This window comes from Rutidosis leptorrhynchoides, chromosome 1 (assembly GCF_046630445.1).
Source record: "Rutidosis leptorrhynchoides isolate AG116_Rl617_1_P2 chromosome 1, CSIRO_AGI_Rlap_v1, whole genome shotgun sequence".
NCBI lineage: Eukaryota > Viridiplantae > Streptophyta > Magnoliopsida > Asterales > Asteraceae > Rutidosis > Rutidosis leptorrhynchoides.
Window position 1 is genome coordinate 380,829,652 of NC_092333.1, and position 72,089 is coordinate 380,901,740.

Sequence of the window (72,089 nt, forward strand, 5' to 3'; positions counted from 1 at the left end):
TGGATCCTATCTCTATTCAGTGTCATGTGAGAACAGTTTTCATCATTAAACCCGAGAATCCTCCTGATCACAGACTTAGAAGCAATAATCTCGTTCCCTTGAACGGTACTGATCAACTTTGCGTCATCACCAGATACATCAACTGTACATTCTTTCAAAATTCTCTCTGATGGCTGTAATAAGTTGTGTACAGTGTAGAGATGGCGGTGTGGATCCTTGATCTCTTAAGAAACTTGATAATTTCTTTAAAATGTTTTCCTTTCTCCAGAGTAGTGTCATAAAGAGCAACTTGATTGTTCTGCTTTCCCATCTCTAGTAGATCAGATAAATCAATAACTTCAGGTTGAATTACTGGTAGATTAACAGTAGGATTAGGAATTTGCTCCCCCTCAATTACTGGATTTATCACAGGAACATTCTCTTGAGCTTATGCCATTGATGCAAAACTTAATAGTCTGAAATTAACAATAAGTTAATAACAGAAACCAGAAAATTTAAATCATCAAAACATTTACAACAAAGTGTCATAACCATCTTAACAAGACAAACCGTGCGAGTGACAGACTCACACGTGCGGCTGAAAGTTCAGTCATGTGATTCACAATGTCACTCGTGTCACTGTTGACACATTTGAGCAAGAACACATGTTTCAGACAATTTACACAGTTGGGGCAATACTCAAACGAGTGAGGGTCAACCGTATGGTGACTCATGCGGTTAGACACACGTGTTAGCTCAGATTTACGATTGAACAGCAAAATAAACACTAAGTTATTTTATACGAGTGAGCTCAAGTGTTTACAGGTTGAGCCTCAACCGTGCACTGACTCGTACGAGCATGTCTCACGCATGCGAGTGAATGTCACTCGCGCATGTCTGAACAAAGCACATTAAATGCACTTTTCAAAATTTCTAGATCTCATGTTTGTGTGTTATACAGTCCGACTCTTATCACAATAACATGTTTAGTATTCATCTAACATATAACAAGAGCAAACTTTAAGCAATACACATCAAAAATTGAACTTGTAAACCACTAGGGTTTCGGTTCAAAAAAACAACAAATTAACACCTCAAATCTTGATGAAATCTTACCAAAATAGTGGTGATAGAGTCGGCTTAGTATGCTTAACAAATCCTACGGTGGAAATTTGAAATGGAAACAATCGAATTTTTGAGAGAAAATTAGTGTGGATGGAAAAATGTGACTGACGGTGTTCATCCTCCCTATATTTATACTCTCAAGCTTAACCATACAGTTAAGAATGCGTTTCACAATTCAACCGTGAGACTCACCTATCACTCGTTCGTTTGGCCTAGAAGTCTAAGAGACTACCCTAAGGTTTGGCCATCCATACGGTTCACCTCAAATGTATGGTCATTCGTACAGTTCAACTCTCAAGCGTGCGAGTGAGCCACTTTGGCTATTTCAACTATTCACCACTTAGGATTTCGACTCATTTGATTAACCTTAGAGTAAACTAGCACCATACAATTGAGTCAGAAAACACTAATTCATCAAGGTATGAGCATTAACACTTAGGCAATCCCAATATTTTGACCATATCAAATTTATTTCTCTAAGGACTCTGATTCACAAAATGTATATCCTACTGTGTAATGTCATCTTAAGGTAATTAAATCCATTAATCATTAAATCCTTCAAATAAACACATGCTTCACAAACTCCTATCTCATGGATTGGGTGGTCAGATATATCTTGATCTCAACAAAGTTCTTTCAGATGTCATTGCACTTTCAGAGGATAACCAGAAAATAAATGGGATAATAAAATCTTTAAAAAATTTTTGAATGAGAATTTCATGTAACTAAAATTTTGCAAAAGAAGGACATTCTATCATGAAATGCAATAACATGCAAAATCAAAATCTTTTTGTTTTTTTAAGATTATCAAAGCAAAGTATCTAGCATAAGCATACATCTAAACATATATAACATAAATCCACATTCTTTTTGTGAGAGAGATGATTAGCAATTTTATAAATGGATTAGAACTGATATATTGAATCAACTTCTATTGTTCATTTTCAATTGTCGAATCTATGTCTATTATCATGCAATTACTGATATCAATCCTCATTAAACATAAACAGACTCCTTCCGAACACTTGGACAATCATGTTAGCATTAATTACTTGAACACTAAAGAGCAGTGACTATTGATGTCACACTGAGTTCATTAATCCTTGATTCTTTCATCACTTATGATTGTGCGTTATTTTAGGTTGTCAATTTATTAATGTAACTTTCCATTATCTCTATCCATGTACTTCATTCAAATTGAACATGATGGTTCTCACGATATTTTGAATAACCCTGTCAGCCTTTGGCTTCTACCAATGTGTTGACAATCTTCAATCTAGTTGGCTCGTTAGATCTCAGAATATATTGGATTATCCGAATAGGCGCATAACTTACCACGTACATTGGTCTACAGTTAAAGCAGACATACCTAATGACCAGTCATCACACGAAATGAATCTCACGGCCCTTAACTTCTTTATGTTCAAGTTAACATGGAAAACGGAATCGAAAGATAGACTTTCATATATATGTATTTAGAGTATATCTAGGTAAGTATCTTCCTAACTTATAGCCTTAATGGGTACAACTCTAAATCGCAGATAGCAAGAATCTTGATAGTTCGATGTGAACGTCGTGATTAAACAATTCAAGCTACGCGGGGGTATCACCCTAAGAATGATCTGAGTTCTTTAAGAGCACTTCATGAATCAACATTCTTCATACTTTCAAACTTCAGGACTATGCCATCTGGATATGCCAATTATGTTTGACTATGATTTTCTTTGGATATTTGATAACTCCTAAATTATTTAGTTTTTTGATTACATTTTAAGGAGTTATCTTAGTATTTTAAAGTCATTTTAATCCTAAAACACACTAAAATGGTTAAAAAGGGGGAAAAGGTAATTCTAATGATTTTATCAAAGTTATGAATCAAACAGGATCAAAACAAAGAAAACTTCAAAAAAGGCTATGAAGCCTCCAGCCTGAATGAAAGGAAGCCGCCGGCTTGGAGTTGAAAATGGCAGAATGTTCCAGAATTGATCGCAGAATGTGATGAACTTGTTGACCAAGCAAAATTCAATTAAAGCCGTCGGTTTCACACTGAATCTGCCAGCCTAAGTTACACGGTTTCTCAACTTGTCAACCAAGTTCAAGTAAAAATGGAAACGAAATCAAAAAGATTACCGGATGTTTGGAGACGCCGGCATCTCTATGAAGCCGTCGGCTTGGCTAGGACGGTTACGTGTTTTGTGCTTGCGGATCAAGTTAAACTTGCAGGAGGAGTCACCGACCCAAGGAAGCCACCGGCTTCCCACCGAAGCCGCAGGCTTGGCCACCGTTTCTAAACTGTATAAATAGAGGGCTCCTGTTTCAGTTTTAGATGTACAATACAACTTTTTAATACAGTTTCGTTTTTATTTTAGGGTGTTCTCTAAAACCCTTAGATTTGGTTTACTTTTATTGTAATCAAGATTATTCAAGTTTTAATTCCAGTTTCTTCTATCTACATTTTTAAGGTATGATTCTATCCTTATTTTATTGTTTTTTCAGTTTTAGTTACTTTAATCGTTTCTGTTCGTCTACCATTATGAACTAACGTTCATAGTGGTTACGTGAACGAAAACTAAACTTCGTCTAGGTGTTTAATATCCGCCGGCTTCGTGCTATAATCCGTAAAGTTTCTGGTTATTTTCCAGATCTGTAAGTTCGAGTTTCTGTAATGATGTTTGAACTGTTTTGAATCTGTTATGCTTTAATATACTTATTTAGATCTAGTCCATCAAACTTATTAAATTGAATTGCATGCAACTAGGTTAAACAACATAATACTGATAAGCTTGTTTGATTTGAAATACGCTTATATAATAGAGTTTGATATTGTTAGGCTTAATCGAAGATCCTTTGTTTGGATTTGTTTAATTAATGATTGCATGAAAACTTAGTAGTAATTGACTTTTAGCTAGTAACTTGAGTTGATCTACTTGGTGTTTAATAGCTTATATAATTTGTTAGTCTATTTGCATGTTGTTCCTCATCACAAGATTAATATGTATCATGTAATTGAATTGAACATGAAGAATTAAGATGTTAGTTATGCACATCACATATCTAGCATATGCTTTAATTCCTACTTATTAAATGATATGCAATGCCTGTCTTAACCTGTTTAGGGATAATAATTGGTCTATAATTATTATTTTGTCATGTGTTAATATAAGTTATGAAGCTTGCCTAATATGATTCTCATATTAGTTAATTGTCCATGTAGCTGCTTTTACTTATAATTGTTTATTTTAATTATTTATTTCTTGCATTTGTTATTTCGTTATTCAATTCATTAAAGTATTTTCAATTGTCTCTTTCCTAAGAGATATATATATAATTCTTTAATAAGAGTTAGAGTAAAGAATAAAAACAACTTATAACGCATCTACGCTCTTTTGGGACGATAGCCTAAAATACTACATCTGACCGGGTCTTGTTGCTCGTTAGGGTGTTAAAAGTAAAATAAAGGTTTTATAAATTTAAAAGTTGAAATAAAAGATTAAGCACTATTGCACACATTTTTGACACATCAACTTTTTGGAGCTGCTGCGGGGAGTGCGGTAAATACGGAATTTGAATATACTTTCGTTATTGATATTTCTTGAAAACAGGTGATGACTATCTTCCTTTAGAAGAGGGTTGATGGGATTTCGATTTAAAGGCTCCTACTCGAACCTAGACGCTGTCGGATCACTTAAGTATTGAAAGATTCAATAGGCCGTGTATATTTGATTATTTGTTGTTATGAGATAAAAGTTGTTATTTAATATATATATTATTAATTATGTCATTAATATTTATTATTATATTATATTTATCAATTTAAATTTTATTAATATACTAACATATTTCCTAAATATCATCGTAAATATAAAATCCATAATAAGAAAAGGAATTATAATAAATTAATAATTAAATTATCTATGTCCTTTTCAGTCTAAAACATTTTCTCCTAAAATATTTCTTTTTATGATTTTAGATCACATGAATACTCGCTCCAAGAAACCCGTCTTACAAGACATGTTACCAAAGCCGGATATATTATTTAAACCTTCTAAAGAGCCGAATATTGTTAGGAAATTAAATTTCGTTGAAGGAAATTAGCTTCATCTTTTATAACTCATTATCTAGTCCACCGTCTAGTCCTAATTCTAATGTGGGATCTCTTTTTGGTTCAGACATCGAAATGACTACTGAAAATTCAATGGAAGCGTTAATGAAAGCATGTCGGGAAGGATTACGTCACGCTATTACTCAGCAACTATAACTAAAAACTTTGATATTAAGGGTCATATCTTTCACCTACTTAAGGATAACCAATTTAGAGGTACTGAAAAAGAAGATGCTAATGCTCACATTCGAAATTTTAAGGATATTTGCAATCTATTTAATATTAATATTGTGGAGAGTAATGTCATATATCTTCGTTTGTTTCTGTGGTCGTTAAAAGATGAAGCTAAAGAGTGGTTAAATTCATTACCCGAAGGAGATATCACTAATTGGGATACTATGGTTGAAAAATTTCTAACTCGTTTCTTTCCGCATCCAAAACTGTCACCCTTCAAACTGAATTGCTAATTTTTGATAGAAAACTAATGAGATACTTTACTCTGCTTGGGTTCAATTTGGTCAAATGCTTAGGGGTTATCCACAACATGGTTTGGATAAGTTTAAAAAGGTAACTACTTTCTATAAAGGTTGTGATATAGCTACGAGAAGAGAGATTGATACGTCTGCTGGAGGAAATATCATGAGTAAAACTGCCGAAGAAGCTGAAACATTAATTAATAAGTTAGCTGCTCATTCCCACGAATGGCATCTAGACTTAGACATTTCTCGCTCGGTAAAATCTTTTAGTTATGATTTTGAAGATATGGTTAAGGCTATGAATGTGCAGTTGGGTAATTTAGGAAGGAAAATTGAAAAGCTTAACAAAGAAATGCATATGATTAAGTTAGGTTGTGAAATGCCAAGGTCCTCATGCTACGAAAGATTGTGTTGCTAGTCTTACTATGGAGTAGGTTGAAAACGTCTCTTATGTGAATCAATTTCAAGGAAACTCGAACTACCGTAATAATTATAATACACTTTATCGTAATAATAATAGAAATCCACCTGGTTTCTTTTCTTTTAGAGCACCCTTCATTCCAAATTCGTCTCCTAATGCTCAAACTGAAACGAAGTCTAATCTTGAAGAAAGCATCCTAACTTTCTTCAAGAATCAAAATGTAGCTAATGATAACATAAAAGCTCAACTTTTCCAAGTGCAAAATAATCATCAAACGTCCATTCAAAGCTTAGAACGTAATGTTACTAAGTTGTTCAAACTTGTCAAGGGAAAAGTTCCGATTGGATCTGAAGTCGCTAAAGATGTTTATTTTGAAAAGGTTAATGTGATTAGAGAAGTGAATAAGGTTGATATTTATGAACCTGGTTTAAGGTATTTATAGGAGTTTGAAATGATAGAAGAGGAGTATGATCAAGAAATTAAGAAGTTAACTGTTGATGAAGAAGATAAGTCAAAAGATGCTAAAGTTCAAGGTCTTGATCGTGATGAGATAATCTTTATGCATGAGCCATTTGATGTAACAACCCGACTTTTTCCGTTTACTATCATTACTTGTCCGTTAATTATTTAACGGTGTTTACTTAGACTTGTGTGTTTAATAGAATTAAATACATGCTTATTAGAGAGATTCTTGAATTAATAGGATATATTAATTTATGAATTTATTTCGGAAGGTGAAATAACTAGAAAACGTTACGATTAAGTTAATCGCCTAGAAAGCTTTCTAGTTTACGAAACTCAGAAAAATGACGAAATAATTATTTTCAATAATTATTAACTTTAAGAAAAATTAATTTAATTTATTATTTATTTAATGAATTAAATCCGGTGATAGACATCTACTGTTAGTAGAGTTTACTTACAACAACAGTTATCACGCAAGTATAAAGGCAGCACCTTTTGAAGCACTGTATGGTAGAAAGTGCAGATCGCCTATATGTTGGACTGAGTTAGGAGATAGTCAGTTAACTGGTCCTGAGATTGTACATGAAACGACTGAGAAGATCACGCAGATACAAGAGAGAATGAAAATAGCGCGAGATCGTGAAAAGAGTTATGCCAATATTAGAAGGAAAGATTTGGAATTTTGGGTTAGAGACAAAGTTATGCTCAAAGTATCACCCTGGAAGGTTGTAGTGCATTTTAGCAAGAGAGGAAAGTTAAGTTCGAGGTATATTGGACCGTTTGAGATAACTGAAAGAATTGGTCCAGTAGCGTATAGACTGAAGCTACCTCAAGAACTCAGTAAGATTCACGATACTTTTCATGTTTCCAATTTGAAGAAATGTTTATCAGATGAAAGTTTGGTAATTCCTTTAGATGAAGTGCAAGTTGATCCTAAGCTTAATTTCATTGAAGAACCTGTTGAGATTATGGATCGTGAGGTTAAGCAACTAAAGCAAAGCAGAATTCTGCTTGTTAAGGTTAGATGGAATGCCCGTAGAGGACCAGAAATCACGTGGGAACCTGAAGATCAGATGAGACTTAAGTATCCGCAACTGTTTTTGAGGAGACGACTGCGGCGGATGAGCACTAAAATTTTGGGATGAAATTTTTCATAAGAGGTGGGTAATGTAACAACCCGACTTTTTCCGTTTAATATCGTTACTTGTCCGTTAAGTATTTAACGGTGTTTACTTAGACTTGTGTGTTTAATAGAATTAAATGCATGCCTATTAGAGAGATTCATGAATTAACAGGATATATTAATTTATGAATTTATTTCGGAAGGTGAAATAACTAGAAAACGTTACGATTAAGTTAATCTCCTAGAAAGCTTTTTAGTTTACGAAACTTAGAAAAATGACGAAATAATTATTTTCAATAATTATTAACTTTAAGAAAAACTAATTTAATTTATTATTTATTTAATGAATTAAATCCGGTGATTTTGTTTCAACGACTAGTTAACGTTCCAGAGACCCGGTACGGTTAACGGCATGCGAAACGGACCATGCGCATTCAATTAAATAAGTAAAACAAGCCCAGGACACCCCTAGGTGGGCCATTCGGCCAAACCCTCCCCCACATACCCCTTATGGACTAAACTTTGGGCTTATATTTAAATAGGGATTAAATTTAGGCCCTAAATCTAACTATAAATAGAAGCTTAATCCCATAAACCCTCCCCTTTATTTTTTTCCCGATTAATTGCTCTGCCCTCCCCCCTTTGTGTCGTCGCCCTTCACCACTACAAAACCACCATCAAAGTTTGGAATTTAACAAAGTCTCGTGCTTTAACGTTGATCCCCTTGTCATTCTCTACACGATTGTGTGAACAATTTGATATTTTAAGGTATAACTTGTAACCTTAATTTTATTAATTCAGTTTTTGTTCAATTACATAGTGTAATCAAGTCTAGTGCTCAATTAATGGTGTCTAGTGTTGTTATTTATCGTTTGATTGCGTAATTAACGTTGTATGAACGAAAAATGAATTTGTTTCTTGTTGATCTGATTTAATTTACATGAGATCTGATCTTGTAATATGTTTAAATAGAAAGATATCGAAATGTTATTAATTTTAGACTCTGATTTTGCGTGATTTCGTTATCGTATGCTTAAGATATGCTTAATTGAAGATTTGACTAGGTTATGTGCATAATTCGAATTTTCTGAGTTGCATGCTTTGTGTTTTAGCTTATATAAAGTGTAATACTGTATTCCTTATAAAAAGTTATGCAATTTGGACTTAATATTTGCGTCAAAAGGTTATGTAATGCTCCCGTTATGTCAAAACGAAGATTTGGTTTTTAAAGTGAGCTAAATCATTTTTTCAATGTTACATAAATATTGCTAGAGTGAACTAGGAGTTGATTGAGACTTTGATCTTCTAGAATATGTTAGTATATATGTTACTTGACATGTTTCATTTGTATGCGAACTTGCGAGAACGAGATTTACCATGAGATATATGCTCATCTAAGTGATGTGTCTAGTTGATGATTAAAAACTGATGAGTCTGTAAAGGTTTGCGAAACTATACAAATTGGCTTAATAAATGTTTCTGATTATTTTGTCAATAATACTTTGAGCTGTTTTGAGATGACTCCAATTGTCCGTTCGTCAAAATCTATTTTCTATATTTTTTGAATAATGTTTAAAAACTGACGCGCGTTCAGAAATTTCTGTAATGAACTATGAATTGACCCTTTCTGATATTGGACTTTTATTTATCGTATGAGGCTTTGGCCAGATTTTTTGGAATCAATTTTAAGTGTATTTAAGATTTGGAGTTGTTCATGATTTAATGATTTATATGCTATGAGCTATGGTTGTATCTTTCTACGACGTACGAATTTCTAAGGCGTGCTTTAAGGTGCAACAGTGCAATATGCTTAATTATGACTCGTAAAATGATACTTGACCTAGATTTAACTTATTGATCATGTTTGCATGACCTACTGAGATGTTTGACTTTAGTTGATCACTTTGATCTAGTTGACTTTTGGTTTGACTTTGGTTGACTTGCTTGGATTAGTTGACTTTTACTTATTCGTTGAGTCAGTCTAAGAACTAGGACTTTGCGTACACTATGGGTTGACATAGTTTGACCTATAAGTGCATACTTAAGATGATTTACTTATTTAGGTTGCGTTGTTCAGTCGAGATTGTTTGACAACTGTACGTTTTGCTAAGAAATTACAAGTGCTTTTGCTAAGGTGAGTCTACAGTCCCTACTACGTTTTACAGGGATGAGATGCATGCTTTTTACAAATATTTTACATATTAGGCACAAGTAACTTAAATGACTATACATATGAGTTCAGATCAAAAATCCCTTAGCTTGATTATATTAGTTACTTTGTAAGCTCGACTTATAGGGACGGTACCATTAGGTTTGACAAACCTCACCTCAACATAACTGGTGCTTATTTTGTTGTTACTCGTACACTTGATCGGTGTAGCGCAATGATAGGGTAAACTAAAGACGTGTGCTCGGCTCACGCAAAGGTTAAAGCTTTATAATCAAGTGCTCATGATAATGTATACTTTTCCTATGATGTTTTCCAATAAAATCTTGTGGCCTAACTTACGAAGTGATTTACTAAACCTGTAGATTCACTCAATGTTTTTCGTTGACGTTTTGCATGTTTCATCTCAGGTACTTAGAGGTAGTGCTTCCGCTTAACTGAAGTTATTATGCTGTTTGCTGCTAGAATTGGACGGCGTCCAGCATATTTATCATTTACATTTCAAGAACAAATATTCGCATTGAAACTATTTTCTTTCGAGATGTTTTGGGTTCATATACTTTAGTCATTTATGTCAAACGTTTTCCAGTTACATTTTCTTTAATAAATGACTTTAGTTTGATAATTAATGCGAATACTTTTCAGAAACGTCTCATATAGAGGGCGTGACCGCTAGCTGTGGGGCCAGGAGTTAATATTCCGTTAGTAGATTCTGACGGGGAATTATATTTGATGAGAAGGAAGAAGAGGTTGATAAGAAAACTGATGAGAATGATGAGGTTACTAGTGAAAAATCTAAAAAATCGGAGTGTGTAAATAAAGATGATTGGTTAGCTGATACTATGAAACAATTGGAAGAAAGAAGAAAAGAAGGTTTTCGCCCTCTTTATTCATTCACAATTGAACCCGTAGATCCGTATGCAGCACCTGAAATTCCTGTTATGCTTGCTGATCCGGGGGAATTCCAAGTCCCTTGCTTAATTCGTGGTCCCGTTCCTATTATAGGATTAGCTGATACTGGTTCTAGTATTAATGTTATTCCGTTCTCCATCTACAATCGTTTAGGACTGCCATCGTTGGAACCTATTCAAGAGAGTGTTTGCTTTGCTAATAGTCGTTTACATAAGCCGTTGGGGATTATTAAAGAAGTGGAAATTATCGTTGGTTATGCTTTCTATAGAATTGATTTTGTGGTCATGGACATAAAAGAAGATCCAATAACTCCTTTAATTCTAGGATCTCCATTTTTAGCTACTACTCGTGCCACCATTAACTATGCCAATAATACTTTAATCATTCGTTATGGTGCCATATTTGAATCTATTCCGTTGGTCCCAAGATCTAGAGTTCCACGAACAAATGTGAAAATAGTTAAAACTGAGAAGGAGGATGATGATGATTTCACCGTTGATAAAATAGTGACCGAGTTCATAAAAGAGCAATATAAGCTTAGTGCCGAAGTAAGAAAGCAAATCCATGAGTTAAATGTTAAATTTGAAATGTCGTTTCGTAGGGGTCTTGACACCACATTAAATTTCTTACAACAAATTAAGATGTTAAATGAGTATGAGAAGAACAAGTGTGGGGAAAATAAGCCTAAGGAGTGATCACGTCGAAAGAATGAGTCGCGCAACCGACTCTATAATCAAAACTACCTATCCATATAAAAACTACCTATCCATATATGTTTATTAGGATTATGTTTTCTATGTGTTTTGTTATTTGTTTACTTATGAATGTAAGAGCAATATAGCTCCTAAGTGTTAAAATGTTTAAGTGATGGAAGTTATTAATAAAATGTTATGTTTGTGTTATATTTTGCATTGTTTAACAAAATCTTGTCAAGTTGTTTATATTCAATTCAATAGAAGTCCACACAGTGTTCCGCAATCATTCAATGATCCTACAATCAAGTAATATCACTCTTTACCTTATTTTCAATTATGTCTTTCATTTATTACTATTTCATTATTATAAATGCAATGAGGACATTGCATAATCTAAGTGTAGGGAGGGAATTGATTACTCACTTAAAAAGATTAAAATATACTATAATTTTCCCGAAAAAGTTGAAAAATGGGTACAAATTAATTTTTCTTTGAGAAGTATAAATTCTTAGTCATACTTATGTCTTTTTACTAACTTAATCTTAAAAATAATAAATAAAACTACTCTCAATTTTGAGATCGGAAGTAAACACCAAAAATTGTGAAACGATTACAAACTTATAGCCACTACCATATGGCATAATAAGCATGGACCACTGAGGTAGCAAAAGAGTCCCAAATAAGGGTCAACTTAGAAAAATTGTCAAATGTGAAGCAAAAACTAAGCATGAAAGCAAAAGGAAATGAAAAGTTAAAAGAGCCCAGTGAAGGTCAAAAGGAGTGATGAGAGCGAGAGAAAAGAGTTCCAATGAGAACCACACACTTATAAAAAGTTTTAGTTAGAAAACAAAAGAGTCCAATGATGATCAAACTGTATAAATCTGACTTAATAAACATTAGGACTACTTGTAATCCTTGGTCTGGTTCAGACTAGTTCTTAAAAAATATAAAAACTAACTTCTTATTAAGAGATATTTTTGACTTTGCATTTTATTTCAACTTTATACACATTTAAAGTAATATTAAGGTTTACTTGAGGACAAGTAAAGGTTTAAGTGTGGAGAATTTGATAACTCCTAAATTATACAGTTTTTCGATTACATTTTAAGGAGTTATCTTACCATTTTAAAGTCATTTTAATCCTAAAACACACTAAAATGGGTAAAAGGGGAAAAGTTAATTCTAATGATTTTATCAAAGTTATGTATCAAACAGGATCAAAAACAATGAAAACTGCAGAAAAGGCTATGAAGTCGTCGGCCTGAATGAAAGGAAGTCGTCGGCTTGGAGTTGAAAATGCCAGAATGTTCCCGAATGGATTGCAGAATGTGATGAACTTGTTGACCAAGCAAAATTCAGTTAAAGCTGCCGATTTCACACTGAAGCCGCCGGCCTAAGTTACACGGTTTCTCAACTTGTTGCCAAGTTCAAGTAAAAATGGAAATGAAATCAAAAAGATTACAGGATCTTTGAAGCCATCGGCATCTCTATGAAGTCGCCGGCTTGGATAGGACGGTTACGCGTTTTGTGCTTACGGATCAAGTTAAACTTACAGTAGGAGTCACAGACCAAGGAAGCCGCTGGCTTCCCACCGTTTCTAAACAGTATAAATAGAGGGCTCCTGCTTCAGTTTTAGATGTACAATACAACTTTTTAATATAGTTTCATTTTTATTTTAAGGTTTTCTTTAAAACCCTTAGATTAGGTTTACTTTTATTGTAATCAAGATTATTCAAGTTTTAATTCCAGTTTCTTCCATCTACCATTTTAAGGTATGATTCTATCCTTATTTTATTGTTTATTTAGTTTTATTTACTTTAATCATTTCTATTCGTCTACCATTATGAACTAAACGTTCATAGTGGTTACGTGGACAAAAACTAAACTTCGTCTGGGAATCAGATGAAGCCGCCGGCTTCACCAGTCGAAGCCCCCGGCTTGACTGGAACAAAGTTGCCGGCTTCGTGCTATAATCCGTACAGTTTCTGGTTCTTTTCCAGATCTGTATGTTCGAGTTTCTGTAATGATGTTTGAACTGTTTTGAATCTGTTATGCTTTAATATACTTATGTGTCATGTTTAATGATTAGATAACATGATTTTAGGGTTGATTAATACTTAATCCGATTATCTATTATACGATTCATGCTACTTATTTAGATCTAATCCATCACACTTGTTAAATTGAATTGCATGAAACAAGGTTAAACAACATAATAGTGATAAACTTGTTTGATTTGAAATAGGCTTATATAATAGACTTTGATATTGTTAGGCTTAATTGAAGATCCTTTATTTGGGTTTTTTTAATTAATGATTGCATGAAAACTTAGTAGTAATTGACTTTCAGCTAGTAACTTGAGTTGATCTACTTGGTGTTTAATAGCTTATGAATTAAGATGTTAGTTATGCACATCACATACCAAGCATATGCTTTAAGCCCTACTTATTAAATGATATGCAATGCCTGTCTTAACCTGTTTAGGGATAATAATTGGTTTATGATTATTATTTTGCCATGTCTTAATATAAGTTATGAATCTTGCCTAATATGATTCCCATACAAGTTAATTGTCCATGTAGCTGCTTTTACTTATAATTGTTTATTTTAATTATTTATTTCTTGTATTTATTATTTCGTTATTCAATTCATTAAAGTATTTTCAATTGTCTCTTTCCTAAGAGATAATACTCAAAATCTAAACAACAACCATATACATACATATATATATATATATAATTCTTTAATAAGAGTTAGACTAAAGAATAAAAACAACTTATAACACATCTACGCTCTCTTGGGACGATAACCTAAATACTACATCTGACCGGGTCTTGTTGCTCGTTAGGGTGTTAAAAGTAAAATAAAGGTTTTATAAATTTAAAAGTTGAAATAAAAGATTAAGCACTACTGCACACATTTTTGACACATCAATATTTGACTTTTTCAGCATATCATCGTCTTTTTGATATATTGATTTTGAACTACATCATGAATGGATTTTCCATCCTGTTTTGTTGTACTCATGCTTGAACTCACGTTTCTTTGTTATGCGCTCAGATCACTCGAAGCTGTTCTCCCTAAATTGCTTAAATGGTCCGCAATAAAGAATCATACTTTTCGACTTTAAGAGAGAAGGGACATTTACTTCAACATAAACTAATTTTATGTATTTTCGGGGTTTAGTTTCGATTATTAAGTCTTAGGCCCATGACAATGTGGTATGCACCAGCTAAACAGATAATCCTCAACTCCTTAAATGATCTTTTGAACATCCCAATCATAGCTGTTAGGCTAAATTGGTGTAGCAACGTTTGAATATTGCTTGGGGACATCAAACACCAACCTTTTCTAATGATTATCAATTATGATAGGGGATACCCTCAACCGACTGTTGAGTTCCTCAACAATTATCATTTAATACAGATTCGGAGATAATTAGGTGACTACCTTCAAACGCTACAGATCTTCCATGACTTCTTATTCTTAGATGATAGTTATTCTTAGTATGATTGTCTAATGCCAAGAATTCGTAAGTCACGTCTATCAGTACATCACACAACAGATAAACATAAACGTTCAAATCAGTCCTTACTAATCAATTATCAATTCTCAGTACAATAATTTCTTCATCTCCAACACATTAATCAAGACAAGCTCATTTTCAGAATTTTCAACTTTTTAGGGTTTTCTGATGAGGCATTTACAATTTTTAGGTATTTTCTGTTGAAACTTATACTCCCCCTAAAATACTAAAACATAAATTTTTTTTATCTTTTAGCATTTTAAACAAAAGAAACAGAAAATAGCTTCAGACTAGCATGCAAACATGAAAGAAATCATGCAGAGATGTGCAGACAGCAAACATAAGACATTTGAATACTACAAGATCAAACTTATCGTCATTTGAATACCAGATGCCAAGATTTGGAGAGTGTAAGAGATAACATAAAATCTGTTTGGCAGTTGTCAGATGAACTGTATTTGGATTAACTTGGTAACGAGCACAAGGACATGTTGCGAACATTATATCCGGCCTAGATGCAGTAAGATACATGAGTGATCCGATGATTGCTCGATAGTATGTTGGATCAACAGGCTCCCCTTCACAATCTAGTGAAATCCCGTGATTTACAGCTAGCGGGGTTGAAACTGGACGTTCTTGAGTCATATCGAAACGTTCGAGTATATCATTCACATATTTTGCTTGGTGAAGAAAAATTCCGTTGTCTGTTTGTTCGACTTGCAAACCAAGAAAATAATGTAAGAGACCCAATTTGCTCATTTCGAATTCATCCTTCATAATCTGCTCAAATTTGTCAACGAGTTCCTACTTGGTAGAACTGAAAATGATGTCTTCGACATAAATCTGGACCAAGATAATATCATCATCTTGTACTTTCGTGAACAGAGTACAGTCTACCGTGCCCATTTGATATCCTTTTTCGATCAGATAACTTGACAGATGTCTGTACCAAGCTCTAGGGGCTTGATGTAATCCATAAAGGGCTCGTCGTAATTGGTAAAGTTTGTCAGGATGAAGATGATCTTCAAAACCCGGTGGTTTATTGACATATACTCTTTCATTAAGCTTGTCATAAAGAAAAGCACTCTTGACATCCATTTGATACACTTTAAACTTCATAAAGGATACAAATGCCAAGAATATACAGATAGCTTCCAATCTGGCTACAGGAGCAAAATCTTCATCGTAGTCGAATTCAGGATCTTGCTAATAACCTTTAGCTACCGGTCTAGCTTTGTTACGAATAACATTGCCATCTTCGTCATACTTGTACTTCCAAACCCATTTGAGATCAACAACTTTCGCTCCATTCAGTTTAGTTACTAACTTCCAAAAAACCAAATGATGAAATTGTTGAATCTCTTCTTGCATGACCATAACCCAGTCAACATGCTTCAAAGCTTCTTTTGTTGTCTTCGGCTCAATTCTGGAAATATGACATGAATACTCAAAGAAAGCAGCAACAGCCGTCATATGAGTATTAACTTGACCATCAAATTGAACTTGTCATCTCGTTCTAACACATGCATTAGCATCACCAATATTATTTTCTCTAGGATGAGCATCTGTGGTTCGGGGAACTAGTTGTGCAGGAACACGTATCTCATGATGCAGATTCGTGGTATCTCCAAAATCTTCAGGATTTTTAGAACTTTCACTTGAAATATCAGATCCACAAGTATCATACACTGGATCAACGTCTTGATCATATTATTGTACTGGCTTAGTGACAGATGGTGATGGAGTTGGAGTTTGAGTAGGTGCGGACACTTATGGTGTATTATGTAAATCAAACAGCATTTGTAACTATACTTCATTCTCCATATGATTTGGAGCAAGATCAAATGAATCAATCAGCTCATCATAGTTATAAATTCAAGGATGACTCTTAGGAGCACTTTTCGGTTGATTTCTTGGGACATCAACATCAGACCATTCTTCCACACATCTTGTTTCATTGTTGAAAACTCGCTTGTTAGGACAACTATACCCAAGAAATACTCCAGTAACAACTTTAGCATTGAACTTACTTCCTGGTTTTCTCTTCAAGATGGTATACGGTGCACCAAATGGTTCTAGATGTTTTAAAGTAGGTTTTCTCCCATTCAGTAACTCGTAGCAAGTTTTACCAGTCGCTTAACAGTCAGAACTCGATTCATAGTGTAACATTGCATTTGCAACGGCTTCGCCCCAAAATGAACAGTTAACGATGAGTCAGCTAGCATAGTTCTAGTGGTCTCAATTAATACTTTATTTTTTCTTTCAGCAACACCATTCATCTGAGGAGTGTATGGAAAACTGAATTGCATATTAATGCCTTTTCAATATAGAAACCTGCAAGGTACTGGTTCTTGAATTCAGTGTCGTGGTCGCATCGTATCTTTCTCACTTTGAGAATAAAACCCATTTCTAATCAATTGTTTAGCACCTTCAAATTCTCAAAAGTATCAGACTTTTCTTTTAAGAACATTACCTAAGAGAATCTTGAATAATCATCAGTTAAAACCAGACAGTACTTACTTCCATTAATGCTTTCAAAACGTATTGGACCGAAAAGATCCATGTGTATTCAAGTGGAGTCGAGATTGGATTGTACTTAATCAGCTTATGAGCTTTCTTTCGCTGTTTACCCTTCTTACACGGAACACATGTTCCTGGAATCTGAAAAGATCGAAGATCAACACCTTCTACAAGATTGTTGTGAATAAGGTGATTCATTTTTTGAAAACTCAAATGACTCATGCATTTGTGCCAAGTGATAGACTCTTGTTCAGTTGCTTTAAAAACAAAAGCTTGATGATACTCAGCAGTTGAAGTAGCAATGTTCATATCCAACATATAAAGATCAGCTTGTCTTGGAGCCTTCATCAAAATCATTTCTGGTGGAATCACAAATTCTGGTTTTAAGATGTAGCTATATTCATCATCAAATGCTACTTTGAAAGATTTTTCATAGATTTGCGAAACCGATAACAAATTATTTGCAAGCTCTTGACAATAGTTCACTTTGCCGAAACTAACTTTCTCATTCGTTAGCAACCCTTGAGCAGAAATGTGACCACCTTTATCTCCAGCAAAAGTAACATAACCTCCTTTAATTGGGTGTACCTGTGAAAGCCGAGATAGTTGTCCTGTCATATGCCTCGAAGCGCCGCTATCCACTATCCAGGTGTTATTTTCAGGTACCCTGGTTCCCTGCATATCACATTAAAAGAATTAATTGATAATGGGAACCCACTCCCAAATGGCAGTAGGTTATCCATTAACACGCATAGCTTGAAATTCCATCCATTTCCCATTTGAGTCAGGAGGAATCTCATCATTAGAGATCACAAACATAGAAAGTTTGGTAGGAGCAATATTGCTCTTTTGTTGTTTTACGCTATGCTCTTCTTCTGAGCGTTTAACTCGTGGTTTGTTTCGGGAAAAGTATTTTCGACGACTTGCTTTTTCAGAAGGTGAACGTGCCTTTGGTTCAAAGGCTCTACCTTGATTACTCGACTCAGCAACTTTTACCTCAGTATCCTTTTTAGGAACTTTACATTTCACATGAGAAATTGACCTGTTGAAATTCTTTCTTTTTGAATCTCCATAGACAACATTTTTCGTATGTCTTCTAGCACGAATTTCATCATTTATAGGCGAACATGTCCTATGAGCATAAGATGATCGAATTTCATCATGCGTCAGGTCAATCTTCTGTCTAGGTGATCGATACCTTCTTGGACAATTTGCAGCAATGTGTCCAAACAAAGCACATCTAAAACATTGACGAAATTCTCTATGACCTCTAAATTAATTCATATTATTAGAGCTTGAAGAAGAGGGGCCTTGTGTTCTTAGAAACTTTAACGACCCGTCAAAGTACACTTGACGACCATCGTTATCTTGGTCTCACAGCTTGATCATAACTCTATATGAATTTAATAAATAACCTTGCATTCTTTATTTAAAAATGATTCCTATAAAGGAAACCTATCAAAATATGTAAGTTTAGAAAAACCATACATTATTACTTAACTAAAAGTTGACAAAAACAAAGTCAACAGCATCCACTATTAAATGTATCAAAATAGAATGCAAATTATTGTTTAACAAAAGCTGCCATCAAAAATATGCAGACTCTCTAAGCACAGCGGAAGCAATCAATCATGAACCTGAGAATAAAACATGCGAGTAACTGTCAACAAAAATGTTGAGTGAATTATAGGTTTAATATTGCAAACAATATTTAATTTAAACAACAAAAATTTATGTTTGAAAACGTAAAAACTCCTTTTTGGACCACCAAATTATATGCTAGAAAACATATAATAACATTATTCCATTTACCGTGAGCCACCTGGTAACCACTTAACCATTTATTTACCCTTGCCAAACACAATAAATAATATACACCGAACAAGTGTATCTACAACAAAATACGAAGTACTAAACATTCCGATTATAAATTGCTAGCGTGACTAGCTCGAAATGGGGTTGTCAAACCTGATAGATCTATCCATAGGATTCGCGTTCACTAGTAAAAACCAGTGATTACAGTTACCAGACTAGGGAATATTTTTGTTCAACTCACAATGAATAATTTAAACCAACTTCCACTTGTGTCCAAAATATAAAATAAATTGCATGTATTCTCATCCCAAAAGATTTAAAATAGAAAATTGGACTATAACTCACCTTAATAGCAAACGAAGTAACCACACAAATATGCGAACATCAAATGAAGTAAAGTGATCAGGAATGATCACAACGCCGACCTATAAATAAAGCAGGTCGATATAAATAACTAACTTAGGTCAAGTCTTAGTATGATAGCTATTGTACATGTTGTAAGTAGTCATAGAACAATACTCACCATGCATCGGTTTGATCGGAACAGCTTACGGACACACACTTTCTATTTTTAGAAAGTTTCTATTTTTAGCAGGTTTCCATTTTTGGAAAGTTTCTATTTTTGGAAAGTTTCCAAATTTAGAAAGTTGCTATTTTAGGAAAGTTTATAAGTTAGGAAAGTTTCCTTAATTAGAAGGTCAACAAAAGTCAACTGAAAGTCAAAGTCAACTGAAAGTTAACTCAAAAGTCAACCTTGGTCAAACATGGTCAATGTAAATTTTAAAAGTGTAAGTTATAATAATAATATAAGTTATAACGTTTATTAAAGTTAAATATGTCTAATTATGTCATAACATAAGTTTAATTAAATTAAAATGAATTATTACAGTTAATATAAGTGTAAATCATATAATTAATATAACATAAGTATTTAATTAATTAATTAAATATTAGTCATAATATAAGTATTATTAATTAATAATAAATTTTAAATTATATCATAAGTATTATTAATTAATAATGAATTATTAATCATATCATAAGTTTCTAATTATAATCATTAAATCATAAGTATTTAATAATTAAATTATAATTAAATAATAATTAAGCCTTATAATAATTAAATAATTAATTAATCCTTATTATAAGTCTTATTATAATAATCTCATAATATAAGTTTAATACTTATCATAAGTATTTTCCATTAATAATGAAAGTATTATTAATCACAAGTTTAATTAAAATGTTAATTAAATCATAAGTATTAATTAAATGATATAATAAATATATATCATAAGTCTTAAATAATAATAATAATTACTTTTTATATCATAAGTAATTAAATGATAATGAAATCCATTATTTATATCATAAGTTTAATAATAAATCCCAAGTTTTAAATCAAAAGTTCATCGGATCGTATCCTGAGCCCCGGGTGTCGGTTTTCGGCGAGCCTTACATATATCTCCGCCTAAGCAAACCACCCGACACTTTGGTACACTCAAGAACACACCATGAACAGCCCACAAGTCGTGATATACAGCCAATACACTACTTGGAACTTCAAATCAATCAAAAACGTGTTTTAGACGTAACGGGTGATTCGTGGCTCGGATTGAGATGACCCGAACATGAAAGTTCGCCCCAACATCAGTCCTAACACACTAACACATCCTAAAGTTACCAAATATGGTCACAAAGTCGGACCAAACCTGGTTCATACCAATATCACATTTCAATCTTAACAAAATACCACTTTGATCATAATTAGGGTTCCGGGAATCGAAATGACATGAATCCGGAGTCTAAAATTAATGTCTTGATGAGAGGAACTCATATAGATACTTTATTATAACTTTTATAACAGTCACAATAACAGAAAGACACGAATTAGCTGCTGTCCCAATTATATCAAACCGAAAACATATGTATTCGAGTAATTCTACGCATACCAACATCATCACAACAACTAATAGTCATCATCATACTATTAAAATAGACATCAAATACAGTAAAATAAAGAAAAATCAAAAGTTCTAGGGTTAGGGTTTATACCCTAATCAAGAATTGATTAATATAGGCGTGTAGAGCTCGAAGAGATGAACGCGATGATGATTAAAGCTTCTTGATCCATGTAATATTTTGTGAGATGATGATGATGATGATGCTAGTGATGGGTGATGGCCAAAAGAAGAAAAAGGAGGAGAGAAAATAATTTGGTTTAGGTTAAAATGAAAGTGAAATGAGGAGTTTATGGATTAAGATCACAAGAATGAGAGTTTGACAACTTTCCCCCCTCCCCTTGACAATTTCGGCCAAAAACTGAATGGGGTGGGCCCCATAGTGGCCCAATTTGATAAATAACAAAATCCTAGTGGCCCGAACGCCCGAACGAAACCCGAAACGCGAAAATGCCGCTACGCGATTGATTTTTCGGAAAGATAATAAATACGCGACGAATAAAATATATAAACAGTATATTTAATCATATGACATCAAAATATCATATTTAAAATAATTAGAACTTAAAAATCCCAAAAGTTCGACCGTTGGTTTGAAAACCGAAAAGATTCGCCGGATAGAAATCCGCGACACGTAGAAACGTACAATTAAAGATATGAATACAAATATTCATATAACACATAATAATTAATATATTATTACAAAAATAATAATATAGGTCATAGAAATGACGTGGCACGAATAATAATTAACGGTCGTTAAATAATTAACGGCAAAAGATAACGAAAAAAGTAGGGTCGTTACAGTACCTTCCCGTTACGGAAATTTCGTCCCGAAATTTAAGCAGGTGCAGGGGTTTCCTCGGCATCTGGGAACAAATGTGGTTACTTCTGCTTCATCTGATCTTCACGCTCCCAAGTGAACTCGGGACCGTTCCTGGCGTTCTATATAACCCGGACAATAGGAATTCTACTCTGCTTCAGAGTCTTAACCTCTCGGTCCATAATTTTAACAGGTTCCTCAATAAAATGAAGTTGCTTATCAACATGAAGTTCCTCCAGAGGAATAGTCTTATCGGCTTCGGCCAAACACTTCTTTAAGTTCGATACATGAAAAAAAAACGTTATGAACAGCACTGAGTTCTTGTGGCAATTTCAAACGATAAGCCGGTCCAACTCTCTCAATAATCTCAAATGGTCCAACAAAACGAGGACTCAACTTTCCCCTTTTACCAAAACGTATCACGCCCTTCCAAGGTGGTACCTTCAACATTACATGATCACCAACCTGAAATTCAATATCGTTCCTTCTCTTATTGGCATAGCTCTTTTGCCTACTTCTGGCGGTTCTCAAACTTTCCTTAATCTGTACGATCTTCTCGGTAGTCTCATGAATAATTCCTGGACCTATGAGTTGAGCATCCCCAACCTCATTCCAGTAGACAGGAGACCTACACTTTTCACCATACAGCGCTTCAAAAGGTGCGACTTAATACTTGTATGATAGCGGTTATTATAAGAAAATTCAGCCAGTGGCAAGTACTTATCCCAACCACTACCAAAATCAATGATGCATGCTCGTAACATGTCTTCCAATGTTTGAATGGTCCTTTCACTCTGACCATCTGACTGTGGATGATAAGCAGTGTTCATATCTAACTTAGTTCCCAAAGCTTCCTGTAAGGGTTGCCAAAACCTCGATATAAATTAACTGTCTCGGTCTGAAATAATAGATACAGGAACACCATGCCTTGAAATAATCCCCTTCAAATACAAACGAGTAAGCTTCTCTATTGAATCCGTTTCCTTAATCGGTAAGAAATGAGCTGATTTTGTGAGTCGGTCAACAATCACCCAAATGGTATCATAACCACCCACAACTCTCGGTAACTTCGTAATAAAATCCGTTGTAATACCTTCCCACTTCCACTCGGGAATCTCAGGTTGCACCAAAAGTCCAGACGGTTTCTGATGTTCAGCTTTAACCTTAGCACATGTCAAATACTTAGCCACATACATAACCACATCAGCTTTAAAATTAGGCCACCAATACAGCTCCTTAAGATAATGATACGTCTTTCCTGAACCAGGATGAATAGAGTACCTAGATTTATGAGCCTCATCTAAAATAAGTTGTCCCAGATCACCAAACTTCGGAACCCAAAGGCGTCCCGTAAAATACCGAGTACCATCGGTTCGTACCTCTAACTGTTTACTCAAGTCTCGGACCTTCCCGTTACAAAATTCTCCTCCTTCAAGGCTTCTTGTTGTGCCTCAAGAATCTGCCTTGTGAGGTTTGTTCGAATTGTCATATTCAAGGCCCTAAACCTGCGAGGTTCAGCCCCTTTCTTTACGACTTAACGCATCAGCCACAACATTGGCCTTTCCCGGATGATATAAAAGTTCACAATCATAATCATTCAACATCTCAATCCATCTTCGTTGCCTCATATTCAACTGTTTCTTATCAAGGATATGTTGAAGACTTTTATGATCGGTGTACACAGTACTTTTGACCCCATATAAGTAATGTCTCCAATCCTTGAGTACGAACACGACAGCTCCCAATTCTACATCATGGGTTGTATAATCCTGTTCATAAATCTTCAACTGACGTGACGCATAAACAATGACTTTCTTTAATTGCATCAAAACACAACCAAAGTCTTGACACGAAGCATCACAATAGATAACAAGATCATCACTACCCTCAAGTAGTGATAATATCGGTGCAGAAGTTAAATTCTTCTTCAGAGTCTGGAAAGCAGACTCTTGTTCACTCTTCCACTCATACTTCTTCCCCTTATGCGTTAAAGCAGTCAGAGGTTTCGCTACTCGTGAAAACTCTTGAGTGAACCTTCTAAAATAGCCTGCCAAACCTAGGAATGGACGAATATGAGTAGGAGTTTTCGGAATTTCTCACTTCTCAATTTCCTCAATCTTGGCAGGATCAACTTGAATTCCCTGGTTACTAACAATATGTCCAAGGAATTGAACTTCTCTCAACCAGAAAGCACACTTAGAGAACTTAGCGTACAACTCTTCTTTCCTCAACAGATCAAGCACTAACTTCAAATGTTCTTCGTGCCCTTCATCACTCTTGGAATAAATAAGGATGTCGTCGATGAAAACAATAACGAATTTGTCCAGATAGAGTTTGCACACACGGTTCATGAGGTTCATGAACACAGCAGGTGCATTTGTTAATCCGAACGGCATAACAAGAAATTCAAAGTGACCATAACGGGTACAGAAAGCGGTTTTCGGAATATCAGTTTCTTTAGCGCGTAATTGGTGATAACCGGAACGAAGATCAATCTTAGAATAAACGGACGAACCTTGAAGTTGATCGTACAGATCATCAATTCTCGGAGGAGGATAACGGTTCTTAATCGTAAGCTTGTTCAATTCACGATAATCAATACACCATCAGAACGATCCACTCTTCTTCTTAACAAACAAAACAGAAGCTCCCCGAGGGGACGAACTGGGATGAATGAAATATAGTTGCAACAATGAAGGAAGAAATATGTGGAGTGGTCACATAAGTGGCATATATATTTAAGGCAATTCTCTCAAAGGAGATAACGAGGATCATGGATTTCAAAGTAAATTTTTATTACATTTCCGAAAGGAAGACGTACGAAAGGTGTGATATTTCAACGAGAGTGAACTCCCTTGCTCAATGAGCGAGAAAATCTAGGATTCATCCATATTCTTAAATTTATGTGCAGATGAAAAGAGCGCGAATCATGGGTTATAAAGAATGGCCGACTCCAGGTGGGATGAATCTCCAAAAATAATTTTGTGCACCTCAAAGTATTGAATCCTAGGATTGATGTTTACGAGGGTGTTGCGGTTGACAGCGAATATTGAGAGTAGAAACTCCTTAAACGGTCTAGCATAATATATATCCATGATACCCACTATAATAACAGTTGGGGTAGAAACCCACCTAGCGCCTTTTCTACAATAGGGTGACCACCGAGCGTATCCCAAAAAAATTGATTTATCGGTCCGTGTTTCGGCCATGTCCAACCATAAGAGGGAAAATTTTATGAGCGCAAAGACTTTCCAATAAATTTTATAAAACCAGCATCCAAAGTGGCGTAAGAGTTTCTATCAATGAACTTAATGGTAAATTTCATCCTTAAACCGAGGATGAGAAGAACTGTGATCCAGACACTCTGTAGGGTAATGCGAAAAGTTGATAAAATTAATCAAAGGAGTTTTGAAAAAGCTTTAAACGTTTGATGTGACAACATAAACGGAACGAAGTTCTTAGTAAATTTAGAAGTATGTACAACGTGTACCATTTTATATAAAACAAATTGACTTAGTCAAAACAGCTCAATAAATGAGTGGTCTTAAAATAATTTTGTAGGTATAATTTAGTATATACTTGCCAAAATAGGTAAGGGTAAATTTATTCATTTGAATCCATATATACATATATGATTTTTATAAATTGTATACATGACAAAATATTTCATTATATCTATTCACCCATAAATCCCGTGAGAATCGCCTAATTAAACAAATGTGTAAAACTCCTGATGATAAATAGAGTATCTGTATTTCAGAGGTTACAAGTTGAAGTAAGATCGTGAAAGATCGAATAGATGACCTGAATCGTCGTGTGACATTTGACCAACAAATGTTACGAGGTCATGAAAACCAATGAGTTAAATGTTGTTTTGACTATTATCAGGACGTAAGTCCTTGGCCAAAACTGTTCCCGAGCGAAGCTGTTGCTAACAAGCGAGTTATGAAGGATAGAGCATGAGATACATAATTTGGTTAAAACGAGCTTATCGTATATCAACAAATAAGATAATGAATATTTTCCATGCCCATGTAATACATCGGAATTTCTGAATAAGTAATGTAAAAATTTTCTTTGACTCGCTTTCTATTCCTCATGTCACAATATTGGGACTTCTTTATGAATTAACGTAATATAATTACGTTGGCCTGACGCTATTATATTTCACTAATTCATAGTTCCATTCCAATAGCACTACATGAGGTCAGGACACGCGATCAACCTCAAATTTCCACACAATTTCCCTAAAATGATTTCTTAAACAATGTGCTAAGGATAGCACAAGAGTCAAAATATCCAAAAGTAATGAATAGGAATAACGATGACATAAAAATGTCTTCGAAGTACCAAGAATCTCTAAAAGTCAAGAATGACATTTTCCGGTTCAAAAACCAAAGCACATAGGCACAACGACACCACATAATATAACAAGAATGTTATATACATAAACATAATAGCTGACATTGAAATGCCGAGCATTTAGAAGTCAAGAATGACATCTCGCGTAATATAACTCAAGCGTTATATACATAATTATAATAGATGATATAGAAATGTCGAGAATTTCAGAAGTCAAGAATGACATCCCTCGGTTTCACTACCCGAGGTGTTCTTATAAGGATAAGTTCGCATGAGTCGAAGAATACGTTTAAATCGGAATGAGAGTTCCTCCCAGATTCAGAACATAACAGATATGTATGTATGATAACAATATACATACCAATATGATACCAATAATCACATATAATAATATATAATAGGTCGGGCTGTAGACTAGACTCACTAATGCACCCTATTGACTCGGGTAACGACATCAATGCAGCCTAATTCCCTACAACCAGAGCTCTGATACCAACTTTAACGACCCGTCAAAGTACACTTGACGACCATCGTTATCTTGGTCCCACAGCTTGATCATAACTCTATATGAATTTAATAAATAACCTTGCATTCTTTATTTAAAAATGATTCCTATAAAGGAAACCTATCAAAATATGTAAGTTTAGAAAAACCATACATTATTACTTAACTAAAAGTTGACCAAAACAAAGTCAACATCATCCACTATTAAATGTATCAAAATAGAATGCAAATTATTGTTTAACAAAAGCTGCCATCAAAAATATGCAGACTCTCTAAGCACATCGGAATCAATCAATCATGAACCTGAGAATAAAACATGCGAGTAACTGTCAACAAAAATGTTGAGTGAATTATAGGTTTAATATTGCAAACAATATTTAATTTAAACAACAAAAATTTATGTTTGAAAACATAAAAACTCCTTTTTGGACCACCAAATTATATGCTAGAAAACATATAATAACATTATTCCATTCACCGTGAGCCACCTGGTAACCACTTAACCATTTATTTACCCTTTCCAAACACAATAAATAATATACACCGAACAAGTGTATCTACAACAAAATACGAAGTACTAAACATTCCGATTATAAATTGCTAGCGCGACTAGCTCGAAATGGGGTTGTCAAACCCGATAGATCTATCCATAGGATTCGCGTTCACTAGTAAAAACCAGTAATTACAGTTACCAGACTAGGGAATATTTTTGTTCAACTCACAATGAATAATTTAAACCAACTTCCACTTGTGTCCAAAATATAAAATAAATTGCATGTATTCTCATCCCAAAAGATTTAAAATAGAAAATGGGACTATAACTCACCTTAATAGCAAACGAAGTAACCACACAAATATGCGAACAGCAAATGAAGTAAAGTGATCAGGAATGATCACAACGCCGACCTATAAATAAAGCAGGTCGATATAAATAACTAACTTAGGTCAAGTCTTAGTATGATAGCTATTGTACATGTTGCAAGTAGTCATAGAACAATACTCACTATGCATCGGTTTGATCAGAACAGCTTATGGACACACACTTTCTATTTTTAGAAAGTTTCTATTTTTAGCAGGTTTCCATTTTTGGAAAGTTTCTATTTTTGGAAAGTTTCTATTTTTGGAAAGTTTCTATTTTTGGAAAGTTTCCAAATTTAGAAAGTTGCTATTTTAGGAAAGTTTATAAGTTAGGAAAGTTTCCTTAATTACAAAGTCAACAAAAGTCAACTGAAAGTCAAAGTCAACCGAAAGTCAACTCAAAAGTCAACCTTGGTCAAACATGGTCAATGTAAATTTTAAAAGTGTAAGTTATAATAATAATATAAGTTATAACGTTTATTAAAGTTAAATATGTCTAATTATGTCATAACATAAGTTTAATTAAATTAAAATGAATTATTACAGTTAATATAAGTTTAAATCATATAATTAATATAACATAATTATTTAATTAATTAATTAAATATTAATCATAATATAAGTATTATTAATTAATAATAAATTTTAAATTATATCATAAGTATTATTAATTAATAATGAATTATTAATCATATCATAAGTTTCTAATTATAATCATTAAATCATAAGTATTTAATAATTAAATTATAATTAAATAATAACTAAGCCTTATAATAATTAAATAATTAATTAATCCTTATTATAAGTCTTATTATAATAATCTCATAATATAAGTTTAATACTTGTCATAAGTATTTTCCATTAATAATGAAAGTATTATTAATCACAAGTTTAATTAAAATGTTAATTAAATCATAAGTATTAATTAAATGATATAATAAATATATATCATAAGTCTTAAATAATAATAATAATTACTTTTTATATCATAAGTAATTAAATGATAATGAAATCCATTATTTATATCATAAGTTTAATAATAAATCCCAAGTTTTAAATCAAAAGTTCATCGGGTCGTATCTTGAGCCCCGGGTGTCGATTTTCGGCGAGCCTTACATATATCTCCGCCTAAGCAAACCACCCTACACTTTGGTACACCCAATAACACACCATGAACAGCCCACAAGTCGTGATATACAGCCAATACACTACTTGGAACTTCAATTCAATCAAAAATGTGTTTTAGACGTAACGGGTGATTCGTGGCTCGGATTGAGATGACCCGAACATGAAAGTTCGCCCCACCATCAGTCCTAACACACTAACACACCCTAAAGTCACCAAATATGGTCACAAAGTCGGACCAAACCTGGTTCATACCAAAATCACATTTCAATCTTAACAAAATACCACTTTGATCATAATTAGGGTTCTGGGAATCGAAACGACATGAATCCGGAGTCTAAACTTAATATCTTGATGAGAGGAACTCATCTAGATACTTTATTTTAACTTTTATAACAGTCACAATAACAGAAAGACACGAATTAGCTGCTGTCCCAATTATATCAAACCGAAAACATATGTATTCGAGTAATTCTACGCATACCAACATCATTACAACAACTAATAGTCATCATACTATTAAAATAGACATAAAATACAGTAAAATAAAGAAAAATCAAAAGTTCTAGGGTTAGGGTTTATACCCTAATCAAGAATTGATTAATATAGGCGTGTAGAGCTCGAAGAGATGAACGCGATGATGATTAAAGCTTCTTGATCCATGTAATATTTTGTGAGATGATGATGATGATGCTAGTGATGGGTGACGGCCAAAAGAAGAAAAAGGAGGAGAGAAAATAATTTGGTTTAGGTTAAAATGAAAGTGAAATGAGGAGGTTATGGATTAAGATCACAAGAATGAGAGTTTGACAACTTTCCCCCCTCCCCTTGACAATTTCGGCCAAAAACTGAATGGGGTGGGCCCCATAGTGTCCCAATTTGATAAATAACAAAATCCTAGTGGCCCGAACACCCGAACGAAACCCGAAACACGAAAATGCCGCTACGCGATTGATTTTTCGGAGAGATAATAAATAAGCGACGAATAAAATATATAAACACTATATTTAATCATATGACATCAAAATATCATATTTAAAATAATTAGAACTTAAAAATCCCAAAAGTTCGACCGTTGGCTTGAAAACCGAAAAGATTCGCCGGATAGAAATCCGCGACACGTAGAAATGTACAATTAAAGATATGAATACAAATATTCATATAACACATAATAATTAATATATTATTACAAAAATAATAATATAGGTCATATAAATGACGTGGCACGAATAATAATTAACGGTCGTTAAATAATTAACGGCAAAAGATAACGGAAAAAGTAGGGTCGTTACAGAAACAAAGGAGAATCTTTTGATTTCTCTCTTGGAGCCGGTATAGGTGTAACAGGAGGAACAGTTCTATTTACAAACTTTGGATGTCTCAAAATTTGAATGGGACCTCTAGGTGTTATCACCCTTCTTTTCTCAGTATTATCTCCTAGACCAGTTTTCTTATCTTTTTCATGATCTAATGAACCTTCTGCAGTGTCATCAGAAGTCGTATTCTCAGTTGAGCTAGACATCTTATTCTTTTCAACATAATCTTCATAACTAGGAGGTATGCAGTCTTGTGGTCGACCATCAACTAAATTGGCATTAATGAATTTATTTTGAAATGGAGGAGATGCAGACTTATATCCAAAACCTTTACCCTTTGGATCATTAATTTCCACCATTAATGCATTCCATTGTGATGCACTTGTCCAACATTTCATTTTAATTGAAATAGCTTCTAAATCAGCTTTAACGCATTCATTTTCCTCTTTTAATTCATTGATTGTGTCAACACGTTTAATTAAAGCCTGATTTATGTCAAAGTTATAACATTTAAGATCATGAATCTGTTGTTTATAAACTTTAATTTGCTCTTTCAATTCATTTTCAATCTTTGTGGTCACAAGGTTTGCATGATATTTGTGTGACAACTCGAAAATTTCTGACCAAATTTAAACTTGAACTTTATATGTTTCCGACATGATAAACAAAGTCTATAATGTTGAAATATCAAAAACTTTGAACTGTGTTCATGTAATCAATTACCCTTTAGCTGTGCTCAACGATTCACAAACAATTGTTGTTAATATATATATATATATATATATATATATATATATATATATATATATATATATATATATATATATATATATATATATAAGTGTATATACTAATTTGAAGTAATAAGATACAATTTAATCAGTTGAATTAAAAATATAAAGTAATATATAAAATAACTAAACTGTTATTAAAATGACATCTATATATAATTAATATTATATATATTATAATGTATATATAAAATACATAAATATTCAATATTCAATAAATGTTATCATATAATATTATCTAATTAATAAATTGTAATAATTATATATTAAATGTAATTACAAGTTTAATTATAGTAGCTATATTATTATTACATAAATCATTATTACCAGTATTATTATAAAGATAATTATTATTATTACTATTATTATTATATATCAATATTATTATTATTATTAAAATAATACAAATTTTTATTAGCATTAATAATAATATTATTATCATTATTATTATATATTATTATTTTTAATATAGTTATTAATATTATTAGTATCATTAAAATTAATATATTTATGTTTATTAATTATTAATATAAATTATATAATCTTAAGGTCAGAGAGTGGTACGAATTCGGTAAGGAATCACTATCAGAATATTTCTTTTCCCTCCTTTATCTGTTTTACATTTCACTCATGTCCACCCAATTATCACAAGCAAACAATTGTCGATCAAATCATGTTACTGCTTACTTTTAACTTTTTAATTGTGTTATGATATTAGAGATATATACACATGTTTACGTTTAGTTGAATGATCAACTTTCATCCTTTTGCAACACACATTCATCCACCCTCCTCCACCTTTTGCTATAGTTGAAACTAGAGAACCCGTCAATCATATAGTTGTTGGTGCCACTGCAGTCCCTGGTCACTGATGCATGCCACCACTACCGAGCATAAACAATCTGTTTTAAACATCCCTATCGTGATAACTGCTACCACTTGAACACCATCTCCATCATGAATCACTTTTGGTTCTCCATTACAAAACCACCTGCATTTTACTGCTTTTACTGCTACTAACACTTTCGAAATTGTACAAAACATAAACTTGTTTTCTCTCATACACCACCAATCATCACGATGGCTTATTATGACAGAGAACCATCTTCAATCAACAGACCCACTTGGATACTTTAGTTTCCACATAATTTTAAACCCATTTACTCTTTTTGTTTAAAGTTCGGCAAAACCCAAAACTATCATTTAGAACTCTCTCGCAACCTTAAACCACCAAGACTCCACTTGCTACTCTCCGAAACAAGTATTACCAATAAACAGCTGCATACATTTAGAGTAAGGATATCAAATTTGTTTCTTATCAGTTAAACCTTCTTCTATTTTAATACTTCGACAAAACCGCCATCTTTATTATTTTTTTTCTTTCTACATTCGAACATAGCCCAATCTCATGGTTACTGTTTCTGTAGCATTCAAAACCACACAAACCCATTAAACTGTCATTGTAGCTACTGCTATTGTTTTCCTGTTTCAACTGCAAAAGAACTCCATTGCAACTCGTTAATAATGCTGTTGAATCTTCTATTTCTATTTCCGTACAATAATAAAGAAGAAAAAAGTGGTACATACATTTAATTGGAGCCTCATCAACTTGATAATATAGTGTATTATACAAATCCTTTCAGATATTTTTGTGGGAGTTGTTGACCGACATCCACTAAAGGATAGCCCACTTGATTGATTAAAGGCATAATATAATGATAATGATAATTAGAGTGGGCGGCTTATATTTGTCTGGTATAACTCTACATGAACCGAATGTAAGTTGCAGTGGGGTTTTGGAAAACGTGTTGGGCCGTAAATGTTTAGACTTGCTAAATGGATTTCCTTATTTGTAACGGCTAATAAGATCTTCCCACTTGGGTCGTGTTTTGGCTTAGGTTATTTAGTGGGCTGTGACCTATCTTGGGCTTTCTGTTAGAATACTGATGAATAATCGATGACGGTTATGGTAATACTTGTAGACATAATAATAACGTGAGGTATTTGAATAATGGTTACACGAATTATTAACGATACATAGGTAAAATGATGTGATGGTGAACTAATAATAATAATGATAAAGAGTTGATGACGAATATTCGATGATGATGTAGTGATATGATAAATAACGACGAGGAGATGAAAACATGTTGATGATGATCATGTTACGGAGATAACGTTATGATCATAATAATGACAATGGTCACGATGTTTATATGATGATCGGTGGTTGTAATAATCGTTGATGACAACGAGAGTGATATTGATCATGAGTAATGATGATATTATGTTAGTTGATGATGATATATGGATCATGTTATATGATGATGATGATGATTGTGGTGATAAGATGAAAACGAATGATGGTGAGTTATGATAATAATGATGGTGTATGATGATGAATATATAATCGTATGATGTTATGATGTTATGATAAAGATGATACTTAGATAATTATGGTAACCGGTTAGGAAATAGAGATAATAATGATTCATGATCGATGATCAAAATATGGGTCACAGTGATGATGATATTATGAACATAAAATGATGATGACGATTTTATGTAAACTATGAAGAAGAAGGGAACAGATTCATTTGAGTTTAAATGATTTAGGGTAGTGGTTAAATCAAAAATGAAATGGCGATGGAATGGTTAGGATGTTTTGGGTTAGCGGGACGTCGCGGGTTCAAACCCGGACTTGGGCATTTTTTTAAGGGCTACTTCTTTGAGCTAGTATTACTATTACCATTACTATTATTATCATATCATTATTAGTATTAATATAAGTATTATTATTGTTATTAATATTATCATTTTATGAATTAATAAAAATAATTATCATTATTATTTTTTATTAGTATTATTATTATTATTATTATTATTATTATTATTATTATTGTTATTATTATTATTATTATTATTATTATTATTATTATTATTATTATTATTATTATTATTAGTATTATTATTACTAAGTATTACAAATATTATTGTTATTACTATTATTAACATTATTATTAGTATTATCATCATTATTACTTTTAACAATAAAATTATTACTTTTAACATTATTATCATTATTATTATTATTATTATCATTTTTATCAAAATCTATATTATTATTAGAATTATCATTAGTATCAATACTATTATTATTATTATCATTATTACTTTCATATTAACAATATTTTATAACAAATAAATATTTTTTATATAAGAGTATATTATTTACAACTACCTCAATACATCTAATTATATATATTAAGATTATTTATATAAATATTTACACATAACAAATTGTTGATTTTTGATATAATATTAATCATATGTATATATAAAACTATATAAACATTAACTATATTGAAGATATACAAATTAAATATATAAGATATATAATTCAGGATATAATATATAAATTTATTCGATTACGTTTATATGTATTAATATACATATGAATAATATAGGTTCGTGAATCCAAGGCCAATCCTACACTTGTTCAATTATCGTCATATGTATTTTTACTACAAAATACAGAATGGTGAGTTTCATTTGCTCCCTTTTTAAATGTTTTTGCAATATATATTTTTGGAACTGAGAATACATGCGCTGCTTTTATAAATGCTTTACGAAATAGACACAAGTGATCGAAACTACTTTCTATGGTTGAATTATTAAACCGAATATGCCCCTTTTAGCTTGGTAGCCTAAGAATTAGGGAACTGGCCCTAATTGAAGCGAATCTTAAAGGTAGATCTACGGGAACTAACAACCCCCATTCTGGAATTTGGAATGCTTTAGTACTTCGAGTTTATCATGTCCAATGGGTGTCCTGGAATGATGGGGATATTCTATATGCATCTTGTTAAGGTCGGTTACCAGATGTTCACCATATGAATGATTTTTATCTCTATGCAGTTTGCGAAATGCCTGATATGAGATGTATATTTATGGAAATGAAATCTTGTGGTCTATTAAAATTATGGAAATGTTCAATTACGATAAACTAATGAACTCACCAACCTTTTGGTTGACACTTTAAAGCAAGTTTATTCTCAGGATTGAAAGAAATCTTCCGCTGTGCATTTGCTCAATTTAAAGATATTACTTGGAGTCATTCATGGCATATCTCAAAAGACGTTGCATTAAAGTCGTTGAGTTCAGTAAAGATTATGATTAAGTAAATGACATATTAGATCATTTATAGTTGGATATTATGAAATGGTATGCATGCCTGTCAACTTTCGATGTAATGAAAGTTTATCTTTTTAAAACGAATGCAATGTTTGTAAAATGTATCATATAGAGGTCAAATAACTCGCAATGTAATCATATGTTATTGTATTCTTCCTTATGGATTAGGACAGGTCTTTACAATTTGTCTCGCATCTCTTCATAATTTTTGTTTAAATTATTTATTGTTGTTTTATATTCAGCACATTTAACACATTCAATGGGTGTATCAGTAGATGGATCAAAAGATACCTGTTGAGCGCTATTTGATGCTGAGGTTTCAGCCATAAAAGCAAAATAATTTGAATTCTTCCCATCATCGAGCTCATCTTCTGATTCTGACGAGTCTGTAAGAAATTCTGATGTGTTAGCATCTTTACTATCTTTACCCAAATGAATCTGTTCAAGTCTTTCCCAAATATCTTTAGCTCTTGTCAAACTAGATACTTTCTCACGATCACTTTTTGATAAGCACATTCTAAGTAAGTCTACTGCTTGCTGGTTCAGTGCTTTAAAATCAGTTTGATACGAGTCAAGTCTCACTCGTACGAGTGAACTGACTCAGTCGTGCGGCTGATCACTCACTCGTGTGGGTGTCATCAGATTAGGTTTTGGACTCAGCTCAGCACAACTGTGTGTATGAGCTTATCAGCCGTACAAGTGAGGCTTCACTCGTACGTCTGACTGAGTCTAATAGGGTCAAACTTCCATATCTTATTCTTGCAGTACCTGTATATGCATGTAAACAAAGATAGGATAATAACGAGCGATCATGGCAACCCGATAACTGAAGTACTAATCATAAACGTGTGGTAGATGTCTAGGGACTCATGCAAAATGCACTAACAAAACCCGCATGTATACCTGTTAATTGCATACTTGTATTTAATTACACATTATTTTTTATAATAGTTATTATTATAATTACACATTTTATTTTTTTTATCGTTCATGGGTCGTTGCTATCTGCAGGTTATGAGCACGGTTGAAAACCATTAACCCGTTAACAATTCTTCAAATGATAGAATCTCTCTCAAACGAACTTCATAATGATCATAATCTTCTAACAATTTTAAGAACACCAAAATAACCTTTTTCTTCAAACATGTGGAACCAAGTTGTAAAGTGGGTGTGCCATCCACATTTGTCTTCGTGTAAAAACAACGACACCACATTCAAATGTGCCAATGTTGGTTACTCTTGTGATATAGAGCAAGGTACACAAATGAAAGGAGGGTTGTGGTTAAAGCCCCACGTGACTTAATACGAACTATATGTACATGATTCATCCACAAAAGTAAATAAATATTTCATACTGTGAAGTCAAGTTATTGCTACTGCTCCAAGTGTTATGCCAGATAAACCACCAGATTAACCTCACCGGGATTGGTTATCGGTCAAAATTTACATGATTCATTAAAATAGATGATCTCATAATGAAAGTTACAGCAGCAATGTCAAAGTTATTGCTCATTGCTCTAGTTGTTACAGTGTTACCCTGGATAGACCTCCGAAATTTAACCTCATTAGAGATTGGTTCCATGATTATAATCTTATGGGACTATGTCCGGGTGCCCTCTGACTAGATATTGCTAACGTTATCTATGAATGTGGGTTTCCCTCTCTTGGTAAATCCAAGCCTTCCAACGGTACTTGACATCATATTGATATCGATAAATAGTTTAGGATGATGCTACATCAAGTCCATACGTTATTGATATGTTGATATCGGCTAAAAAGTCACGTTTTTACCCCGATATTGAGCCCCACAACCATAAAGTTCCAAAATTTGTCAGAAAAATAATCTCTTTTTCAGTTAATATTGTAGATTAAGTGATTACGAAGACGATGCAAAAAGAATCGAGAGAATCGGAGCTAAAACGAAGATTCTAGAGCGAAAACGGTAAAAGACAAGGAAACCAAGCTACGATCAAGGAAACCAAGTTAAGATCCAGTAAAATCAGAAAACCTGAGCAGGCCATACGGCTTGCCATATGGCTTACCATACGGCCTGCCAGTAGGAAAAACGGCCTACCATACGGCCCAGGCAAACGGCTAGGCAAAACAGCTGACCAGTGCAAATGGCCTGCAAAAACGGCCTGCCATACGGCTTCCCAATACGGCTTGCCAGTCATATGCATGCACATTCTAACTCTATTTAAAGGCTTTTTGTCATCCATTTTCAACACACCTCTTTTCACTCTCTCACTACAATACACTTTCTCACACTAGAGCTTTCAAGGCCTTCTCACCTTCGAGCGGGAAATTAAGTAACTGGAGTTGAACGCCAAAGATTGTACTAGGAGCGGTCTAGAGGATTTTAGCACTTGTAATGGTCCAGATCTCGCCTGTATATGGTGAACGCCTTCCTTAATTTAATAAAGTTATCTTTTTTACTTTAAGTTGCTTTCACCTTGCATGCTTATCTATCCGTTGCAAATGTTTATTATATGTTGAATATTTTATCTAAAACTTATGCTATTATTATGATAAAACCTTGACGGTTTAGAAATATAGTTTACAGATCACCCTTTCCACTTATCCACGTGGCTATAACCTAGTATTAGGACCTGATCAACCCTAGGATACGAGGTAAGTAGTTATGTGTGCTTAATGTCACAATAGGGATATAGTACCTACGTACGGTTAATCATTTACCTGTCAAAGAATAGCTGCCCATTTAGGTTGTGATTAGAGTAGGCAATATAGAGTTCAGTGAACACTGGATTACTCAAAAGCATAATTCACGTCAGAAGCAACGTTCTTGAGATGTTGTAAGATGATCTGGGGTTGAGTAAGTGATTGCAAAGGAGAGACCTCTAATCTAACTAGCAGTACCTTAGAATATCTAAGATTGCACATCTGTTGATGTTAAGGCATAGCATAGTATTAAGTGGCAGAACGTTACTATAGTTAAAATAACTAGGATTAAGAAAAGCTGAGACTTTCCTTTAGGGATATACCACTTTATTTACGTACCTAGGATTCTATCCATAAGCTCATTTAAACCTTCTAAGGTTAACGTTGGGAGTAGGGATATCTGTCTTAGCCACAATCTTCAAAGCCTAAACTCTTAGTAACAAATCGATTAGGTTCATAGCCCAGTTGATTGAGGTTTAGTGTTTATTATAGGAAGTTGAACTCTTGAATAGTTCCCCATCAGTATTCTATTCTTCATACCTATCCCTTTTTATCTTTATAGTTTGTTTTACCTTTAGTTAATCGTAATCTATCACCACTTGTCACTAGGGTTAACTATTTAGGCACTTTTATCCCACATTACTGAGCAAACATACAAAAATACGAACCTAAGTTATACTTACTACTTACTCATTAAAAGGAAGACAAGTAGGTGAAATATAGCTAGGAAACCCAACTAAACATAAATAATAAAACCATTACTCTCTTTTGGTAACTAATTCTGACGTTTTGCGACCTAACGACACCGCATAAATAAAACCGTCCATTTTGGCCATATCATATGTCATGAGGTGAAAATTCTCTATATGTTAAGTTAACCCGTAATGATTGAATTTCATCAGGTTTAGAAGCTAATTGATCTTTTTAGGAGATCATCCTTTTCTCAAAAGATAGGTACGATGGCTAAAATTTTGTAACAATACAAAAAAATACTCATAAAATTTTTAAAATTAGGTTAAATTTTAATAAGTCCACAAAAATTTATCTCCCTGAGACTTAAGATTATATAATGCCCCCACTTACATGAAATTGGAAAAATATTACTCCGTATAAATTTGAGAGGACAAAAGTGTAAGAGAGATAGAAATACCCAAATTTAAGCAATTCCACAAGTACACGTCAAATTGCGTGCCAATGTTGTACACTTCCGCATAGCTACACTTCCATGTTACAATTAAAAACACAAAAACAAAACACACAAAAATATGTTTGGTCCTTACAAGTGCATTTTCGCAATCGCAATTACACACTTTGCACGATATTTTTACTTTTTTCATTTCTTTTTTAATTTTTGAGATTTTTTCAATTTTTTGTTTTTTTAATGAATTTTCCAACAATAATAAAAATAAAGAAGCATGCAAAAATAAAATAACGAAAAGAAAATATACAAAATATACAAGCATACATGTGCATGTTTATTAACGAGTAGTGAACTCGACTCGGTCCCGCGCTCAACTAGTGCCCAGATGGAAGGCTCCACCCATCTTCTTGCCATGGGAGCCATAGGAACTACCAACCTTGGACGTAAACCAATAGTCAATTTCTCTTGTCATCTCAACAAACTTTCACAAATTTTCCATTTCTTTCTTCGACAAGTTTTACATTAACCAATCTTGAACCCTATTGTAACACCCTGAATTTTGTGCGTCAGGAAATGTTCCTGAAAGTGTCAGAAAATGTGTGCACCAGAAAGCGCCGCTAAAAGTGAACCTAACACTTATGCATTTTCAGAATTTACATCAGAATCAGAATCTGTCAACCTCAGTCCCTGAAATTTTAAATTTAAAAGCTGACAGACTGTTTGGACCATCGCGCGCGCCGTGCATGGCTAGGGGTGCGCGCTGCGCACACTGCCAGCGACAGTTTTCTGCCTTTTTCTATTTTGAGTTAAATGAGTGGATTTTTGGTCTTTTCACTTGAGGACGGATCTGTAGCCTTATTGATAGATTTGGATCCAATTATGGATCACTTTCACATCCACAACTCTCTCATCTTCAAACCTTAGAGGGAGGAAGAATTTTAGAGAGGGAAAGCTCCATTTGGAGACGAAGGAGGTTGACTCGGGTTAGGGTACAAGAGTTAAGGTTGTTCACCTCGTTCACAGCTACATTTTGGTAGTGTTGGTAAGTTTAACTCCGAATTTTGTTGCTTATGATTCTTGTTCATGTTTGGGGTTTGAGCTAGTTAGGGTTATAAACCCCATTTCTCATGAAATTGGGGGTTTTGTTGTATTGTTAGTGTAAGTGAACCCGATTATTGTGGGTTTAGGGTTTGATGATGAATTTGGAAGTATTTGTCTTGGTTTGGGAGTTAAACCTCCAGATTGAAAGGTTGTTGGTGACTTTGATGTTCTTAAGAACAAGTTTTGCTAGTCAAAATCGATGTTGACTTGGTTTAGTGTCAAAATGGGTTTTGAGTCAAGTTTTGGTGAATCAAGTATGTAAATGCTTGATTTAGGTGTTAATTGGTGTTTTGGAAATATAATCACTAGTCGTTAGCGATTTTGGGCGTTTTATGACTTTGGTCAAAATGGGTAATTTGAATTGGGTTAAAATTGATGACGACACTAATTTGGATTAAATGGATGATAAACGCTTTTGTTAAGTGTTAAATAATGTTTTTGGATGTAATTACTCGCGAGAAGTAATTTTGGGGTTAAAGCGATATTTTAATATAAGTCAAACGTGGTCAAAAGCAATATGGGTCAATATTGCACGTGTTGGGGTTTTGGTGTAATCGGCATTTGAAATGATAACTACCTAAGTCGTAATTTAGTGTTAAGACCTAGGTTTGGTCAAATTGGTGTAAAGTATGATTTGGGTTAAATTGTACTTTATTGTGTTGGTTTGAATTACCACCCGAAGTGGTATTTGGTTTATGTCTATTAGGTGTTAAATGGGCGGGTTTTGGCTAGCAAGGTGTGATCCCTTGGCTAAGGGAAGTTTCTGTCGGGTTCTCTTTTAGAGAATGGCTATTTATGTGTATATTGTACCTATGCGTGATATAGGTGATTATTGCTCGGATTTGAGGACGAAGATCATGTTATACATGACTTGTGCGGGCATTCCAAGGTCAGTGGAATAATTATATATGTATGTATATGATTTATTTACTTGTGGGGTAAGGGTTAAAGTTCGATGTTGACGATACCATAACCTAGAGTATATTGTTGGTTCGTTTTGATGAGGGTTTAAGTTCGATGTTGACGATACCTCATGTATGGATTTAAAGTTCGATGTTGACGAAGCCATACCGCTATTGTAGTGAAATTCTATGAGGGCTTAAGTTCGATGTTTACGATACCTCATATGTGGGTTTAAGTTCGATGTTGACAATACCACATTTATTAGGATGAATGGGAATTAAGTTCGATGTTGACGATACCATTCGTTAGGCTAGCCTTGAAATCTTGAGTACTAATGGATGTTGTGAACATCAATGTTTTATGTGTTGTAGTGTAGCATATTATATTATTCGAGTTATATGCTATTGTTTGTGCTAGCTTGCTTATTGGTGATTTAGCGTTATACTTTGCGATGGTATGCTAATTATATTGCTAGCGTGTATGTGGTAATTGTGTAAGTGATTGCAAGTAAGTAGGTTATATATGTATATGTATAATTATTGCATTCACTAAGCTTCAAGCTTACCCCTCTCGTTGTTTACCTTTTTACAGGTATTGTGATTGTGAAGCTAGCTAGTTGATAGACTAGATGCGTAGGAGCGCTTAGGCTCGATGGGGTAGCTTTTTGATAAACGGACGCGGATTGGGGATGTGGTAGTCCCCGGGATTATGCTTTTGGTATCGGGTTGGGTTATAGAGTCCTAACTCATCTAAATGTATATTGGGTTGAAACTTGTATTTTGTACGTAAATGGTATTTCGGGCCGATGTGGGCCTGGTGTCGTAAAACTTGTTTTATTATGAAAACATGTTAGTTTTACTTACTATAATGTGTTGTGAAAGTCATTTCGTCTAAAAATGTCGGGAAGCGGGAAATCTTTAAACCAAAAATGGAAATTTCGGACAGAGGCTGCTGGGCTCTATGCGTGCCACGCACAGAGAGGGTTGCGCGCCGCGCACCCTACCTGTTGTAAAAAAAAAATTTGTTGCATATTCGGTTGGATAACGGGTTTAGTTGTTACACCTATACTTGTCTGAATGAATCCTTTTATAAAGATTTTTCAATGAACGATCAAAAATTACATCATCGGGTGGTTTACTTACTAAATTCTTTTCAAACCCCCTCCCCCTCCTTCACTTAGTCGATTTACTAACTCATGTTGTATCTTTAACAGTATTAACATTAGCAACAACATTCAAAGCACCTACGGGTGTGGGTGGTGGGTTTTTGGTATATCTAGTTTGAAACCTCACCTGTTTTCCACGGTCCCTAAGGGTCAATTTTCTAGGTTTCAAATCTATTAGAGCATCTGCAGTTGCAAGAAATGGTCTACCTAAATTAATCGGTACAACCTTATCCTCTTCTAAGTCAACAACTACAAAGTCTACTAGATATTATAACTCATCAACCTTAACTATTAGATTCTCAGCTATCCCTACGGGTCAACTAATTAACCGATCACTCAACCTAATACGTGTATATGTCGGATTTAGATCACCTAAATTTAAACATGAGTATGTAGTATATGGCATTAAATTAATACTCGCACCTGAATTAGCTAAAGATCCATATAAATCCGACCCATCCACGTGACAAGGGATAACGAACGCCCCCCGATCACCCAACTTATGTCGCACCTCCCTCTTCTTCATAATTGCATCACACTTCGCTTTAAGAAATGAGGTAGATGCTTTCTTAAGCTCACCCTTACAAGCCATCAAATCCTTCAAGAATTTCCCATAGTTGGGCATACTTGCATGAACATCAACCAAAGGAACATTGACACATATATCAATATTTTTATTTAGAATACAGAACATGTGGCTTCTACTCCTTCAACTTCTTCACTTCTGAAACACGGTAAGGAATATAATTTGACATCTCAGATATCACAATATCACCAAACTCAGTTGTAACCATTCTAACTCCAAATTTATCATCAAACGCTTCCTCGTCATCTTCACAACCGAGAGTAAACTAGACAGAACCCAGGTGTACGGAAATTTATCTCATCCACCTCAAAACTTGAAATTGAATTCACATACGAACAATCAGAAAACTGTGGATCTTTGCTCATTGGTGCATTCTGAGAGGTACAGGCATTTCACAGTTTGAGTTCGGGTCAAATCATGGTTTGGATTGACTTTGGTACTTGATGAAAGAGTACCCGGTGGTTTCTCTGATAAGTGTTGAGATATTCGATCCACATCGCGTTCCAAATTTTGAATCGAGGCTTGTTGATTCTTCATTTGTTGCTTCATCATTTAATTCTATGGTTTCATTAGGGCACTATTCCCTTCTGACCTAATCATGTAACCTCACAACAATTTCTCCAATGAAGGCATCTTCTCGGCTTGGGATTGTAGGTTGGTTTTGGTAGTTACGTTGGTTACATTTGTAAAAACTCGGGGGCCTTTTTCTTTTATATGCGAAACTTTTGGAGTTTTGCGGATACCCCATATTTCCTCCATTCAAGTAATTCAAATGTTCTTCCATCATCCAATCACAATCTTTGGTGAGGTTCGGTGATATGGCCAAAACAGACGGTTTTATTTGTGTGGTGTTGTTAGCTCGCAAAACGTCAGAATCAATTACCAAGAGGGAGTAATGTTTTATTATTTATATTTAGCTGGGTTTCCTAGGTATAATTCCCCTACATGTCTTCCTTTTAATGAGTAAGTGGTAAGTATAACTTTGGTTCGTATTTTTGTATGTTTTCTCAGTAATGTGGGACAAAAGTGCCTAGATTGTTACCCCTAGCGACAAGTGGTGATAGATTAAACTTAACTAAGGTAATGTAAACTATAAAGATAAAAAGGGATAGGTATGAAGAATAATATATTGATGGAGAATTGTTGACAGATCTTAATTTCCTAGAATGAACACTAAACCTCAATCAATTGGGCTATGAACCTAATCAATTTGTCACTAAGAGTTTAGGATTTGAAGATTCTAGCTAAGATGGATATCCCTACTCCCAACGTTAACCTTAGAGGTTCTAAACGACCTTATAGAGAGAATCATAGGTACATGAATAAAGTGATATATCCTTAAAGGAAAGTCTCGGGTTTTCTTACTCCTAGTTGGTTTAACTACAGTAACATTCCTCCACTTAACACTAAGCTATGCCTTAACTTTAATAGATGTGCAATCTTAGATATCCTAAGGTACTGCTAATTAGATTATAGGTCTCTCCTTTGCAATCACTTACTCAACCCCGGATTATCTTACAAAATCTCAAGAACGTTGCTTCTGACACGAATCATGCTTTTGAGTAAGCCAGTGTTCACTGAACTCTATATTGCCTACTCTAATCACAACCTAATTGGACAGCTCTTCTTTGACGGATAAATGATTAACCGTACGTAGGTAGTATATCCTTATTGTGACATTAAGCACACATAACTACTTACCTTGTATCCTAGGGTTGATCAGGTCCAAATAGTAGGATATAGCCACGTGAATAAATGGAAAGGTTGGTCCGTAAATTAGACTTCTAAACCGTCAAGGTTTCAGCATAACAATAGCATAAGTTTCAGATAAGATATTCAACATATAATAAACATTTGCGATGGATAGATAAGCATGCAAGATGAAAGCAACTTAAAGTAACAAAATAACTTTATTAGATTAAGGAAGGCGTTCACCGTTTACAAACGAGATCTGGACCATTACAAGTGCTGGCATCCTCTAGACCGCTCCTAATACAATTTTCGGCGTTCGTCTCCGGGAACTTGATTTCTCGCTCGAAGGTGAGAAGGCCTTGCAAGCTCTAGTGAGTGAAAGTGTATTGTAGTGAGAGAGTGAAAAAAGGTGTGTGAAAAATGGATGATAAGTACCCTTTAAATAAGCTTGGAAAATTCTGTCATACGGCTGGCTGGCTGTATGGCAAGCCGTATGGTCTGCCCGTATGACCTGGCAGGCCATTTGACTTGGGCGTATGGTGGCAGGCTGTTTTCCCTTGTGGCAGGCCGTATGGCAAGCTGGATGGTGAGCCGTACGGCTTGCCCTGGTCTGCTATTTTAGCTGGATCATAACTTGATTTTCATGATCGTAATTTGGTTTCTTGGGTCGTAACTTGTCTTTAACCGTTTTCGCTCTAGAATCTTCGTTTTAGCTCCGATTCTCGTGATTCTTTTTGCATCGTCTTCGTAATAATTAATTCTTCAAAATTAATCGATAAAGTGAATATTTTGCCATAAAGCTTAGAACTTTATTACTTTTGGGCCCTAATATCGAGGTAAAAATGTGACTTTTTAGCCGATATCAAATATCTCACACTTATACTTTGTTTGTCCTCAAGCAAACTTTCGAGCTTCTAGCACAGAAGATTCCTAATTGTAGTGATCAAGCGATCTTTGTTTTGCAAGACGTAAGAGTGAAAACTTTGTTTTATTCTTTTTGTTATTCCCGAATATTTTTTCGCAAGCATGAGAGGAAGTTACATAACTGAGGTTATCTCACTCGGGTCACTCAATTCACTAAAGTGTATCGGGTGTCCTATAGTTCTAAGAAATGAAATCGCTCATAGCCAGTTATGTTTGCATTCTTCATCATAGGCTTGATCAAGACTCAAATCTCCATCACTTATTTGAGAGAATTTTCAGTCAAAGGCTCGGTTTCTTTTTGTGAAGTAATGGTGATTGGAGGTCTGGGTGGTAAAGGGTTTGGATAGATAGGAGTTCTTTAAGGATCGATTTTTGATAATCCTTTCAGCTTTTTATCGAGAATTTTAGAATGAGCATCCTTCTTTTTCGCCTGCCAGGAGTTCTTTTCTAGAATCTTTTTGATTCCGTTCCTTTTTTTCAGAACCTTTATTCATCATCATATTTGTTTTTGGCAAGCATCTTATGCTTTTCTCTTTGAGGTCTCCTTAATACTTGACTTGGATGCTCGTATTTTCTAATGCGGTTTTATAGAGGGTCTCCCAGAAGTTATGATTTTGTTGGGATTTATTTCTTTATTTATGACGTAAATGAAAAGAATGGGTAGCGGCAGTTGGATTTATGGTAGTTTGGAGTGAAAATGGAAATGAAGGTATGTGATGAGGGTTTTTTGTTTTCATGAATAGCCGAGGTTTTTAACTTAGTAATTCTTGTCAAAAGGTGTGATTCTGAAATGTAGATCAAGAGCAAGTTTTGATTCAGAGATGCCAACATCGGCGCACTCAACGGAAATATAGTGAAGCAATAAAAATGAGTGCTTGTTTGCCTTATTTTTGGCTCACAACAATTATAATGGGTCGAATTGCGCCTTTGGTTATGCAATGCTCTTTAGGAAAATTGGCTCGGTTTTTGCAAAAAGTTTCAACTTTGTTTTACTCTTTTGTCTATTTTGCAACAAAAACTTTTTGATCATTTATAGAATTCTGGAATCCTAAGTGTTTTATAGCTCGAGAAGTTTTAAATTTTGTAAAAATTTAGTTTATCAAAACATTTAAGGATTTTGCGAGAATCATTATGTGCAATATATTGTTATCCCACACTTTAAAATAACATTGTCCTCAATGTTAGGGATATGGCGTATCCCACACTTTAGTTTTGAAAAACATTTTGTTATTTAAAGTTTATGTTGGTAGGGTAGCTAATCCCACACTTAGTGTTTAAAGTGGTCTAGTATATTGCGTATATTCTATTGAAAAAGTGCTGAAGACGTAGTACTCCCCTATGGTTGCAAGGTGTGGATGGATGGTTCGCCAATTATGGTTTCTTCTAATCTTGTGGTGACGCCATTCTCGTTTAATGCGTCCTTGTTCCAAGTCGTGCTTCCATCTTGTATACGGTCTCGATCGTCGTTTGTTTGTGACGTTTATTCATGCAAACTTATTTAACTAATATCATACAAACTAAAAAGTAAAAAGATAGTTATGCCCAAGATTGGGCGTACAATAATAAAAATGTAATATTGTATCGAAACATCATAGATAATCATAAGTAAAATGATAGAGAGATAGTAGGGTCTTGGCTGATCTGGTATTTGCGGAGGGAGAGAATATGAGACGCTGGTCCGGGGCTACCTCGGATGCCTCAAGTCTGATTGGCCTTCATCGCGCATTTCTTCGTCGGTGGCCAAGTATCATACCCATCCTGAAGTGTTAGTGCCTGAGGATACCACAAAATGAACCGATTGTGCAATTAGTCTAGTGAGCGATGAGGTGCTAGTATGAATCATTAGCCCCGTACACTATCCTTGTCCTTCTTGCAGATCTCTACCCTAATCAGGGTCCATACCCATTCCCGATCAGACCCTGTGTTACATCCTCGGTCATACCCTAGCTTACTGACCGATCGCATACATAAGTCTGAACATCGGTAGATGTATCTCTATGTGTGCTGACGAGGTTTGGCGCGAAAATATTGTGAGCTAAATCCTCATACCCTGTGCTCTGCTCCCGTGGTGGTGAAGGAATAACCATGTGTTGTGTGTAGTGATGCTGAGCAGGAGGTGGTGGGAGACGCTGATAACTGGTCCCTGCATCTCTAGGCTCTCTATGGACGACAATCAAAGGATACTCCCAATGATATAGTGGCACATTAAGCTGCCTCCCTGCATGATACGTGAAGTGCTGAATGTTATGGAATATCGCAGATTTAGCGACCATCTATCCGGCCCAGGAAAATCTCCCATGTAATAATGATACGGCTCATAATATGGTTAAGCCCCTTGACGTACTGTTGAATGTATCTGGGTATCACTATCAGTGGGCTCACCATGTAATGTGGGATCATCCTCATCCCTTAGTTCCTGTGAACCCCGAACTCACCTCCTACCATCCCTCGTCCTAGGGTTGGGCCTAAATCCTCTAACTACCATATTAGGCACAGTCCTGTCGACTGAACCTCCTATCGCTGGGTTAGCTAGAACTATCAACTGCTGATCCCATATCTGAATGAACTGCCAATTGTGTAGCAATTTGTACCCAATCTCCTCCAACTCAGTCTCTCGTCTATAACTCATTGCTTCAACGCTCCCCAAGATGTGCATTCGCCTAAGAAGTTTTGTGACTACAGCCCCTAAAACAGGCTCAACTGTATGCGGTGCTTTTTTCTCATTAGTGAACGCCTGGACCAAAAGGTATGTAACTTGCATATTCTGAGTGTGGAATATGGAGTGCATAAGCTACATGTCAGCAATGGTGATGACTCCTCTATGCTGGGTTTTCTAATGAATAATCTTAGCTATGAGGTGATGGAGGATGCGATGGACTGGATTAATGAAACTGTAGGCCTTTTTTCCTCACCTCCAGGCTTCTTGATCGGTGGTGTAGGTTTGCCAGAAAACCTGATGATCGATTGTGGGGTTTAAATTAGTGTACCCTCTTCTGAATATTGAGCGGTTTAAATGAGAATTTTTGTACAGTTCCAGATGAGTGGTGAACTGTCCAAGTGTGAGATAGTGAGTGACATTTTGGTGGCGGAAGTGGATACAAGAACGAGTGATGTACTCTTCCGGGTCAACATTTGCCTCAAAATTCCATGTAGCCATAAACTCAGCAAACGGCTCTTGATACACGCCCTCATTAATCTCAAATAGCTTTAACCATGCGCTATGTGTATTTCCACTCATTCGAAAACATAACATTCCTCTCAATTCCTCCGCCCACCCACATTATTCCATTATCTCCCAATTAATGTACTTGTTATGACCCTTTCGCTTGTTTATCCAGTTTCTCATAAATGGCTCATTTACTCCTAGATTATCTTGCCCGTGGATAGAATGGGTAACTCGTACTCGTCGAGAAGATGATATCTATTTGCCATTTGCAATATTTAAACAATGTAGGTTATGTTCCAAAATAATAAGACTTAATATAACAATAAGGAATGAAAAGTGCATATAATTTTTGAAAAAAATTTGAAATGAGGGCACTTTTTATCTCCCTGCTATTGTCAGTTATAGCCAAAATTACCGCAAACAATATCTAAACTAACTATAAATTTATTCTAAGCACCCGTGATTGCAACAAATAATGCTAAAAATAATAATTATAGCGAGTTAATCGTTATAAGCAATTTTGTTCAAAGTAAGATGATTTCTAAGCATACAATGATCATAATGACCATTCTTAATTACCTTAAATATTTTCAAACATCAAACTTTTCCTATAACGTCCTTAAGTCAAGATTTAAATTATTGAAAAATATTCATTTTAACGAAAACGTACATAATAAGAAAAATCAAAGACTAGGTCCCAATTTCATTCTTAAGTCAATGATATTTTAACTAGTTTTCAAGTCATCCTAAGTTTTTAAAAACGTTTTAACGTTAGGAAAAATCGAAAGTCTAATTTTGTACATTTTACCAATATTGCAACTTTCAGCCAAATGATCCTAAATTGTTCCAAAACTAATTCCTAAGTGTTTTAGGTGAATCACTAGACCTAAATGAGCTAGCAAAACATCAAAATTCGAAAAATTTCACCAATTTCTATCCTAGAACACTAATTCTCAAATAACATGCCAAAAGTGAATCAAAATGCTTCAATCGAACCTAAAAACTAACACTTATCAATCACATTGTCTAACTAAGCATGTAAGAAATCAAAAATGGGCATAAAACACAAATTTTTACAAAAGTCAAAAATTTTATCCTAAGCAAAAATTCGATTTTTAACCGTGAAAGAGTACCTTACTTGTGAAATTGATAGTGGAAATGAGTTTAGAAGGCACAAGAGAGTTGGATTTGAGCTTTGAATCGTTGAATTGGGTCAAAAAATTATGAGGATGGGTGGTGGTGATGGCGTCGGCCAAAAAGGAAGAAAGGAGAAGAGAAAGAAGAAAACGAAAGAAATGAGAGAGAAGAGGGAAAGAAAAGAGGAAGAAAAATGGGTTCGTGCGGTGCACGTGCTTATTTCTCCGACCCGACTCACAATATTTTTTTTTTTATTTTTTAAAATTTTAAATTTTATCACTAAATTAGTAAAGGATTTATAAAATTTTGCTTCGGATTTTAATCCGGTTAATTTTTACCAATTAAACTAAAATTTAAAATAAAAAGACAAATGGACAGAGTAGTATAAAAATTCTTATTTTTATTAATAACACAAATTACACAGGTTCCACAACTAAGTTCCAGAAATAACGCGGAAAGAAAGATAAGTTTAAAGCTTCTTTGTCCATCTAGAGTAAATCAGCGAAGTGTACTGAGAATATTTCGAAATCACTTAGCATTTTACGCTCACGCTTTTGTAAATCCCCGATGTCGTCCATTAATTTAACCAAAGCCCTTCTAACTTTCTTAATGTTTGAAATTACATCCATAGGTCCAGTATCTCGATAATTAAGTTCAAAAAGAAGTTTTGACATTGTGTCTTGAAATAATAGATCTTCCGCAGAGTCAGGATCACCGATAGTAAATTTTAAATTTTTAGATATTTCTCGAATGACCTTTCGTTGCGGAGTTGTAAATGGAAATTTGGGCGTAGTGAGGATTTGCACGAGTTCAAAAGATATTTTCTTTCTTTTTGCGAAGAAATTCTGATGTATTCTTTCCTCGGTTGAATCCGAAAAAACTTCAATTAATCTTTGGATGAGAAATGATGTTGGATCAAAGTAGAAGAAATCATGTTTCTTGTATTTTGAAATAGGTAGGTGTTTTGCTTTCAATCCAAAATTCTAATTCAGAAATCATTGCGATGACATAACGGTTGATGTGAATTTGAGAAAACTCCTTATCATCGATATGAGTTAGAAAACTAACAAATGACTCTAAATCAAATTTGAGGTCGATTTCTGCATCCCGATACTTGGCAAAAATATCATCCCCACATTCCTTTAGTAGTTTGTGAAGAGAACGAACTTGATTACGTAGCTCTTTTAGTAGGTATATTAGAAATTTTAAAAACGGGAAATCTGAGGAATAGAGATGCCTAACGAATTCTCTATAGACATCCAACCTTCTGCTAGGATTTAAAAAATTTCCAGTAAACGAAGCTTTTGATTTATCAACGCGTTGTTTCTCTTTTGGAATATATTCAAACAAGTCTGGATATTTGAAAATAGTTGGGTATTCTTCCCGTATTTCATCTTCCATAATGAGGAGACTGAGCCTCCCTTTCGGATCATGAAGAGGGTCGAATCCTGGTTCATTTGAGTAAAACTTATCTAAAAACAATGAAATCTCCAAGTCGGTTGAAGTTATCCGGCTTCTTGGACTACAAGGATCAAGAAGTAATTCTTGACGAGACTCATTAGGGTTTAGACCCATTTCATTTTTATAGAGGAAAACTTCTTTGGTTTCTGAAGTTGTGGGAGAGCAACTGCCTTTCGCAGTTTCTTCGTAATCGGTTAAGTTTGAACTGGTATCTACAGAAATTAATACCATAATTAATATTTTGTTTTGTAGTTTATAAAGGGTTTCCTATAATGGCGACTTTAAATCCTATACCGACAAACTCTCTGATTATTAAGCATGTGTGTTTCTTGCCAATTTATCTTTAAAACAAGTGGCCAGGTCAACAAGGAAGAGGCTAGATCCTTTTGGTTCCAATATAATTAGAGACTGTTTGGAAAATCCAACAACTAAGTCCATGTATAATTGTCTTTCTTAGACACCACTCAAGAATCTCAGATATCTTGACAGAATCAACGATTACCTTAACAAACAGAAAATTCGCTCTCCGGCAGCGGCGCCAAAAACTTACCCTCCATTGTTACGGCCAAAAAGTACGGTTTTATTTGTGCGGTGTCGTTAGGTCGCAAAACGTCATAATCAGTTACCAAGTGGAAGTAATGATTTTATTATTTATATTTAGCTGGGTTTCCTAGCTGTATATGAGACGTTTTTCAAAAACTGCATTCGATTTTAAAACAAATCATAACCTTTAAAATATTATGACGATTATCAAAAATTATAATCTGAAATATAGCGTTTTCACACGACCATTACATAATGGTTTACAATAATATTACACAACAATATATGTCTTCGAATGCAGTTTTTAAACAATATTATACAAGCATGCTGACTCCAACTCTTATCCATAAATTAGCGTGCAATAGCGGAAGCTCTTAATAATCACCTGAGAATAAACATGATTTAAACGTCAACAAAAATGTTGGTGAGTTATAGGTTTAGCCTATATAATTATCAAATCGAAATAATAGACCACAAGATTTTCATTTCCTTTTCTCAATAACATGCAATCTGCAAAAAAATTATTCATATGATGAACACCTGGTAACCGACCTTAACAGGATGCATATAGAATATCCCCATCATTCCGGGACTTACATCGGACTTGATAAATCGAAGTACTAAAGCATCTGTAACTCGGATGAGGCTTGTTGGGCCAAATAGATCTATCTTTAGGATTCGCGTCAATTGGTGGCAATTATCATAAACACCAATTCTTAGGCTACCAAGCTAAAAAAGGGGCATATTCGGTTCGATAATTCAACATAGAATGTAATTTCGATCACTTGGGTCTATTTTGTAAAACATTTAGAAACTGCATGTATTTTCATCCCAAAAATAATAGATTTTAGAAGTGGGATTATAACTCACTTTCACAGATTTTTACTTCGTCGGAAATTAAGACTTGACCACGGATCGATTCACGAATCTATAACAAATATGTACATATATATCAAAGTATGTTCGAAATATATTCACAACATTTTTTAGTATGTTTTAATGATTTAAGTTTGTCAAGTTAACAGTCCAACGTTAGTAATCTACAACTAGTTGTCCACAGTTAGATGTACAGAAATAAATCAATATAAATGATCTCAAATCAATCCACGACCCAGTGTATACAAGTCTCAGGCTAGATCACAACTCAAAGTATATATATTATTTTGGAACCAACCTCAACCTTGTATAGCTAACTCAAGCATTACTTCATATAGAGTGTCTATGGTTGTTCCCAAATAATATATATAGATGGGTCGATATGATATGTCAAAATATTGTATACGTGTCTATGGTATCCCAAGATTACATAATATATGTTAGAATACATGTATAATACAATATAAGTTAGTTAAGTCATGATTTATATAGATTTGTTACAAATTTCACGTAGCTACAACAAGCAAAAATATCTAATTTTGTTTTACCCATAATTTCTTCGTTTTAAATCCGTTTTGAGTGATTCAATTTGCTATGGTTTCATAATGAACTAAAATTTATGAAACTAAATAGAAAAAGTATAAGTTTATAGTCGGAAATACAGGTTACAAGTCACTATTGTACGAGGTAGTCATTTCAGTCGAAAGAACGACGTCTTGATGACAACTTTGAAAAACATACTTTCACTTTGAGTTTAACCATGATTTTTGGATATAGTTTCATGTTAATAAGAAAAATAATTTTCCCAGAAGAATAACTTTTAAAACAAAGTTTATCATATTTGTAATTATCAAACCCAAAACAGCCCGCGGTTTTACTACAACGGCGTATGTCCGGTTTTACGGTGTTCATCGTGTTTCCAAGTTTTAAATCATTAAGTTAGCATATCATATAGATATAGAACATGTGTTTAGTTGATTTTAAAAGTTAATTTAGATGGATTAACTTTGTTTGCGAACAAGTTTAGAATTAACTAAACTATGTTCTAGTGATTACATGTTCAAATCTTCGAATAAGATAGTTATATATATATGAATCGAATGATGTTATGAATATCATTACTACCTTAAGTTAGTAGGTAAACCTACTGGAAGTGACGAAAATTGATCTAGCTTCAAAGGATTTTTGGATGGCTTGAAAGTTCTTGAAGTAGAATCATGACACGAAAACAAGTTCAAGTAAGATTTCCACTCGAAATAAGATTGTTATAGTTATAGAAATTGAATCAAAATTTCAATATGAGTATTACCTTGAATTAGAAAGATATCTTACTGTAATTAAGAAAGATTTCTTGAGATTGGATGATCACTTGAAATGGATTTGCAAGATTGGAAGTAAGCTAGTAAACTTGAAAGTGTTCTTGGTGTTTTCTTAAGTTGTTGTTTTGTATGTTGATCTAGGTTAGGATTTATGAGCTAGATTGAGCTAGATTTTGATGAAGATGATGAAGAACACTTAGAATAATGGAATAACACTTGAGAGAGAGTTGTTTGATGCATGAAAATGGAAATCAAAATGTGTTTATGATGTTGCAAGTTCACGTGAACTTTGATTTGATTATATATATGGTCACATTAGTTTGATTTTTAGTCTAATCATTCATGCTAGTTGCCAAATGATGGTTTCCACATGTCTTGGTGACTCACAAGGGCTACTAAGAGCTGATCATTGGAGTGTATATACCAATAGTAAGTACATATAGAAGCTGTGTATTATACGAGTATGAATACGGGTGCATACGAGTAGAATTGTTGATGAAAATGAATGAGGATGTAATTGTAAGCATTTTTGATAAGTAGAAGTACTTTGATATGTGTCTTGAAGTCTTTCAAAAGTGTATGAATACATCTTAAAAACATTACATGTACATACATTTTAACTGAGTCGTTAAGTCATCGTTAGTCGTTACATGTATGTGTTGTTTTGAAACCTTTAAGTTAACAATCTCATTTAATGTTGTTAACCCATTGTTTATTATATCTAATGAGATGTTATATTATTACATTATCACTATATTATGATGTATGAATATATATTAATATGATATATATACATTAAAATGTCGTTACAACGATAATCGTTACATATATGTCTTGTTTCAAAAATCTTTAAATTAGTAGTCTTGTTTTATATATGTAGTTCATTGTTAACATACTTAATGATATATATATATATAATTATCATTTTATCATGTTAAATTTAGTGTAACAATATCTTAATATGATCCATATGTATTTAGTAAGACGTTATTATAACGATAATCGTTATATATATCGTTTCGAGTTTCTTAACTTAGTAGTCTCATTTTATGTATATAACTCATTGTTAATATACCTTGTGAGATACTTACTTATCATAATATCATGTTATATATATATATATATATATATATATATATATATATATATATATATATATATATATATATATATATATATATATATATATATATATATATATACATATCATATAGTTTTTACAAGTTTTAACGTTCGTGAACCGCCGGTCAATTTGGGTGGTCAATTGTCTACATGAAACCTATTTCAATTAATTAAGTCTTAACAAGTTTGATTGCTTAACATGTTGGAAACATCTAATCATGTAAATATCAATTACATTTAATATATATAAACATGGAAAAGTTCGGGTCACTACAGTACCTACCCGTTAAATAAATTTCGTCCCGAAATTTTAAGCTGTTGAAGGTGTTGATGAATCTTCTGGAAATAGGTACGGGTATTTCAGCTTCATCTGATCTTCACGCTCCTAGGTGAACTCGGGTCCCCTACGAGCATTCCATCGAACCTTGACGATCGGTATCTTATTTTGCTAGAGTCTTTTAACCTCACGATCCATTATCTCAACGGGTTCTTCAACGAATTGTAATTTTTCGTTGATTTTAATTTCGTCTAAAGGAATAGTGAGATCTTCTTTAGCTAAGCACTTCTTCAGATTCGAGACGTGAAAGGTATTATGTACATTGGCGAGTTGTTGAGGTAATTCAAGTCGGTAGGCTACTGGTCCGACACGATCTAAAATCTTAAATGGTCCAATGTATCTTGGATTTAGCTTCCCCCGTTTACCAAATTGAACGATGCCTTTCCAAGGCGAAACCTTAAGCATGACCATCTCTCCAACTTCAAATTATATATCTTTCCTTTTAAGGTCCGTGTAGCTCTTTTGTCGACTCTGAGTAGTTTTCAACCGTTGTTGAATTTGGATGATTTTCTCGGTAGTTTCTTGGATTATCTCCGGACCCGTAATCTATCTATCCCCCAATTATCTCCAACAAATCGAAGATCTGCACTTTCCACCATAAAGTGCTTCAAATGGTGCCATTTCGATACTCGAGCGGTAACTGTTGTTGTAGGAAAATTCTGCTAACGGTAGATGTCGATCCTAACTGTTTCCAAAATCAATAACATATGCTTGTAGAATGTCTTCAAGAGTCTGTATCGTCCTTTCGCTCTGCCCATCGGTTAGTGGATGATAGGCAGTACTCATGTCTAGACGAGTTCCCAATGCTTGCTGTAATGTCTGCCAAAACCTTGAAACAAATCTGCCATCTCTATCAGAGATAATAGAGATTGGTATTCCATGTCTAGAGACAACTTCCTTCAAGTATAATCGCACCAACTTCTCCATTTTATCATCTTCTCTCATTGGCACAAAGTGTGCTGACTTGGTGAGACGATAGACTATTACCCAAATAGTATCATAACCACTTGCAGTCCTTGGCAATTTAGTAATGAAATCCATGGTAATGTTTTCCCATTTCCATTCCAGGATTTCAGGTTGTTGAAGTAGACCTGATGGTTTGTGATGTTCATCTTTGACCTTAGAACACGTCAAACATTCTCCCACATATCTAGCAATATCGGCTTTCATACCCGGCCACCAAAAGTGTTTCTTGAGATCTTTGTACATCTTTCCCGCTCCAGGATGTATTGAGTATCTGGTTTTATGTGCTTCCTTAAGTACCATTTCTCTCAAATCTCCAAACTTTGGTACCCAAATTCTTTCAGCCCTATAACGGGTTTTGTCTTCCTGAATATTAAGATGTTTCTCCGATCCTTTAGGTATTTCATTCTTCAAATTTCCCTCTTTTAAAACTCCCTGTTGCGCCTCCTTTATTTGAGTAGTAAGGTTAGTATGAATAATTATATTTATAGCTTTTACTCGTATAGGTTCTCTATCCTTTCTGATCAATGCGTCGGCTACCACATTTGCCTTCCCTGAGTGGTAACGAATCTCAAAGTCGTAATCATTCAATAGTTCAATCCACCTACACTGTCTCATATTCAGTTGTTTCTGATTAAATATATGTTGGAGACTTTTGTGGTCGGTATATATAATACTTTTGACCCCATATAAGTAGTGCATCCAAGTCTTTAATGCAAAAACAACTGCGCCTAATTCCAAATCTTGAGTCGTATAATTTTTCTCGTGAATCTTCAATTGTCTGGACGCATAAGCAATTACCTTCGTTCATTGCATTAATACACAGCCGAGGCCTTGCTTTGAGTTGTTACAATATATCACAAAATCATCATTCCCTTCAGGAAATGACAATATAGGTGTCGTAGTTAACTTTTTCTTCAACAATTGAAACGCTTTCTCCTGCTCATCCTTCCATTCAAATTTCTTCCCTTTATACGTTAATGCAGTCAAGGGTTTTGCTATTTTGGAAAAGTCTTGGATGAACCTTCTGTAGTAACCAGCCAGTCCTAAAAATTGGCGTATATGCTTCGGAGTTTTCGGGGTTTTTCACTTTTCAACGATTTCAATCTTTGCTGGATCCACCTGAATACCTTCTTTGTTCACTATGTGTCCGAGGAATTGAACTTCTTCCAACCAAAATGCACACTTTGAAAACTTAGCGTACAATTTTTCTTTCCTCAACAAATCTAGCACTTTTCTCAAATGTTCTTCGTGCTCTTGATCATTCTTTGAGTAAATAAGTATGTCATCGATGAAAATAATGACAAACTTGTCAAGGTATGGTCCACACACTCGGATCATAAGGTCTATGAACACAGCTAGTGTGTTATTCAACCCAAACGGCATAACCATAAACTCGTAATGACCGTAACGCATCCTAAAAGCAGTTTTTGGAATATCATCCTCCTTCACCCGCATTTGATGTGTAACATCCCAAATATTTAAGGTATTATTTTATGTAAATTTTAATTGCTAAGAAATTATATGGTAAAGGTTGTTTTATGTTAAATGGATAAAAGTTAAGTTTATTGGTTAAGTTAAGAAGGACTAATGGTGCAAAGTTAGAATTAAGGACTTCCCTAACTATAGATGTGATGGGGAGGGTTGAAATTGCTAATAGACCAAAGTTATATTAAATAAAAGAAATTAGAAATGCTGGAAATTGAATTTATTCACAAAAAAATAAAGAAACCTCCTGGTTGTATGTGTGTGTGTCGACTTGGAGGAGGAAGAAGAAGGAGATCACCAATTGATGAAATTAAACTCATGCAAGCTTGAATTTAGTGAAATCTAACACACCTTAATCACTCTAGCAAGCTTTAATCTTCCAATTTCACTCTTTTGGTGCACAATTAGGGTTCTTAAACTCTAAAAGACAAGGTATGGATTTTGTGTCTAGGTATTGCTTGTATTGTGTGTTAATGATGAGATTATGCTTAAGAAAGTTGCTATTTGTTAAATTGTGCACATTTGAATAAATTAGAATGGAATTGTTGATGATTTTGGAAGTAATTACATGTATGAACTTGCATTATAGATTTATGGCATGATTATGGTGAGATTGATGATGTTCTAGTTAGATTTCTAGTCATGCACACCAAGTGTTTGTTAAAATGTCTCAATGAGAAGTTTATGTGTTCTAGCTAGAAATTGTGATGAAGGATGTTCATGTATGAACTATGGTTATTGTTGAAGGTTATAGAAATTGATTATTTGATAATTTAAGGGTGTTAGTAATGAAATTGGATTGTATGCACATTTCTTAAATAATGAAAGGATTAAAGGAAAAGTTGCATGTATTGCTAAGAAATGAACTAGTAAATGTACTTGATTAAAGTTATGAATTTTAATTGGTAATATTCTTGTTTTAGAAAAGATGAGATCAAGGCTAGAATGTATGTATGTTGTGATTAGGGGGTTAAGTAAATGTGAAAGTATATGATAGTGTATTAATACATGAAAGTTGTGATTTTCGATTGAGTGATGATTAATGAGATTAGCTCATGTATAGGTGCTAATCAAGGAAAAGAGGTTGCAAGTGATCAAGGAAATTCAATTAAGCAAGGTGAGTTCATAGGGGGTAATATGGGCGGGTCAAGAGTGGCTTAGTGTTCTCGGATTGCATCCGTGCAAGAGAGAAACGACTAAGTGCACTAGTTATGTAGCTTAGATAGAACTATTGGGTTAACCTAATAGTTGTATCTATGGTTGATGTTTAGCTTAGGCAAGGTTATTACATTGCTAGTAATCTTGCCTATGGTTTGTGTTAGCTTAGACACATTAAGTGTCTATGTATGAGATGATGATAGCTTAGGCATATTTAGTATGTCTATGGTTAGCTTAGGCATGATTACTAGGTTCGGCCTAGTAAGTCATGTCTATGGTATGAATGAATTGGATCCGAATGTATGCAAGCAACCAATGGGTTGAAGGATAAGTGTTATGATTTATGCCCACATGTTTTGTGTTTTGTGTTTTATTACTTTCCTATAACTCACTAAGTGCAAAAGCTTACCCCTATGATGTTTTATGTTTTAGGTGCTAAGGTCCATCGTGAAGGTAAGGAGCCCGTGTAAAGTGCTAGAGGAGCATTGGCATAGCGTAAGTGGTATTGCAAGTCCCTTTTTGTAATCACGCTCTACGGTTACCGCTTATTAAACGCCAAGGGCTTTGAATGAGTCATGTTTGTTATTGTTGAACTTGGGACCAAATGATGGTTTTGATTCATGAAAACACGTTTTGTTGTCTAAATGTTGTTTATAGATGGTTCACGATGTTAGAAACTGATTTCTGATGTTTGTGTATGAATTATGCAGTTTTAAATATGTTTGAGTATGATGAAAAGTGAAAAAGTTTGGTTTAAGTGAAATGTTGCAGATCAGCCCCCGGATTAGTGTTATGTCGCGCCGCGGCCAAGGGCTCTGCGCCGCGGCATATAACTGATGTTGGGAACAGAAGCAAGGCTAAGAAGTATAAATTTTCCTGTGTATTGTCGCGCCGCGACAAGGCTGGCCGCGCCGCGGCATAAGCCTTGTCCAGGCAGTAACCTTGTTTTTCAAAAAAAAAAAAAATTTTACTCGATTCAAGGCGTTAAAAGTTGGTATCAGAGCTGTGGTTTAAGGGACTTGGATAACCCACGATAGGGATTATCTAGGCTTAAACCATTGTTGCGAAAGGATAAGCGGTTTAGGACTTGCATAAGTGTTAAAGTCGTATAGTTGTGCCATGCTCCATAGGGTAGAGTCATTGACAAGACCCATAGTATAATGAATAAGATTACGAATTGGTTTATGTAAGGAGTTTGATACTCGCTAGCCATGATGTCGTGGTAGACTAGATGTGTAATGAAATGGTGTAATAACAACAGGCCATTGCTATTACTTCATTTTAGTACACATGGACGTCTACTATGGTCATGGTGAATCGAGTTAGGAATTCTTTCGGATTGTTTGGTTTTGATGAATAATGGTGTTACCGGTATTTGAACTAATGGGTTGAATGTAATTTTCAGAATGGCTATTGTATCGCCAAACCGAGGTCAAGATGAGGATGATGAGTACGTCCGCACCCCATCCACGGAGTCTATAGAAGACTCTCAAAACGAATCGGAAGAAGTTAACATGCCAAATGACATTTCGGGGCAAATAGGGCAAGCCTTGATACGTTATACCCCAACCTTGTTAGAAAAGATCAAGACGTTGATCAATGATCAATTAGATGAGAAGTTAAAGACTTTTGTTGCCAATAACCCTACCTTAAGAGGTGAAGGGGGAAGTGGGGTAAGGCAAGAAGAGGTAGAAGCCCCTAAAAGAAAGGATGATCGTTTTGAATATAAGAACTTTGCAAATTGCCATCCCCCTGAGTTTCATGGTAAGGTTGACCCTATTGTTAGTCAAAGATGGATTGATGAGATTGAAGAAACTTTTATGCTATGTGAATGCCCCGAGCATTTAAAGGTAATTTACGCGGCACATCAAATGAAGGGTAGTGGTTATGAGTGGTGGAATTTTATAGTTAAGTCTCATGGGCGAGACGTGGCTACAAGTTTCTCATGGGACAAGTTCCGTGAAATGTTTATGACTCAATTTGCTCCACCCGCTGAGGTTAGTAGGTTGAAATCCGAGTTTATGAATATAGAGCATGGAAGTAAGTCGGTGACCGAGTTTAATGCCGAGTTCAATGATAAGTCTCGATTTTGTCCGGACTTTGTGTCAAGTCCCAAGTTGATGATGGATCATTATCATGAAAAGTTGAATCCCGAGATAAGTGAGTTTATTGACAAGAGCACGTATAAGACTTTGGCCGAAATGATGAATAGAGCACTTGTTAGAGAACACGAACTTAGGAAGAAGGCGGCGTTTAAGCGAAAGTTAGATCAAGACTCCAAGGCAATGCAAAATGTTAGTCCGAAGAAGGGTAAGTTTGGTTCCGAATCCCTGCACAAGTCAAAAGGGGGTTTTGTGTCGGGTAAGAGCGGTGGGAAAGAAGCCAAGTTGTGTACTAGATGTGGTAAAAATCATACGTGTGAATGTAAAGCGGGTACCTCCGATTGTTACTCTTGTGGAAAGCCGGGACATAGGGCCGCCGAATGTCCTAAGAAAGGTAAGCAATGTTATTATTGTTTTGAGAAAGGTCACTTTCAAGCCGAATGTCCGGAATACAAGAAGGATTTAGCTAGTGGTAGTGTTAAGAAAGAGGTTAAGACGGAACCGAAGACTAGTGATAGCCGACCAAGGGCCCGAGCTCATCAGATTACCGCACTCGAAGCGAAGGAGTCCCAAAATGTGGTGTCAGGTACCTTTATTGTAAACTCTTTACCTGCGCATGTTTTGTTTGATTCCGGTGCTACGCGGTCGTTCGTATCATATTCTTTTTGTAAGCATTTTAATATGACCCCTAGTATGTTAGAACACCCATTAGAGGTTGAAATAGCGGATAATAAGACTGTGATGGTGTATAGTATCATTAAAGGATGTGAAATTATTTTGGATGATGAAAAGTTTGTCATTGATTTAATACCCATGCATATGGGGGAATTTCAAGTAATTGTGGGCATGGATTGGCTAGATGACAATGAAGGGATAATTTTGTGTCGTAAGAAAATTGTGTTAGTTCAATCACCTAGTGGAAAGGTTATATGGATTTATGGGGAACGAGCTAGGCGTGCTATCCCTATATGCACGTATGCTAAGGCTAAAAGGTTTTTGTCTCATGGGTGTTGTGCGTTTTTGGCACATGTTGTTGATAATTCGAGAAAGATTGTTGAATTAGATGATGTACCAATAGTTAATGAGTTTCCGGATGTGTTTCCAAGTGAATTGCCCGGTGTACCTCCCGAGCGTGAGGTAGAATTTAGAATAGATTTGATACCCGGGGCCACGCCAATTGCCAAAGCTCCATATCGATTAGCCCCATCGGAAATGAGAGAAATGATGACTCAATTGCAAGATTTGATAGATAAAAGTTTTATACGTCCTAGTAGTTCACCATGGGGAGCTCTGGTTTTATTTGTGAAAAAGAAGGATGGGACTATGAGAATGTGTATTGATTATCGAGAATTGAATAAAGTCACTATTAAGAATAAGTATCCGTTGCCAAGGATAGATGATTTGTTCGACCAATTACAAGGTGCAAGTTTCTTTTCAAAGATAGATTTAAGGTCGGGTTACCATCAATTGAAAGTGAGGGAAGAAGATGTCCCTAAAACGGCTTTTCGAACGAGGTATGGTCATTATGAGTTTGTGGTTATGCCGTTTGGATTAACAAATGCTCCGGCCGCATTTATGGATTTGATGAATAGGGTTTGTCGACCGATGCTTGATAGGTTTGTAATTGTATTTATAGATGATATCTTGGTATATTCTAAGAGTGAAGAGGAACATGCGGTGCATTTAAGACAAGTGTTAGAGACTTTAAGAAGAGAAAGATTGTTTGCTAAGTTCTCTAAGTGTGAATTTTGGCTTCGTGAAGTTCAATTTTTGGGCCATGTCATTAATAAGAAGGGTATTTGTGTTGATCCGGTAAAGATAGAGGCAATTATGAGATGGGAACCACCTACTAATCCTACCGAGGTTAGGAGTTTTCTAGGTTTAGCGGGGTATTATCGACGGTTTATACAAGATTTCTCTAGAATAGCCACCCCACTCACCAAGTAGACTCGTAAAAGTGTGCCATGGAGATGGGAAGAAAAGCAAGAACAAGCGTTTCAACTCCTTAAGGAGAAGCTTGTTCAAGCTCCCATATTGGTTTTACCGGAAGGGAATGAGAACATGACGGTTTATTGTGATGCTTCTAAGAAAGGCTTAGGGTGTGTATTGATGCAAAATGGAAAGGTCATAGCTTATGCTTCCCGGCAATTGAAGGAACACGAGAAACGTTACCCTACGCATGATTTAGAATTGACGGCCGTAGCTTTTGCTTTAAAGATTTGGCGTCATTATCTTTATGGTGTTAAGTTTTCCATTTATACCGATCATAAGAACTTAAAGTATTTGTTTGATCAAAGGGATTTGAATGATAGGCAAAGGAGAGGTCTCGATTTGGTGAAAGATTATGATTGTGAGATTTTATATCATCCCGGAAAAGCGAATGTGGTGGCGGATGCTCTTAGTAGGAAGTCGAGTCATCAACCGATTAAGATAACAAGTTTGGCTATGGTAATATCGCCTCGAATATTTGATGATATTCATGTTGCACAAGGTGAAGCGTTATCGCCCGAAAACGTGAGAAAAGAAAGGATCAAGGGGCAAGTTGATAATTTTGTGGTAGATTCCCGTGGTTTAAGGCTTAGATATGGGAGGATTTGGGTACCTTTGCAAAGTGGCGTTAGAAGTGAGCTCCTAGACTTAGCTCACAAGTCTAAGTATTCGATTCACCCCGGTGCTACGAAAATGTATAGAGATTTAAGGAAAGACTATTGGTGGCTGGGAATGAAGAGGGATATAGTTAAGTATGTACACAAGTGTCTTACTTGTCTTCAAGTGAAAGCCGATCATCAAATGCCTTACGGTAAGATGCAACCTTTAGAGGTACCGGTTTGGAAATGGGAGCATATTACAATGGATTTAGTGACTAAGTTGCCTAAGACCCCTAGACAACACGATGCAATTTGGGTTATTGTTGATAGATTGACTAAGAGTGCATTATTTTTGGCAATAAGAGAAGCTTCTTCATCGGAAGCAATGTCTAAGTTGTATATGAAGGAAGTTGTTGCAAGGCATGGAGTACCGGTTTCCATAGTTTCGGATCGAGACACTCGATTTACATCTCGATATTGGAGAAAGTTTCAAGAGGAAATGGGTACTAAGTTACATATAAGTACCGCGTTTCACCCACAAACGGATGGTCAAAGTGAACGGACTATACAAACTCTCGAGGATATGTTAAGAGCATGCGTCATCGATTTTGGTGGTAGTTGGGATACTCACTTACCTTTAGTTGAATTTTCGTACAACAATAGTTATCATTCTACAATCGGAATGGCGCCTTATGAGATGTTGTATGGAAGGAGGTGTAGAACCCCGATATGTTGGGGCGAAGTAGGTCAACGGGAATTAGGAAGCACGGAAATAGTACAACAAACCACCGAGATGATTGACCAAATTCGTGAAAGAATGAAGGCGGCGCAAGATCGACAAAAGTCTTATGTTGATAAAAGGAGAAAACCGATAGAATTTCAAGTAGGTGATAAAGTGATGTTAAAAGTTTCTCCATGGAAAGGCATCATTCGTTTTAGAAAGAGGGGAAAATTGGGTCCAAGGTTCGTGGGACCATTTGAGATAGTGGCGAAAGTTGGGAAGGTAGCCTACCGTTTGGCTTTACCCGATGAATTGAGTAATATTCACGTCACGTTTCACGTGTCACAATTGAGAAAGTGTTTGGCGGATGAATCAACTTATGTTCCTTTGAATGAAATTGAGGTTGATAATAAGTTAAGATATGCGGAGAAGCCAATAAAGATATTGGAGCAAAAGGTTAAGCGCTTGAGAAATAAGTCAGTTACATTGTTGAAGGTATTATGGCAATTTAGAAAAGGTTCCGAATGTACATGGGAACCTGAAGAATGGCTCATGAAGTATTATCCGTCATTGCATCAAGAGTGGTTCGCGAGGACGCGAACGATCCAAGAGGGGGAGAGTTGTAACATCCCAAATATTTAAGGTATTATTTTATGTAAATTTTAATTGCTAAGAAATTATATGGTAAAGGTTGTTTTATGTTAAATGGATAAAAGTTAAGTTTATTGGTTAAGTTAAGAAGGACTAATGGTGCAAAGTTAGAATTAAGGACTTCCCTAACTATAGATGTGATGGGGAGGGTTGAAATTGCTAATAGACCAAAGTTATATTAAATAAAAGAAATTAGAAATGCTGGAAATTGAATTTATTCACAAAAAAATAAAGAAACCTCCTGGTTGTATGTGTGTGTGTCGACTTGGAGGAGGAAGAAGAAGGAGATCACCAATTGATGAAATTAAACTCATGCAAGCTTGAATTTAGTGAAATCTAACACACCTTAATCACTCTAGCAAGCTTTAATCTTCCAATTTCACTCTTTTGGTGCACAATTAGGGTTCTTAAACTCTAAAAGACAAGGTATGGATTTTGTGTCTAGGTATTGCTTGTATTGTGTGTTAATGATGAGATTATGCTTAAGAAAGTTGCTATTTGTTAAATTGTGCACATTTGAATAAATTAGAATGGAATTGTTGATGATTTTGGAAGTAATTACATGTATGAACTTGCATTATAGATTTATGGCATGATTATGGTGAGATTGATGATGTTCTAGTTAGATTTCTAGTCATGCACACCAAGTGTTTGTTAAAATGTCTCAATGAGAAGTTTATGTGTTCTAGCTAGAAATTGTGATGAAGGATGTTCATGTATGAACTATGGTTATTGTTGAAGGTTATAGAAATTGATTATTTGATAATTTAAGGGTGTTAGTAATGAAATTGGATTGTATGCACATTTCTTAAATAATGAAAGGATTAAAGGAAAAGTTGCATGTATTGCTAAGAAATGAACTAGTAAATGTACTTGATTAAAGTTATGAAGTTTAATTGGTAATATTCTTGTTTTAGAAAAGATGAGATCAAGGCTAGAATGTATGTATGTTGTGATTAGGGGGTTAAGTAAATGTGAAAGTATATGATAGTGTATTAATACATGAAAGTTGTGATTTTCGATTGAGTGATGATTAATGAGATTAGCTCATGTATAGGTGCTAATCAAGGAAAAGAGGTTGCAAGTGATCAAGGAAATTCAATTAAGAAAGGTGAGTTCATAGGGGGTAATATGGGCGGGTCAAGAGTGGCTTAGTGTTCTCGGATTGCATCCGTGCAAGAGAGAAACGACTAAGTGCACTAGTTATGTAGCTTAGATAGAACTATTGGGTTAACCTAATAGTTGTATCTATGGTTGATGTTTAGCTTAGGCAAGGTTATTACATTGCTAGTAATCTTGCCTATGGTTTGTGTTAGCTTAGACACATTAAGTGTCTATGTATGAGATGATGATAGCTTAGGCATATTTAGTATGTCTATGGTTAGCTTAGGCATGATTACTAGGTTCGGCCTAGTAAGTCATGTCTATGGTATGAATGAATTGGATCCGAATGTATGCAAGCAACCAATGGGTTGAAGGATAAGTGTTATGATTTATGCCCACATGTTTTGTGTTTTGTGTTTTATTACTTTCCTATAACTCACTAAGTGCAAAAGCTTACCCCTATGATGTTTTATGTTTTAGGTGCTAAGGTCCATCGTGAAGGTAAGGAGCCCGTGTAAAGCGCTAGAGGAGCATTGGCATAGCGTAAGTGGTATTGCAAGTCCCTTTTTGTAATCACGCTCTACGGTTACCGCTTATTAAACGCCAAGGGCTTTGAATGAGTCATGTTTGTTATTGTTGAACTTGGGACCAAATGATGGTTTTGATTCATGAAAACACGTTTTGTTGTCTAAATGTTGTTTATAGATGGTTCACGATGTTAGAAACTGATTTCTGATGTTTGTGTATGAATTATGCAGTTTTAAATATGTTTGAGTATGATGAAAAGTGAAAAAGTTTGGTTTAAGTGAAATGTTGCAGATCAGCCCCCGGATTAGTGTTATGTCGCGCCGCGGCCAAGGGCTCCGCGCCGCGGCATATAACTGATGTTGGGAACAGAAGCAAGGCTAAGAAGTATAAATTTTCCTGTGTATTGTCGCGCCGCGACAAGGCTGGCCGCGCCGCGGCATAAGCCTTGTCCAGGCAGTAACCTTGTTTTTCAAAAAAAAAAAAAAATTTTACTCGATTCAAAGCGTTAAATGATGATATCCAGAACGTAAATCAATCTTCGAGTAAACTGACTAACCTTGCACCTGATCAAATAAATCGTCGATTCTCGGTAGTGGATAACGGTTCTTGATGTTAAGTTTGTTCAACTCTCTATAGTCGATACATAATCTAAATGTACCATCTTTCTTTTTGACAAACAAAACAGGAGCTCCCCAAGGTGATGTGCTTGGTCGAATGAAACCACGCTCTAAAAGTTCTTGTAATTGGCTCTGAAGTTCCTTCATTTCGCTGGGTGCGAGTCTGTATGGAGCACGAGCTATTGGTGCAGCTCCCGGTACAAGGTCTATTTGAAATTCAATGGATCGGTGTGGAGGTAGTCCCGGTAATTCTTTCAGAAATACATCGGGAAATTCTTTTGCGACGGGAACATCATTGATGTTCTTTTCTTCGGAATTGACTTTCTCGACGTGTGCTAGCACAGCATAGTAACCTTTTCTTATTAGTTTTTGTGCCTTCAGATTACTAATAAGATTTAACTTCGCGTTGCTCTTTTCTCCGTACACCATTAAGGGTTTTCCTTTTTCTCGTATAATGTAAATTGCATTTTTGTAACAAACGATCTCTGCTTTCACTTCTTTCAACCAGTCCATACCGATTATCACATCAAAACTCCCTAACTCTACTGGTATCAAGTCAATCTTAAATGTTTCGCTAACCAGTTTAATTTCTCGATTCCGACATATTTTATCTGCTGAGATTAATTTACCGTTTGCTAGTTCGAGTAAAAATTTATTATTCAAAGGTGTCAATGGACCACTTAATTTAGCACAAAAATCTCTACTCATATAGCTTTTATCCGCACCCGAATCAAATAAAACATAAGCAGATTTTTCATCGATAAGAAACGTACCCGTAACAAGCTCCGGGTCTTCCTGCGCTTCTTCTGAATTAATGTTAAAAACTCTCCCACGGCTTTGCCCATTATTATTTCACTTGTTTGGGCACGTAGTTCTGAAGTGGCCCTTCTTCCCGCTTCCGAAACAAACAACGTAGGCGGTATTTATTCCTCTAATCGTTGGTCCAAAAGTTTCACACTTCGTCGCACCATGACCCGGTCTTTTACATTTGGTACATACAACCTTACAGTATTTATCCAGATGATATCCATCACACCTATAGCATGGAGTTTTCTGATTGTTGTCGCCATTGTTGTTATTGAGATTGTTGTTTGGATTGTTGTTGTTGTTGTTATTATTGTTGCGACGGTTATTGTAGTTGTTGTTGGGACATTTGTTGAAGTTGTTGTTGGGATTTCGATTGTTGTTATTGCGATTGATGTTGCGGTTGTTGGGATAGTTATTGCGATTATGGTTGTGATTGTTGTTGTTGTATTGGTGACTCTTGTCACTGGTTTCTTCCCACTTTCTCTTGACTTGTTTCATGTTAGCCTCTTCGGCCGCCTGCTCTTTAATCCTTCCTTCAATCTGGTTCACTAGTTTGTGAGCCATTCGACTTGCCTTTTGTATGGAGACGGGCACGTGTGAACTCACATCTTCTTGAATCCTTTCCGGTAACCCTTTTACAAATGCGTCAATCTTCTCTTCTTCGTCTTCGAACGTTCTGAGACACAATAGGCACAACTATGTGAATCATCGTTCGTACATGGTGATATCAAAACCTTGCGTTCGTAATCCTCTAAGCTCTACCTTGAGCATATTGACCTCATTTCTGGGACGATACTGCTCGTTCATCAAGTGCTTGAATGCTAACCACGGTAGTGCGTAAGCAGCATCTTGTCCTACCTGCTCGAGATAGGTATTCCACTATGTTAACGCAGTACCTGTGAAGGTATGCGTAGCGTACTTTACTTTGTCTTCTTCAGTACATTTACTTATGGCAAACACTGATTCAACCTTGTCGGTCCACCATTTCAATCCGATTGGACCCTCGGTTCCATGAAATTCCAAAGGTTTGCAGGCGGTGAATTCTTTGTAGGAGCATCCTACACGATTTCTTGTGGAATTAGTTCCACTGCTAGAACCAGAGTTATTGTTGTTATTTTGTATTGTAGCCTGCACTGCGGCTATGTTCGCAGCAAGGAAAACACGGAAGTCTTCCTCACGAATGTTCAAGTTCTGATGAGTCGTCGGTGCCATTTCCTTTAAAAATAGCCAAAAGAATTGAGTTAATCATATAGAATTTAAGAGTAGTCAATAGTATTTCGTAGCATAATATGAACTTATTTATAAAAGCTTTTTCTTCATATTAGAATTTTATAGTTTTAATTCGGGCAGTACCTACCCGTTAAGTTCATACTTAGTAGCTACTATACAATTCAACTACTACGATTCTATATGAAAAACTTATTACAATAATATTTCGCGTTCAAACTTTTATACAATATTTTACAAACATACAATACCACTATTATACATATAGGATGAAATATAGCACATAATAACTTTGCTGCACGGTAGCTATAAAGGCAATTCTAGTTAATACGCAAGTCGTTCAGCAATAGAAATAAAGACACGTAATTCATAAGTCCATAAACAAGTCATGCATTCAGGTTTTACTAGTATTATTTCTCATCCTTGGTCTTGTGGAAAATATCCGTTGTGACCGTTGGCTAGATAGCATGTTGTAATGTCGTCAAAAGGACGAGGGTTACGTAATGCCCAACAGTCTCGTAACAATCTAAAAACCTTGTTTCTCACCTCAACTACCGAGTCCGTTACTTGTGGAAATGTTTTATTTAAAAGTTACAACCCAATGTTCTTTTTCTCAATTTGGTGAGAAGCGAACATTACTAACCTGTAAGCATAACATGCTTCTTTATGTTGCATGTTAGAAGCTCTTTCTAAAGAACGGAGTCCTATGTTGGGATATGTTGAGTCAAAATAGGTTCATAACCCGTAGCGTAAAATTGCATCTGGGTTTCCCGCACTAAATGCCTTAAAGAAAACTTGGCGTAACTTAAAGTCTCCCCAATGTGATATACCCCATCTTTCAAAGGAAATCCTTTTATAAACTAAGGCATGCCTGAAATGTCTTTCAAACATTCGACAAACTAATTTCGCTGTAAATAATTGTGCTAATGAATTCTGCCCGACGCTAGATAAGATTTCATCAATCATATTCCCTGGTAGGTCTTCTAAAATTTTTGTTTCTCTATCCTTAATGTCCATTTTTGTTTTTATACTGTAAAATAAACAAGGATTAGATTCGTAAAAGATAATTAACAAACAATACAAGCAATTTTTACATATATCTTAAAAGTACAAGCACACAACAATACATATATTACACAACATGATTACAACTCTTTATTCTGACTCACTCGTTTCTTCTTCTTCAGACTTGGTTCGTTTGGCTAATTTCCTAGGGATACATGGTGATCCTCTAATACGAGCTGTCATTTTCACAAATGGTTTAAAAAAACCTGGTGGCCTAGATGTTCCCGGATTATTGTTAAAATCTAAGAAATACGGACGTTTATGATACACATAAAGTTCATCGGGGTCAGAATCAGTTTTCTCTATTTTGATGCCCTTTCCCTTATTATTCTCTTTTGCCTTATTAAATTGAGTTGGGGTAATTTCTATAACATCATCAGAATCCTCGTCGGGATCTGATTCATCAGAAAATTGGTAATTTTCCCAATATTTTACTTCCTTGGCGAAAACACCATTGACCATTTTTAACTTTGGTCCATTGGTTGAGGATTTTCTTTTATTTAATCATTTTACTGTAGGTATTAATATTTCTTCCGCCAAAACCTCTTCTTCTGGTTCCTCCTCTTCCGGTTCCTCCTCTTCCGGTTCCTCCTCTTCCGGTTCCTCTTCGGGAATTTGTGAATCTTCCCAAAATATATTCGACTCTTCATTATTATTAGGTGAGTCAATGGGATATGTACTAGAGGTAGACATCTATCACACAATATCAAACACGTTAAGAGATTAATATATCACATAATATTTACATGTTAATAATATGAAGTTTCCAACAAAAAAAATATTAAGCAATCGTTTTTAAAGAAAACACGGTCGAAGTCCAGACTCACTAATGCATCCTAACAAACTCAGTAAGACACACTAATTCAAATTTCTGGGTCTCTAAGACCAACGCTCGGATACCAACTGAAATGTCCCGTTCATATTGATTATAAACGTTCCATATTAATTGATTTCGTTGCACGGTTTTGACCTCTATATGAGACGTTTTTCAAAGACTGCATTCGATTTTAAAACAAACCATAACCTTTAAAATATTACGACGATTATCATAAATGATAATCTGAAATATATCATTTTCACACGACCATTACATAAAGGTTTACAATAATATTACACAACAATATATGTCTTCGAATGCAGTTTTTAAACAATATTATACAAGCATGCTGACTCCAACTCTTGTCCATAAATTAGCATGCCAGAGCGGAAGCTCTTAATAATCACCTGAGAATAAACATGCTTTAAACGTCAACAAAAATGTTGGTGAATTATAGGTTTAGCCTATATAATTATCAAATCGTAATAATAGACCACAAGATTTTCATTTCCATTTCTCAATAACATGCAAACTGCATAAAAATCATTCATATGATGAACACCTGGTAACCGACCTTAACAGGATGCACATAGAATATCTCCATCATTCCGGGACTCACATCGGACATGATAAATCGAAGTACTAAAGCATCCGTAACTCGGATGAGGCTTGTTGGGCCAAATAGATCTATCTTTAGGATTCGCGTCAATTGGTGGCAATTATCATAAACACCAATTCTTAGGCTACCAAGCTAAAAAGGGGCATATTCGGTTCAATAATTCAATATAGAATGTAATTTCGATCACATGTGTCTATTTTATAAAACATTTAGAAACTGCAT